The 72089-nt window shown below is 42.1% G+C and overlaps 3 protein-coding genes across 3 annotated transcripts; 2 read left to right on the top strand and 1 right to left on the bottom strand.

Moving 5' to 3' along the window:
- Positions 1-2104: 2104 nt before the first annotated feature.
- LOC134396092 (zinc finger protein 271-like) lies at positions 2105-24229 on the top strand. The gene is made up of 8 exons (XM_063122442.1): positions 2105-2216; positions 6247-6423; positions 12157-12283; positions 13588-13680; positions 14830-14931; positions 15440-15541; positions 19618-19719; positions 22160-24229. The coding sequence occupies exons 2-8, from the start codon at positions 6388-6390 to the stop codon at positions 24016-24018; spliced, it is 2421 nt and encodes an 806-aa protein (XP_062978512.1). The 5' UTR covers positions 2105-2216; positions 6247-6387; the 3' UTR covers positions 24019-24229.
- A 5364-nt stretch (positions 24230-29593) lies between these two features.
- Positions 29594-52324, top strand: LOC134396090 (zinc finger protein 271-like). Its single transcript, XM_063122441.1, has 8 exons — positions 29594-29687; positions 33605-33745; positions 34820-34946; positions 42206-42295; positions 42433-42525; positions 44745-44846; positions 47312-47413; positions 49378-52324. The coding sequence occupies exons 2-8, from the start codon at positions 33716-33718 to the stop codon at positions 51504-51506; spliced, it is 2673 nt and encodes an 890-aa protein (XP_062978511.1). The 5' UTR covers positions 29594-29687; positions 33605-33715; the 3' UTR covers positions 51507-52324.
- Positions 52325-60938: 8614 nt separating this feature from the next.
- LOC134395586 (zinc finger protein 883-like) lies at positions 60939-68119 on the bottom strand. Its single transcript, XM_063121746.1, has 3 exons — positions 68084-68119; positions 64304-64409; positions 60939-62713 (listed from the first exon to the last, which is right to left on the bottom strand). Exons 1-3 carry the CDS (start codon positions 68117-68119, stop codon positions 60939-60941), a joined length of 1917 nt encoding a protein of 638 aa, XP_062977816.1.
- Positions 68120-72089: the final 3970 nt, after the last annotated feature.

The raw sequence follows: 72089 nt of genomic DNA, 5'->3' as shown, positions 1-72089 counted from the left end.
ATCAATGCAAGTTTCATTTCACCACAAGGTATTTTTTGTAGACGAGAAAAACACTTCGTTAGCATGCCAACCCTAGCCTAGCACAGCCTTTCCCAGCCTGGTGCTCTTTAGAAGTTTAGAACTTCAACTCCCATCAGCCCCCAACCAGAATGGCCAATGGTCAGAAGTGTGGGAATTGGGGAAGGCTACTCTAGGACAGAGATGAGGAATATGCAGCCTTCCAAATGTCTTGGGAGTGAAGTCCCATTGAACTCACAAGCACTTACTTCCAAGTAAACATGCATACAATCAAGCTGCACTTATAATGCCTGATATTGTTCTATCTATGCCACCCATACCCACTGAAATTGCTATGTATTTTCAACGTTTTTGACTATCATAAAAAGGCGGGATATAAATTGAATACTAAAAATAAATAGTGATTTGTGTCCAAATCTGTATTTAATCATTAAACTGATGTGACTAAATAGCTGTAATTATACTGCAGTCCTAGTAAGCCCCTTGTTCTCTTAGCAATTTTTCTCATTAATGAGATAATTGCTTGATTTGGTTCATAATTAGCCTCTCAGCTAAAGAAAAAAATGACATTGAAGCCTGACCAGTAGCAGGGTGTGGATTATATTTTATACAGTATGAAGATGCCTTACATAGTAAGGTGACCATATGAAAAGGAGGACAGGGCTCCTGTATCTTTAACAGTTGTATCGAAAAGGAAATTTCAGCATTATTATTATTATTTATTTATTTATTTATTTATATAGCACCATCAATGTACATGGTGCTGTACAGAGTAAAACAGTAAATAGCAAGACCCTGCCGCATAGGCTTCCATTCTAATAAAATCTTAATAAAACAATAAGGAGGGGAAGAGAATGCAAACAGGCACAGGGTAGGGTAAACAGGCACTGGGTAGGGTAAAACTAACAGTATAAAGTCAGAACAAAATCAAGTTTTAAAAGCTTTAGGAAAAAGAAAAGTTTTTAGCTGAGCTTTAAAAGCTGTGGTTGAACTTGTAGTTCTCAAATGTTCTGGAAGAGCGTTCCAGGCATAAGGGGCAGCAGAAGAAAATGGACGAAGCCGAGCAAGGGAAGTAGAGGCCCTTGGGCAGGCGAGAAACATGGCATCAGCGGAGCGAAGAGCACGAGCGGGGGAATAGTGTGAGATGAGAGAGGAGAGATAGGAAGGAGCTAGACCGTGAAAAGCTTTGTAGGTCAACAGGAGAAGTTTATATTGGATTTTGAAGTGAATTGGAAGCCAATAAAGAGATTTCAGAAGTGGAGTTACATGGTCAGAGCGGCGAGCCAAGAAGATGATCTTAGCAGCAGAGTGGTGAACAGAAACCAACGGACTGATGTGAGAAGAAGGAAGGCCAGTGAGAAGAAGGTTGCAGTAGTCCAACCGAGAAATAACCAATGCATGAACAAGAGTCTTGGCAGAAGAGACAGACAAAAATGATCGAATCCTGGCAATATTATACAGGAAAAAACGACAAGATTTAGCTACTGTCTCAATATGAGGAATAAAGGAGAGCGAGGAATCAAATATAAAGCCAAGACTACGAGCTTCCTTGACTGGAGTAAGTCATTGTATATATAGGGAACCTGGTGCAATTTCCTCTTCAACACAACAGTTAAAGCTGCAGGTGCCCTGCCCTCTTTTAAATCTGGTCACTCTAGTATAGCTCCTGCAGCTTTAACTGTTCTGATGAAGAGGGAATGTCACCAGGTGCTGCATGCATACCAATAACACCTGCTGAAATTCCCTTTTCTATGCAACTGTTAAAGATACAGGAGCCCTGTCCTCCTTTTCATATGGTCACCCAATTGTTACAACAACAACCCTGTAAGGTAGGCAAAGCATGCCGTCCACTAGGGAGTTTCAACAGAGACGCATAGCCCCAAGCCAGACAAGGCATTGCATTTAAGCAAAGGGCTCCACAGTCCCCCTCCCTCTGCTCCAGGATGTGCTGAATAGATGGATTTGTTGTACTGCCAGAAATCTGGCTTGGCCTCAGTCACATGATGGGAAGCGGAAAACAGGGCGCATAGCTCAAAATAAGCTGGCAGAAGAAAGAAAGAAACACCCGGTGCAACACTGAAAGGGACACTTCCCAAACAAGTCCTCCTGGAAGGATAAAGGCGGGGGCCGAGGAGGCCGGGTGAGAACCGCAGATGTAGGATTGAGAAAGAAAAGGGTGAGAGGAATCAACGGATGAGGTAAGCAACTGAGCAGAGCAATCTGCTGGTGAGAGGTGGGAAAGGGGGGGGGGAGCTACAGCAAGGGCGGGAGGAAGGTAGATCTGAATTTGGTAGATCTCCGGGTGATTTGCAGTAGATCGACAAGGATGTCGGACTCCCAATTGTTTAACAATAGCAGCAACAAAATGATCCATCCGCTGCCTCCTCGCCATAGATAAGACTGCTAAAATGAAGAAAGCGTTGATTAATCAGGCGTGGATTTTTTATTTAATTAATTTATTTTTTTGCATGCAAGGACTGTGAACTCTGTTCAGTTTTGGATCGCCACTCAAAATAAATCCCTCGGCTCGGAATTCTTTATATGGCTTTTGCACCATGCTCTGCCAAGTTAATGGTTCTTGGGGGGCTCCAAGAAGAAAGAAAATAGTTCCTGCAAGCCTGAAGTCTGCTTAACCCTGAGCTTTAGATCCAGTAATCCCCCAAGTGTAGATATTTGTGCATTTGAAGAAGAACTTCGAAGGCTTCTGACTTAAAGCTGAACTCAGAACTGAACCAAACGAGAGAGGTTTTTAAACCACCCAGAGAGCTTCGGCTATGGGGCGGTATATAAATGCAATAAATAAATAAATAAATAAATAAATTTTAATGTTCTTACTCTTCACTTTTTGTTTATTTCTTCACTTTGGGGCTAGAGGCAGATGATGGTTTTATTTATTTATTTCCTCCCCCCCTCCCTGCGTCCCAAGTTTCAGATGTGATTCATGCCACCAGGAGCATCTTAGGGCCAATATTGTGTCACCTTCACAGCCTCCTGTTTTTGTGTGTGTTCCAGTTTAAGGTGCAGAGGTTGAAAGCCTTGGATGCCTCTCTTAAGGCTTCATTACTGACACGAAAAGCTTTAAGCTAAAATAGGCTGGTATTTTTAATATTTTGGCCCCCGCCTTTTGCCTTCAGACTCCCCCGCTGCTGGAATGTGGCCCCAGAGAGATTCTCCAAAATTTAACTCCGTGCTCAGGGTGAAAGAGATTTGACGCTCCTGCCTTCAATGGTCAGAGGCCAGAATATTTCAAGTGCTAGTGGTCTTCAACTGGTCCAGACCCAAGACCCACCTCGGATTCCCAACCTGCAGCATGGGACCCACTTTCCCAATTTTACTTCTGAATTTTACTTAATAGCCCTACAATCAGAACATGAGTGTAATAGCCCTCTCCTATCAATGGCTACTAGCCCTGATGGCTATGTTCTACCTCCAGGATCAGAGGCAGTAAGCCTGTGTGCACCAGTTGCTGGGGAACATGGGTGGGAGGGTGCTGTTGCACTGTGTCCTGCTTTGTTGATCCCTGGCCGACAGCTGGTGGTGTTGCAAAAATAGCTCGTTTCCTGGTGTACCAAGTCCAATACAGCACACCAGGAGGAGAGGAGATGAAGTATGGGTCAACAATGTTTATTCTGCAGAATAAGAGACACAAGGAGCTAATTGCTGCAAAGCATGTGCCTACCTCGCAAGGGAGGCAGCTAGGTTTTACACACTATCTTCTCTGGTGTTACATACGTAGACACCATCTAACAGGAAATTTCTAGCTGGAAAAGAGAATACATTGCATTTTCTTTTGGCAAGCCTCAATATAAAGGGATAGGTACTGAATGTTCTTTAAGAAAACAATACTTGATTTTGCTTATCCTTGGAATGGCTTTTCATAGACATTTTGCAACATTTCGTTAGCACAGAGCTTTCCAAACTGTGTGTCGCAGTTAGTGTGACGTTAGTGTGTCAGCTGCAGTGTGTAGGTGTGTCACGTGAACGTAACGAGAAACCGCTGAGTCTATGTGAAATAAGCAATACCAACTTGCATGCATTTTTATGCAGCAAATGTGCCAATTAGTATGGTGCACTAGTATATTCCCCTTCCGTCGTATCTGTGTATGCACACCACGTTCGAGGGATCATACAGGTACTGCACATGCGCAGTATGCATAATCAGGTCGAAACAGCTGATTCTGCATCACTTCCGGAGACGCGGCTGCACCTGAAGTGATACATTCGAGAAATTCCATGGGTCCAGTTTTTTGATAGAACACCGTCTCAACCGCCGCTTGATTGCAGCTCGACAAAATTGGTTCAATGTGAAAAGTCTTGGAAATGTATGTTATTATCTTGCAAATCATATATTTTTAAAAATATAAATGAAAGGTTTTCATGAGATATGTTGTGTCCCCATACATTTCATTATTACAATTTATGTATGTGTTCGTATCTCTTATAAGGGGTTAGTTTAACCTCCGGTTTGCTAGTAAAACTGAATTACTGTGTCGCAAAATGATGCATGTCTAAAAAGTGTGTCACCAACATAAAAAGTTTGGAAAGCTCTGTGTTAGCAACTACCGTAGCAACTCTGCCTCAGAGAGGGCACTTTTCCAACAGTGGGCCACAGTGTGAACAGAGTGCTGGACTTGATGGACCCTAAGTCTGATCCAGCAGGCTCTTCTTAGGTTCTTTTGTCCTCCCCTTTTCCCCAAGGAACTGGTATTCAGAGTTCATAGAATCATAGACTAGTAGAGTTGGAAGGGGCCTATAAGGCCATTGAGTCCAACCCCCTGCTCAATGCAGGAATCCACCCTAAAGCATCCCTGACAGATGGTTGTCCAGCTGCTTCTTGAATGCCTCTAGTGTGGGAGAGCCCACAACCTCCCTAGGTAACTGATTCCATTGTCGTACTGCTCTAACAGTCAGGAAGTTTTTCCTGATGTCCAACTGGAATCTGGGTTCCTTTAACTTGAGCCCATTATTCCTTGTCCTGCACTCTGGGAGGATCGAGAAGAGATCCTGGCCATCCTCTGTGTGACAACCTTTTAAGTATTTGAAGAGCGCTCTCATGTCTCCCCTCAATCTTCTCTTCTCCTGGCTAAACATGCCCAGTTCTTTCAGTCTCTCTTCATAGGGCTTTGTTTCCAGACCCCTGATCATCCTGGTTGCCCTCCTCTGAACACGCTCCAGCTTGTCTGCGTCCTTCTTGAATTGTGGAGCCTAGAACTGGATGAGTTATACTGACTCTGGAGATAATTATATCTGGAGACTTTGTTTACCCATCATGACTAATAGCTGCTATTAGAACTTCAGTGTTCGTTTACTATTTTTATCATGTTATGTTATGTAAGCTGCCTTGGGGGTCATTTCGATGGAAGGGTGGCATATATATATATATATATATATGAGACCTTATTCGAAGTATTATGCTCAGAAGGCCAAAGGAAACTGATACAGTACAACTTTGTAGGTTGCTTCAGAATTACTGAGATAATGTATATGGAATTATCTGAACACATATGGAAATGCTAAGTATTATTTCAGATAATTCTTGATCTACATGGGAAAATTCTTTCAACTTGAGATACTTTGCCTCCACTCAAACATGCTGCTTGCGGGTCTCTGTTGCTTTGCTACCTTGATAAAAAACTAGACGTACATAAATAATGAACGAGATCACATTCCCCTTTTGTGGGAACTGCTCTGTCTGTTAAACTCTTTTGTCAGCAGATGGTTAAAGGCACTGTACTGTGTTCAGAGGGCTCGAATTCAAAAGGTGAGCAAATCTGTTGGAATGATTTTGCAGTCGTACAAGGCCCCATCCTAAACTGATGCTCCATTTCTGAAGTCAGAGATCCATGCTTACTGAGGAAAGAGAGAGAGAGAGAAGGAAAGAAGGCACTCTGGGCATGTATAGAGTGCACAGATCATTATAATTTCTTATATCCTAGGCCTGTGCTCCTGCATTGAAGAAATGATGCTGGGTATAAGTCCTGATGAGTCCAGGTTCAAACTAAGGCCTAAAATCTGTTCTTTAACTGCTTCTAACTGCCAAAGAATTCAAAAACCTAACTGCTCCCATATTCCTTGGAATGGAATCTGTGTAAACTTCAGCCCGCTAATGGGCTTTGCATCGACCCCCCTATGACCCAGTATTCTTCCCTGCTCACAGAAACAAACTCTGTTCTTCTGTAACAACAACCCAGCGATATTACAAATCTGCTCTCCCTTCCTCCATTTCAGGCCACAGACTGTCTCATCTTGGCTGACATCGCAGGGCACGGCATTGGCTGCTGTCCCACGTAATGTAACTTCTCCACCGTCAGTCTTCTGGCCCTCGCAGGCTGTGGGACAACATCCCCAGATCGCCGCCCTCTGAGGGAAATGGAACTGCTGGAAACATCAGCAGAGCAGTCTCAGGTATGGGGCCAGGAGTGGGGTCCCTGAGAAGGTAGTAGGGTTTGCAAAATGGAGCTTAGGGAAGGCGTAGGCAACCTGGTACCCTCTAGCTGTTTGGGACTACAACACCCATAGGCCCCAGCCAGCATAAATAATGACCAGGGATTAAGGGAGGTATAGTCTAAAACATCTGGAGGATATCAGGTTGCCAACCCCTGGCATAGAGCATCAATTTCTGTCTTTGGATACAACCCAAAGGAGACGTTTCTGAGCATGGACAACTCAGTGACCCATCTCTCATGTAATGGCAGCAAATCGTGGGTTATTTAGCCCATGATTCACATGGTTGCGTCTCGCCTGCAAGCTGCTTCCAGTTTCTGTTAACAGCCTCCTATCAGCGTGGTTTGTTGTTGGGTTAGCTGCCGGGTTGTTTATCTCCTATGCAACTCATCGGTCTGGGTTCACGCATCACACTCACAATCTCTGTTGAGCCGATCGGAAGTTGTTTACAAAAAACGGAAGTGGCTCACACCCAGTGCTCATCCTTGCATAGTGTGGGACCAGGATACCTGAGAGAGCGCCTTCTCCCCTACCAACCTGCCCGGTCACTGAGGTCATCCGAGGGCATGCCCCTGTTGGTTCCACATAGACCCATCCTCCGATTGGAGTCCACCAGGAGAAGAGCCTTCAGCGTGGTGGCCCCTCTCCTATGGAATTCCCTGCCTCTGGAGGTCAGGCAGGCACCAACTTTGTATTCCTTTCCGTGCCTCCTGAAAATGTTATTCCAGGAAGCCTCTCCTTAATGACCAGCCACGGTTCACTTTACATTTTGTTTCTTTTAAAATCTATTTTAAAGTGTTTACTCTGTTTTTATTTTATTTTATCTTGTTATTATTATTATTATTTATTTATTTATATAGCACCATCAGTGTACATGGTGCTGTACAGAGTAAAACAATAAAATAGCAAAACCCTGCCGCATAGGCTTACATTCTAATAAAATCATAATAAAACAATAAGAAGGGGAAGAGAATGCACCAAACAGGCACAGGGTAGAGTAAAACTAACAGTATAAAAGTCAGATCAAAATCAAGTTTTAAAAGCTTTAGGAAAAAGAAAAGTTTTTAGCGGAGCTTTAAAAGCTGCGATTGAACATGTAGTTCTCAAATGTTCTGGAAGAGCGTTCCAGGCGTAACGGGCAGCGGAAGAAAATGGACGAAGCCGAGCAAGGGAAGTAGAGACCCTTGGGCAGGTGAGAAACATGGCATCAGAGCAGTGAAGAGCACGAGCGGGGCAACAGTGTGAGATGAGAGAGGAAAGATAGGAAGGAGCTAGACCGTGAAAAGCTTTGTAGGTTAACAAGAGAAGTTTATATTGGATTCTGAGGTGAATTGGAAGCCAATGAAGAGATTTCAAAAGTGGAGTAACATGGTCAGAGCGGCGAGCTCTGTACACCGCTCCGAAATTTTGAATGGGGAGTTGTTAAGTATATGAAAAGAAATACTTGCTTAGTCATTAAAATTGTGTGTGTATGGCTATCTCAGGGTTAAACAGAGAAAGTCTATCTGTGGGCAATTACCTTGAGATAGAGGCTGTTCTGGGAACCTTGCCAAGATTCTAAGTTAGCCTCATCACAGCTGTATGTAATGTAGATAAGAATTGTGTAGATCTGTATATAGTTTCTCACTTGTGTAAAATGGAACTGTTCAATGCTTACTGATCACTGCTCGATGATCACTGCTCTCTGATTACTGCTCTCTGTGTATGCCTCAGTGTGCTGATCTGAACTGATCTGAATTGAACTGCACAGAAGCCTGAAGGAAATAAACCAGCTCTGCTGTGTAAGACCTGCGTGATGTGTGTTTGTTTCTGAGCACAAACAAAGTTCCAGAGAGAGAAAAGTTCTGGCACAATAACCCAACAAAGGTTATGGGCCCAGTCTAGACCAGCCTAGTCCAGTCTAGCCTAGACCAGCCTACGCCAGCCTAACCCAGGCAGAAGAACCAGAACTTGGTGGGAACGGTGCAGTATCAGAACCAGAACCAGGAGTCTGCTAAAACAGAAAACTGTTGATGAAGGAAGACATCAAGCTAAAGCCAGTGCTGCAAAGTGAGGAAAAATCTCAGTCGGCTGACTCTGAGGAGGACTCTGAGCAGGAGGACGGTGAGATACCAATTCCTAAAGCAGAGGAAATGGCAGGAGCTAATATGTCTGGTTTGCATCAATTGTTAGAAAAGCTGAATGACTCTAACTATGCATTATGGTCTTACAAAATGCAAATGTATCTGATTCAGGCTGAACTGTGGTATGTAGTCACAGAGGATCCACCAGATAGAGCAGATCCACAGAATGCTAAATGGTTTAAGGATGATGCAAAAGCAATGGCAGTTATTGCATTAGCTGTGGAAGACTCTCAAATTTCCTTCATTCAGTTTTTGAATACATCAAAAGAGTGCTGGAATGCACTACAAGCTGTATATCAAAGAGAAACAGCGGGCAGTAAAGTAATTCTAACCCGGAAACTGTATGGAATGAAGCTGAAACCAGGGGAGTCTATGTCAAACCATTTGAAAAGCATGAGAGAAATCTTCAATCAACTCAGGGCACGAGGGATGGAGTTTACAACTATACACCAAGTCTATGTGATTTTGTCAAGTCTTGATTCATCGTACGACGTGGTTGTCACCATGATGGAAAGTCAAGAGGAGAAAAATTTAACCCTCGAGTATGTAGCTGGAAAACTACTGGAAACCTATGAAAGAAGACAAGCTTCAAAACAACAGAGCCTTAAACATCCTGTGGCTGAATTTCAACAAAGCCATAAAACTTTTGACGTGGTGGCTGCATTAAAGGCAAGGAAATGCTTTAACTGTGGTTCCACAGGACACTTAAGGCGGGATTGCAACAACAAGAAGAAAAAGCAGTCAACAGCAAAGTGGAGAGAAGAAAACAACATGAATGAAGCTGAATCAACAAAGAAGTGTCTTCTAGCAAGAGTCAAAGAGACAATGAATCCTTGGTTTTTGGACTCTGGGGCTTCAATAAGTATGGCAAAAGACAAACTTTCATTTGTTACATTGGAAACTTCTACTTCAAAGCAAAAGTGTGTTACCCTTGCAAATGGAACAAAAATCCAGATTTGTGGTGTGGGTAATGTATATTTTGATTGTCTGGGAGTTGAACTACAAAGTGTTTTATATGTACCAGAATTAGAAACAAACCTTCTAAGTGTGTTTCAGTTAACAGAAATGGGATATGAGGTTTGTTTTACTGAAGAAAATTGTACTATAAAACAGGGAAACAAGGTGTGTGTGCAGGGAATAATGAAAGATTCTTTGTATGTGATTAATACTTGTACAGAAAATGAAGTTGTAGCCAGCAAAGTCACAACAAAAACAATAGCCAATTGCAAACCACACCAAGAGTGTATCCATTTAACTCATAAAAGGTTTGGTCATGCTAACTATAAAACAATTTCTAAGATTCCAGAATTGTGTGAAGGGGTGAAAATCAAACCATGTTCTAACTATGTAGAATGTAATGTATGCAGTGAAACCAAGTGTCATAAGTCAAACATTCCAAAACATAGTGAGAGAACAACAAAAAGAATTTTTGAATTAATTCATGCAGATCTTGCAGGTCCTTTTGAGACAAGTCAAGGAGGAAACAGATTTTTCTTGTCTATTGTTGATGATTACAGTAGATTTGGATTTGTGTATGTGTTAAAACAGAAGAGTGAAACTTTTGGAAAGTTTAAAGCGTTTGTTAAGTGGAGTAAAAATAGATTTAAAGAACCTATAGCTAATCTAAGAACGGACCGGGGAGGTGAATTTCTTAGCAACCAATTTAAAAAATTCCTCAGTGATGAGGGTATACAACATGACCTTACTGCTCCATATTCACCATTTCAAAATGGAGTTGCAGAAAGGAAAAACAGAACCTTGCAGAACATGTTAAGAGCTCTATTGAAAGAGTCAGGATTGTCTAACCTGTTCTGGGCAGAAGCTTTGTCCACCTCAAATTATTTGTTAAACAGGCTTTACCACTCTGTACATGAAAAAACTCCATATGAAATGTTTTACAAAAGAAAACCTAGAGTGTCACATATACGGGTTTTTGGAAGTAAATGTTTTGCTCATGTTCAGAAAGAAAACAGACCAGGAAAGCTAGCTCAAAGAGGTTTGGAATGTAAACTGTTGGGATATGATACACAAACAAAAGGCTATCGTTTGTGGTCTCCATATCACAAAAGTGTAATTGTAAGCAGAGATGTAGTTTTTCATGAACAAATGCAGGAAACAAAACAGTATGTAAGTTTGCCTGTAGAACAGAAAGCTGTAGAAACAGAAGAAATTCCTGAACAATCTCAGCAAGAGAGGGAGGGGGAAGAAACTGTAGAGGAGGAAACTATGCCTGTAACTATGCCAAAACGACCAGAAAGGGAACGCAAAGCTCCAATTCGTTACTCAGATGAATACCAAAGCAAACAGGTTTCTCATAGAGCTTTACTAATAGCCTATGAACCTACTTCATTTGAGGAAATTCAGGAAATGGAACCTACAGAAGCTCAGGGCTGGCATGAAGCAATGTCAGAGGAAATCAGAGCAATGGAAAAAAATGAAACGTGGGAGCTAGTACCTTTACCTGAAGGTCGTAAAGCCATTACCTGTAAATGGGTATTCAAAGTAAAACAAAATGAGAAAGGACAGGTGGAACGTATCAATGGTAAAACACAAAGAGATGCTTTTAAAGCTGGGTCTCAGATTGTAACACAATTTAAACAACATGCGCAAGAGGAGGACTGTTAAGTATATGAAAAGAAATACTTGCTTAGTCATTAAAATTGTGTGTGTATGGCTATCTCAGGGTTAAACAGAGAAAGTCTATCTGTGGGCAATTACCTTGAGATAGAGGCTGTTCTGGGAACCTTGCCAAGATTCTAAGTTAGCCTCATCACAGCTGTATGTAATGTAGATAAGAATTGTGTAGATCTGTATATAGTTTCTCACTTGTGTAAAATGGAACTGTTCAATGCTTACTGATCACTGCTCGATGATCACTGCTCTCTGATTACTGCTCTCTGTGTATGCCTCAGTGTGCTGATCTGAACTGATCTGAATTGAACTGCACAGAAGCCTGAAGGAAATAAACCAGCTCTGCTGTGTAAGACCTGCGTGATGTGTGTTTGTTTCTGAGCACAAACAAAGTTCCAGAGAGAGAAAAGTTCTGGCACAATAACCCAACAGGAGTGGTGTATAAATATTGTAAATAAAACCATTCCTTCACGATATGCTGCCATGATGTACAAAACAGCTCCATTGCCAAACTGCCAATACCACCTGGAGTCTCAGTTATCTGTTCATGTAAACTAAGTGATTATTCACCCATCCAGGTGCACAGAATGACCTGCCCACTTGTGATCCAGTGATCTTTGTGGAAGCAGAACATAAGCACCACCTGCCAATTATCATCTCTCTGACGTAGAAATGACCTTGGACAGATAATTCTCTGTTGCTACGGGCATTTCTCGTTAAACCTCCACTTACCTTTGATTTCATCGCGGAATTGCGATCCGAACTAGTCAGAGCTCTCTGGGCAATTCACAAAAATTAAGGACCCCGTATGCATCCGTGATTAAGGAATCTCAAGTGCACAATAAATACCTCATGCAGAAAAGCACACAGAAGCCACAGCGTCAGAGTACATAGTTGTATTTTTGTCACACTTTCCCCTAAGTTTTCCTTTTCTTTCCAGGGCTCTGTGGCTTTCGAGGAGGTTGCTGTGTATTTCACAGAGAGTCAGTGGGCTCTGCTTGGTCTGTGTGAAAGGGCTTTATACCGAGACGTCATGCAAGAAAATTATGAAAATGTGGCCTCTTTAGGTAAGGGCCTCCTTTACCATAATTGAAAAGAAAATGTCGTGCTTCCCCCACAACATGACACATTCGGCTGTACACCAGCTGCGGCCCTATCTGGAGAGGATGGACGTTGCCTGCCTCAGTTATCCAAGCACTAGTTACATCCAGGCTGGACTACTGTAATGCACTATATGTGGGGCTGCCTTTGAAGACGGTTCAGAAACTTCAGCTGCACCCATCCGAGTACTGGTAGGGGCGAGGCGATTTGATCATACTGCACCAGCTGAAATGGTGTGCTTCTGAGCCTAATTCAAAGTGCTGGTTTTGACCTTTAAAGCCCTAAATGGTTTGTGGCCTAATTACTTGAAGGACCTCCTTCACTCGCATCAGCCTGCCCACACTTTAAAATCAGAAAGAGAGGCCTTTCTCATTTGCCCACCTGTGAGAGCAATTAGGGGTTGTCCACATGGGAGAGGGACTTCTCTGCAGTGGCCCCTAACTTCTGGAACAAGCTCCCAAGAAGTCTTTAAAATTATCTTATTTTACCGTGGCCTTCCCATTATGGGTACTGCTATTGCTGCTATTGTTATTCTTTCTGGTTTTCTTGTTTTTAATAGCTATTTTATCGTGATTATGTTTTTATTGCTTTTAATAGTTTAGCTGTTTTATGCATTTTATTGTTGTAAGCGGCCTTGTGAGGATTTCTGCCCTAAAAGGCAGCCAAGAAATGTTTTAAATAAATAAATAAAATAAAATACCCTTGACACTGTCTCTGCAAGAGAAAAGGCCTTCTTGGTGGCTGCTCCCAGGCTCTGGAACTACCTGCCAGTGGGGGCCAGGCTAGTTTCCTTTCTGTTGTCCTTCTGCTGGCAGGCACGGACATTTTTATTCAGACAGCCATTGGGCTGTCAAGCTGACTTATTTGCTGAAATAGGTTTTAACTGATGGCTGCATTTGTTTCTTTTTAACTGATGTGTTTTAATTGATCTGTTTTTACATGTTAAGTATAATTCTCTATTTTGTTTTGTTATTGTTAGCTGCCTTGAGCACTTTTTTAGTGGAAAAGCAGGGTATTAAATAAATAAATGATCATGGAAAAGATTTCAGGGAAGTTAAAAGCTTTGAAAACAAAACAAAACCCTAATTTAAGAAGAGAACTCTGGGGAATCCAGTAATAATGCACAAGGTAGATCCAAAAATGACCCCCTCCTTCCCAACTTTAAATGAGGCTCATTGAGTGGTCATGCTTTGTTCACACTTCAGAACCTAAATTTGACTCAGATCCTAAATTCCACCCAATTACTCGTGTTTCTTTTAACCCTGAACAGGATTTTCAGTTGTGAAACCCAGCTTGATCTCCAGGCTTGAGCAAGAGGAAGACCCATGGATTTCAGAAGATCAGCCGGTTGAGCCTGGCACAGGTGGGCAGAACAGAAACCCAACCCATATGAAACCAAATATGGGTGGACCACTAAACCGGCCTTCCCCAACCTGGTGTCCTCTAGATGTGTTGGACTGCAATTCCCATCATTCCCAGCCAGCATGGGCAATGGGAATTGAATTCCAACACTTCCGGAGGGCACCAGCTTGGGGAATCATAGAATAGCAGAGTTGGAATGGGCCTACAAGGCCATCGAGTCCAACCCCCTGCTCAATGCAGGAATCCACCCTAAAGCATCCCTGACAGATGCTTGTCCTGCTGCCTCTTGAATGCCTCTAGTGTGGGAGAGCCCACAATCTCACCAGGCAACTGATTCCATTGTCGTACTGCTCTAACAGTCAGGAAGTTTTTCCTGATGTCCAGCTGGAATCTGGTTTCCTTTAACTTGAGCCCATTATTCCGTGTCCTGCACTCTGGGAGGATTGAGAAGAGATCCTGGCCCTCCTCTGTGTGACAACCTTTTAAGTATTTGAAGGGTGCTATCATGTCTCCCCTCAACCTTCTCTTCTCCAGGCTAAACATGCCCAGTTCTTTCAGTCTCTCTTCAAAGGGCTTTATTTCCAGACCCCTGATCATCCTGGTTGCCCTCCTCTGAACACACTTCACCTTGTCTGCGCCCTTCTTGAATTGTGGAGCCCAGAACTGGACGCAATACTCTAGATGAGGCCTGGAAAGGAAAGGAACCTCTCGTGCAAGCACTGAGTCATTACTGACCCTTGGAGGGACGCCAGCTTTCGCTGACGTTTTCTTGGCAGACCCTATAGCGGGGTGGTTTGCCGTTGCCTTCCCCGGCCATTATTACCTTTCCCCCAGCTAGCTGGGTACTCATTTTACCGACCTCGGGAGGATGGAAGGCCGAGTCGACCCGAGCCGGCTGCCTGAAACCAGCTTCCGCCGGGATCGAACTCAGGCCGTGGGGAGAGTTACAGCTGCAGAAACTGCTGCTTTACCGCCCTGCGCCACACGAGGCCTAACCAGGGCCGAATAGAGAGGAACCAGTACCTCACATGATTTGGAATGTACTTAAGGCTGCACTTAACTCTGAGTACATTTGTAAAATCCAGCTTGTTTCTTCCTTTGCTGGAGTGATCAAGTGTTCCTCCTAACCACATTTGTCTCACACCAACAGAACTTCCTGATGTGATAATAAAGGTAGAAGAAGAAGAGGAGTCGTGGGTCCTGGACCACCAGAGATGTGCGGGCAATAAGGCCTTTCCAGGTACTAGTTCAGGTAAGGGGTAGAATTGGGGCCCAGAGGATGGTCATAAAGTAAAATAAAGACCTAGAGTAAAAAAACCCAAAGTAAACAGGAAGGTTACAAATAATTACAGCACACATGCAACAATAAAACAGAACAAGCAAGCATAATAAGGGACAACATAAATAATAATAATAATAATAATAATAATAATAATAATAATAATAATGAGACAGAGTTAAAAAGAAAACTAGGTAACAATTAATTATGGGAGGCAAGCAATAATAAAACACAAAGATACACACAGACAGTGGGGCTGTTCACACACATGTAGCCCCATTTTGAATATGCAATCGCTGCTTGGGGGTTGTCGTGTCATGCAAACCCGTGGTGCTCAGGTGAGGGATCTGATAAGTCAAATGATAAGTAAACCCTTAGCTCTTCAACAAAACCTTTGCCAACTTGTTGTGCATTATCTTCAACACAGGTTAGAATATCTCATCCGATCACCTCATTTGACCATTTTCCCCCCTTGATCCAGGATTTCCTGACATTGTAATAAAGCAAGAGCGGGAAGAAGAGCCATGGGCCTTAGATCACCGAGGATTCGAGGAAAACGGAAGTGTTGCCACTGTTCAGCCAGGTGAGGGATCGCTTCATCTTATTTTTGGTTTTAAAATTACGCAGACACCTCTCTCCACATCCCAGCTCTTGCTCTCTCTCTCTCTCTGACTGGGTTCATACAACATGGTAACCCATGATGGTTTATTTTCCAGAACAATACATTATGTGTTAGCGAGTTGTCTGCGAAATGTTCCCACCCACCCCACAGTGGGTAATTTCCCCCAAATATGCTACCCTGAAGCCCTACAGTCTGCAGTAAGAACCTAAGAAGAGCCCTGCTGGATCAGACCAAGGTCCATCTAGTCCAGCACTCTGTTCACACAGTGGCCAACCAGCCATCGGCCAGGGATGAACTAGCAGGACGTGGTGCAACAGCACCCTCCCACCCATGTTCCCCAGCAACTGGTGCACACAGGCACTCAAATACTGGAGGTAGCACACAACCATCAGGGCTAGTAGCCATTGATAGCCTTCGCCTCCAGGAATTTATCCAACCCCCTTTTGAAGCCATCCAGATTGGTGGCCATCACGACATCTTGTGGTAGTGAGTTCCATAATTTAACTCTGCGCTGTGTGAAGAAGTCCTTCCTTTATCTGTCCTGGATCTCCCACCAATCAGTTTCATGGGATGACCCCATTGGGTTCTAGTATTTTGAGAGAGGGAGAGAAATGTCTCCCTGTCCACATTCTCCATACGATGCATAATTTTGTACATCTTTATCATGTCTCCCCTTAGTCTCCTTTTTCCAAGCTAAACAATCCCAGTAAGGGTTACTTTACCTATGATGGGTTAGTGTATTGTCTGTCACACGTAATTACACAATATAGAAGGCAGCAGCTGAAATAAGCAACATAAAGTGGTGCTAACCAGCGTACAAACTGCAATACTGAATGATAAACAGAATTGGGGGAAATGACTTAAAGAAACGTTTTATATAACGTCATAATAGTACCACAATATATTACAATATAACAGAAGATTGTTAACAATATCAGGCACGTAATATTTAGCGCTCCGACCACACAAAAGAAATTTATAATTGCAAGACACTTGAGAAACAATGAAACATAAATTTGTTCTCAGTTGAACAAAAAAAGTTTGTCGTTGCAAGACGCTTGATAGAAAACTTGTTTTACTTGATGAAACAAAAGTTGTTTATAGTTGCGAGATGCTTAGTAAAAAAACTTGTTTGGTCGATAGTTGCAAGACGCTTGATAGAAAACTTGTTTTACTTGATTAAAGAAAAGTTGTTTATAGTTGCGAAATGCTTAGTAAGACACTTATTTAACAGGCTGCTGGCTTAATAAACCTGTTTCGCTTTAAGCTTCTTCAGACACCATCATAGTGGTTTTGGCGTGGGGAGGAATTAAAGAGTCCTTTCCTCAAATTGAACAAAATTTATTATCATCCATAGTAGGTATTAACTCTTGATTTTCGACCTAAGCACGCCAAATGCTCCCGAACGGTATATTCTTGACCAGCAGTGGGTTAAAGGATTCGCCTACGGAGCTGCTTGGCAAGAGCAGGCAAAAACACTGCCGCCGCTCTGCTCCTCTTAAGGTATCTCCATTCTCCCTGCAAAGGAAGCTGGGATACCTGTCTGGCTGTGCAGGAGGAGGAGGAGGAGCGAGTGAGGGGTGTGTGAAATAAGCTCTGTGTAGTTTGTTTGCCTGATCGTCTGACAGGAGCACAGTAGGTTTATTTATTACATTTACCGTATTTCTTCGATTGTAAGACGCCATCGATTGTAAGACGCACACTAATTTCAGTACCACCAACAGGAAAAAAAAACCTAAGACACACCCGCGATTCTAAGACGCGCCCCATTTTTAGAGATGTTTATATGGGGGGAAAAGTGCGTCTTAGAATTGAAGAAATAAGGTATATACCATCCCATAGCCGAAGCTCTCTGGGCGGTTGTATGCATAACCACCTACCCAGTGTAGCTTGCCACCCACCATGGGTTAGCATGACATGTGAACCCAGCCTCTCTCTCTCTCTCTCTGGTTGCCTGGGATAGTCACAGGAACATAGGAAGCTCTCTTGTACCATGTCAGTCTGTTGGTTCATCTTGCTCACGATTGTCTACTCTAAGGTGTAAATGTAGGCGGTGTGGTGTCCGCAAATACCAATGTTTCCCCCGAAACCTTTCTTAGCACCCACCAAGGTGCCTTACCCCTCCCCAAAAAATGTATTAACACATTTTCTTGCCGGCAACTGGAATTTCTGTGAAACGGTATTTTGTTGGTGTGAAAAAGTTTGTGTTCAAAGGAGTTGTTTAGTAGGGTGACGCTATGAAAAGGAGGACGGGGCTCCTGTATCTTCAGCAGTTTCATAGAAAAGGGAATTTCAGCAGGTGTCATTTGTATATATGGAGAACCTGGTGAAATTCCCTCTTCATCACAACAGTTAAAGTTGCAGGAGCTATACCAGAGTGACCAGATTTAAAAGAGGGCAGGGCACCTCTATGTTTAGTATGTTGGGGCTCAGATCCCACCTCAGAACCTACTCAGTACTTTTGGGCAGGTTACCTCTCCTTTGCCATGACTTCCATGGCAGCCATTTTGTGTTGACGGCCAGGACAGTTTCTCAAATTGCTAAATATGCCCATGACCCAAAAAGGTTGGCAACCTCTGTTCTGTTCTGACTGTCAACTTCTCTTCAGGGTCTCAAAGCTATACCAGTACTTTGAAAAAGGCAAAATATCATCCTCCATGCTTTGCTTATTAGAATATCCTTTGCTTATTAGAATCTCTATTTAGCTGCAGGCTTACTTTTTGCTGAACTTTAAGTATTGGTCTCTTTCCATATGAAAAGCTTCCTATGTAATGAGCACAAAGTAAGAACACTTCTGCTTTTCGGAGTTGTTAATATACTCCTCCAAGGTTCTCTCATTGCACAATAGGTCTCTTGGAAGTTCAGAGGCAGTGGGCCAATTCACACGATCAATTCACTGTGGCTTATTTAAGCCAAGGTAGGCTGTGGCTTGTGCAATTGGCTGTTCTGAATATTCAGCACCTGGCCTTGGATTAGTGTCATGCGAACCTGGGGGCCGTGGGTTATGCATGGGTTAAACAACCCTCGCATAACCCATGGTCTGTTGTTGGGTTATGCAGGTTCACAGCCGGGCGTTGAATATGAAAATCCTGCCCAGCACATGCCAGCATGCACCACAGCCCACCATGGCTTAAAGAACCCATGGTGGGCTGTTTTGATCGTGCAAACCAGGTCAGCATGAGAGAGACTTGTACTACCTCTGACTCTCCCAGGCAGTTTATGTAAAAGCGAGCACAGCTAGGTGCTCACTGTTTTCTTCTAAGACAACAGAGGACTCCAGTTGCTTCGGAGCAGATGACAGGATAAGGCAACAGATTGAAATATGTAGAAGTGTGTTTGATTGAGAATCAGCTGAGTAATTTCTGGAGGTGATTGGTTGTTCATGCAAAAGAGGGGATTATAAGAGGAATTTCTCCTGATCACCTGACTCAGTGAGTAGAAGACTTCTACCCAGAAGTGTCTGTATTCTCTACACAGAGTGCACTGAGTAAAGAAGTGGACACAGTTGGAAACCAGACCAGAAGTATCAACCAAAGTGAGTCTTAGGGGCTCCTGGTTCCAGCTCTACAGCATTCAACAGTGGATACCTTATTGGCCTCTAAGGCTCAGCAATATTGCTGACAACTAGTGCTGGCCATCTGCACAAGAGCCAGCATGGTGTAGTGGTTAAGGTGTTGGACTGGGAGTCAGGAGATCCGAGTTCTAGTCCCCACTTGGCCATGGAAACCCACTGGGGGACTTTGGGCCAGTCACAGACTCTCAGCCCAACCTACCTCACAGGGTTGTTGTTGTGAGGATAAAAATGGAGAGGAGGAGGATTATGTACACCGCCTTGTGTTCCTTGGATGAAAAAAGGTGGGATATAAATGTAATTAAATAAATAAATAAATAAAAGTATTCAGCATCTATTGCAGATTGCTCGTTTCCAAGTCACTCTCCTATGCACTGGTCTAGTAGCGACACCCCAAAAATGTAATAAAAGTTAGGAGATCATCCATGACCTTCTCTTCCACATATCTTTTCCCCCTTCTAAACAGGGTTCCCTGGTATCATAATAAAGCTGGAACTCAAAGAGGAGACATGGGCCCCAGATTTCCACGTATCTGAGGAAAGCGCCACAGTCTCAGGCATCCAATCAGGTAAGGGACTGGCTCCAATGTATCATGGACCTATCGGCATCTATTCAGCATCTATGGCTCACTGCGACTATCTGAGTCAAGTTAGTGGCCTAATATGACCCAAAAATATTGTTCTTAAGAAAGTGTTCATGATTTCTGATTTCAGCTATTGTTGTTACTCCCTAGCATGCCTCCCCAAGAACTCCTCTCCCCACTCCTGACCTTGAATTATTGGGGGGAAAGGTAATGAAATCCACATGCCCTACTGCCTGATTCCCCTAAATTTTAACCAAATCACAGTAAGAGATTCAGTGCAAAAAAGTATGGGGGCAGGAGCAAGTCCCCTTAGGCATGTCCCCTCGGGCTCCCCTGTAGTTCAAACATTGCTCTCCTATCCCTATTTCAGCTGTTCACACCCTTCAGGTGTTCTTCACCTTTTATCTTTATATTCTTACTCAGTAGCTAGGTAAAAACCCGCCTGCAATTAATCTTCTTATAGATGTACACATTTTAACAAAGCCTAAGGACAGATGTTCCAGGAATCTACATTTTCTTTTGAGAGAGAGAGAGAGAGAGAGAGAATCTGCTAAAATTTGGATAGGTGAATTAATTATCAATCCCAATTTTACCTTATCGTGTATGTGATTGTTAAACCATCACCAGTAGTTGACGGTTGTTTTTCATATTGGTGATTATTACTGAACCAGCATCTTCCATCACTTGCAAAGAGTGTCATGGGGACGCTTTTGAACACCATGGTGTGACAATTCCAATCAAACTATTTTACCACCAGGTGGTAGGAGGATGAACCCTCATAGGAAGTTAGTCTGCACTTGCCAAAGAATAGAGAGGGTACCTGGGAGAAAGCGAAGAAAAGGCTGAAGTGACTCACAGCCCTCATGTCCTTTCCCCACTTGGTCCATAATGCAGATGGGGGCAGGATGCTCAACCTTGCTCTTTTTATGGGCAAATCCCATTTGCCTTGCATTGCTAGTGTTGGGTATAGTTTTTTGAGGGCCCTTGGGCAAGAGTCAATGGTCCCCCTGCCTCAGTGAGTCTACCTTCTGACTGCCATTATCACCAGCTGCTATTGCTCCTCAGGCTTCTTCTTCTTCTTCTTCTTCTTCTTCTTCTTCTTCTTCTTCTTATTATTATTATTATTATTATTATTATTATTATTACTACTACTACTACTACTACTACTACTACTATTTACATTTGTATACCACCCCATAGCCGAGGCTCTCTGGGCGGTTTACTTTGGATAAAAACACTTAAAAACAATATACAAAAAATTAAAACCACAAAAAAATACAAAAACAAACCCAGGCTAATTACATATTGCTAAATGCCTGGGAGAAGAGAAAAGTCTTGACCTGGCGCCGAAAAGATAACAATGTTATCAGGGAGATTTTTCCATAATGGGGGGGGCCACCACAGAAAAGGCCGCTCCCTTGTTGCCATCCTCCGAGCTTCCCTCAGAGTAGGCACCCGGAGGAGGACCTTAGATGGTGAGCGCAGTGTACGGGTAGGTTCATGTCGGGAGAGGCGTTCCGTCAGGCATTGTGGTCCCAAGCCATGTAAGACTTTATAGGTTAAAGCCAGCCTCCACTGTTGTCTGGACCAGAGTGTGAGGCAGGTAGCCAATCAGGCTGCAGTGGTGAAGAAGAGGCACAAATCCAGGGGGCTCTTAGTGGGGCCCCTTCTGAGGTGTGGGCCCTCGGCAGGTGCCCAACCATGCTGACTCCATTACGTCCTCAAGTAGACATCCAGTAGAGCTTTTCTGAGTAGTACAAAGCTTAGTGTCCTCTTCCCCAACAAATAGTATGTTGTTATGCTCTCAAAGCCCTGCTGTGACAAATTTGGTAGGCACTTTGAGGACAAAACTGCTTAAGTTCAGAGGGTTTGTTGACCATATCTTGGCCTACTAAAGTTCATTTGATCATGGTTTGGGGAGGGCCTTCTCAGTTGTGGTGCCCATCATGTGGAATGATCTCCCCATTTAGTTCAGGTGAGCTTCTAGTGTGGAGTGTTTCTGCCAACAAGTAAAGACACGTTTGTTTGCTCAGGCATTTCCCTGTCAGCTACCCCTAGTTACTTTGAGATTTTAACGATTGGTTTTATTATATTTTATCATGATTTATATTGTAATCCACTTTGGGATTGTTTTAAAAAATGAAAAGCAGTATAGAAATGCTTTGGAATAATGGAATAAATTAAAAAATAATCTTGACGCCAGCCCATTCACTGTTCAACTTCTTGTGGAATCATGGAAGTGCCAAACAGATTACATTGGATCTGGGATCTCTTGGCCTGAAGATTCCACTGGTTCTTTCTAAATATATGCAATGTTTGTGAGGTTTGTTCTAGAGATATACTGTTTTGGTGACCATAACATGACCATTCACTAGTGTTTAGTTAAAGTATTCCTTGTGTCATAATTCTCTGTTTATTCAAACAGGTAATGGGTGTATGAAAGATGAAGGCTACCTCCTACCAGAAAACACTAATCAAGAGAGGCACCAAGGGAATGCTTTGGGGACGAGAGTGAGAAAGACTTTATCTTGTGGGGGAGATGAAAATGAAATCAAATTTCAAAAGAGAATCTATAAGTCTGGAAGAATGCTTCAGAAAGGAGAGGAACCTTATAAACATTTAGATGGTGAGAAGAAATCTGGTTGGAGATATTACCTGATGACCCATGGAAAAAGCCACACAGGAGAAAAACGAAACACATGCTCAGTCTGTGGGAAAAAATTCTTTAGAAGATCACATCTTATTAGACACAAAATAAACCATACAGGGGAGAAACCATATCCGTGTGTAGTCTGCAGGAAAAGCTTCAGTCAAAGATCCCATCTTATTAGCCATGAAAGAACCCATACAGGGGAAAAACCATATCAATGCTCTGTCTGTGGTAAAAATTTGAGTCGCAAAGCACTCCTAATCAGACATGAGAGAATTCATACAGGAGAAAAACCATATAAGTGCTCTGTATGTGGTAAAAGCTTTTGTCAGAGCTCTGGCCTTATTGCACACAAGATCACCCATACTGGAGAAAAACCACATGTATGTTCAGTCTGTGGGAAAAAGTTTAGTCGCAAAGCAAGCCTTATCAGACATGAAAGAATTCATATGGGAGAGAAACCATATACATGTCCAGTCTGTGGCAAAAACTTTAGTCAGTGCTCTGGCCTTCTTCAGCATGAAAGAATTCATACAGGAGAGATCCCGTACAAATGCTCAATCTGTGGTAAAAGCTTCAGTCGTAAAGATTGCCTTCTGGGACATAAGGGAATCCATACAGGAGAAAAACCATATACATGCTCAGTCTGTGGGAAAAGCTTCAACTGGAAAAGTTACTTAGCTGTCCATGAGAGAAGTCATAATGAAGAAAAATCATATATATGCTCAGTCTGTGGGAAAAGCTTTAACCAAAGATCAAACCTTCTTAGCCACGAAAAAACCCATACACAAGAAAAAACATACACATGCTCCATTTGTGGTAAAAACTTCATTCACAAAGTAAGCCTTATTAGACATGAACGAGTCCATACAGGAGAGACACCCTATAAGTGCTCTGTCTGTGGGAAAGGTTGCAGTGGGAGAACGAACCTTATTTCACATGAAAGAACCCACACAGAAGAAAGACCTTACACCTGTTCTTTCTGTGGTAAAAGGTTCAAGCAAAGATCCAACCTCACCAGCCATGAAAGAATTCATACGGGAGAAACTCCCTATACTTGCTCAGTCTGTGGTAAGAGCTTCAGCTGCAAAGCAAATCTTCTTGGACATATGAGAACCCATACTGGGGAGAAACCATATTCATGCTCAGTTTGTGGGAAAAGCTTTGGTAATAAATCACAGGTAGTTATTCATGAGAGAATTCATACAGGAGAAAAACCATATACTTGTTCAATATGTGGGAAAAGATTCAAACACAGAACAAGCTATACTGAGCACCAGAAAATACACACACAGGAAAAACCATACACATGCTCAGTGTGTGGTAGAAGCTTCAGTCGTAAAGAGCACCTGATTATCCATGGGAGAATTCACACGGGAGAGAAACCGTATTCATGCTCAGTCTGTGGGAAAAGCTTCAAGCAAAAATCAAGCCTTACTTCACACGAGAGAAGCCACACAGGAGAGAAACCACATACATGCTCAGCCTGTGGTAAAAGTTTCAATCGAAGATCAAACCTGATTCTTCATGAGAGAATTCATACAGGAGAAAAACCACACCCTTGTGAAGTCTGTGGGAAAAGTTTCAGGAGCAAAGCATACCTGAGGAGACATGAAAAAATCCACGCGAGATAGAGAATCCACACAGAAAGAGATCTATGTAGATTCTCCGAATGCAATGAAAACCACAGTTGATAAAGAATAATTAAATAAAATTCTTCCAGTAAAGAAGGTATATAAATAATCTTTGTATTTAAATGTAACACTAAACCACAGAGTAGAACTATGGGAATGAATTTCAGGCTCACATGTGCCCCCTTCCCCTCTCCTCTCCAAGTTTTGCTGAAAGGAGGAAATCAGAAGTTTTGCTTCTATTTTCTACCACAAACAGTTACTAGTTCTGTCTGAACCAAGTAACTGTGGCTAGTGTTTAGTATGGTTTAGGGCAAGGGTAAGCAACCTTCTGCCCTAGATGTTTTAAACTACAACTCCTATATGCTGCAGCCAGTTTGATCAATGATCAGGGATTATGGGAATTGTAAACCAAAACATCTGGAGGGCACCAGGTTGCCTTCCCCTGGTTTAGGGAAAAAAGCCAGAAGTATAAACCGTGGTTTGAAGTTAGCTTGTTTCCTTAAACCATAGTTAAGACTAACTAGAGTTGATAAAGGTTCAAACATAACTCTGGTTAGCTGAAAGCAGCCCCAGACGGAAAGGAGGGAGCGCATGAGCCCTGAGGCCTGCGCATGTATTGCTGAGCCATAGTTTAGCATTAATGTGCAAACAAGGCCAATGAGTGAAAAACACAAGGCCAAGAGCTCATATATGTAAAAGGATGAACTAGGAAATAAGGGCTCAGACTTTGATTTTAAAAATTTGAGTCACAGCCCTGACCCTTTGGCAAACCTTAGAGAATTAACTCTGGATTAAATGCTAAAGATGTCAAAGTTTGTAACAAAAATCTTTAGTCAGAGTTCAACACAATCTCTCGCATTTCAGAGATAAAAGGCACATATTATCACAAAAGCTTCCTTTATAGATCTTATTTAAGCAGCAGAGAGGGAAGATGCAGGATACTGAAAAAGTAAAGGCATAAGTTTTAAGTGGCCTAGAAATCCCAAACCTAGACAGACATTATACAGGCCGTATTAAATAACATTTTCTCACAATGGTCTATGGTAGCCTACCTACAATGCTACTTGAACATACATTTCGGTACTACAAACATTTGCGGGCCATGAAGAACCTTGTTCCATTTTGTGGTATTTACCCTTCTAATTTCAAATCCTACTTCTGAACTGTTTTATTAATACTAAATTCCAGTTTGTTTGTTTTTTACATTTTGGCTATATTCAATTCCTATGTAATGTGTATAAAAAATACTTCCTTGTTTTACTTTGGCTTCAGCTAACTTGGAGTCTTTGATGTAACTTATTAAATAAAAGTTTGATAAAGATATACTGTGATCTAGCCGCTACGGAACATGTCTGATACAGTGATTAATGAATTGAATGTTTTTTCCATCTGTGATAAAAAAAATGCACAGACTGAGATTATATTTTTTGTTTCTGTTCCCACCTGCCTGCCACCCTAACCAGCCTTCTTGGGGACCAAAGATTTGAATGTAGCAGATCTGTGATTGAATCTCTCAATCTTTGGGGCAAATGGCACTTGAGTCTTCCACCTGAAAAGGTTTGCGTTACATATGTGGTTATTCATTTCTCACACTGGCTTTTACTTTATTATTTAATTCATAAATTTATTAAACGCGTCAGAGAATAAATTCCTTTGGGCTTTTTACAATAACGAACAAAATACAGAAAAAGAATCACAATTCAATCAACAATATAAAACAAATATATGTGCCAACACAGCATAAAATACAATATCATATTGCAAGGACTAGGATAAATAAATGACATTGCAGGGACTAAGATAATAAAACATAAAAACACTAAGGGTGCAGTCCTATCGCTTGCAGCCTCAATGATCAGAAGCCCCCAAACTCGAAGGCTTCTGATCATCCAAGGCAGGGCAGGAGGAGTGGCTGTTCTGCATTTTTCGCTAGACAGGTTTTTTTGCCCATCTAGCAATGGCACTTCAGGCTTCTCCACTCTCCTTCCCATCCACCAAAACTTTTGCTTTTTGCTAGACAGGCTTTTTTGCCCATCTAGCAATGGCACTTCAAGGTTCTCCAGTCTTCTCTCCTTCCCACCCACCAAAACTGTTTTGCTTTTCTGCCCCTGGAGGGCAGCCAGTGTTGGTCTGTCCATGCCAGATGCGGGGGTGGGTGGGTGCAGGGGCAGATATCAGAATCCCCCTTCCGAGGTTGGAGCGCTATCTCTGACCTCGAAGAGGGGAATCCCTAGTATCCTATCACCCCTCAAGCAATGTCTAGGGACCATAGGAAAGAGAGCAGTATAGGTACCAGGCAAACTTCCCTTGGAAGAGCATTCCAGAGCCACTAACAAAAAGCCCTCTTTTTAAAGATTTTTTTCCTCCCAGAAACCCTTTCATCAGCCAAACAACAACTGTCACCTTCCATGCACACAATGCATCTTAATTACGCTGGCAACCACAGGAAGTTTGGGTGTGTGCTCTAAACTTCCAACCCGGCGGCACTGCCTGACTCCTCTCCCAGTGTCTTGTTGCAGGCAAGCAGCCTGCTTTGTGGTGGCGACTGGAGGGGCAGCAGTGATGCTGATTGGAGCATGGGCCAAGCACCCAAACCTCCTGGGTTAATTATGCTGCTTGCAACCCCAACATCCACACATCACAGGCAGGGCTGATGAGTTTGGGTGCGTGGCTCGCAGCTCCGACTGATGTTGTGCTCCTGTCCCCACCAGCTACTGGCATGAGTATGAAAGCAGCCAGCAACAGTGGGGATGAAGATGATGATGTTGATGCAGTGGGGCCTGTTGTGATCCAGCCTGGCCCTTGATCCAACATGCTTTGTACTGGTGCTGCCTCCCACAGCTCCCGCATGATGCTCTTGCACCTCGTCCTTGAAGGTCCTGTTCAAAATCCATCTTTCCCAAGGAAGAATTTTGCACAACCCATTACTTGCAATACCCTACCCTAACTAAGCCTAACTACCTGTAACAGTTACTGAAATAACTGCATATGTTTCCCATGTTTCCTTGCTTTCATTCCCCCCACCACCACTCTCTAGGAGCCTTGGAAGCAGCCTTAAGTTATACCATGTTAGACTTTGGCCTGGTTCACATGATCCATGGGCTGTTGTTGGGTTAATTCAGGGTTGCTGCCTCCCCCACCCCCTAACAAGCCAGGCTGCCCAGGTATGGATGATACAACGAACTTTGCTGGTAAGGTAGTTGGGGAAATCCGGCTGGCATCTGTGGGGGGCTTAACAAGCCACCGTGACTTCTTTCCCTTGCTTTGTTGTTTATTCGTTCAGTCGTTTCCGACTCTTCGTGACTTCATGGACCAGCCCACGCCAGAGCTTTCTGTCGGCCGTTGCCACCCCTAGCTCCCCCAAGGTCAAGTCTGTCACCTCCAGAATATCATCCATCCATCTTGCCCTTGGTCGACCCCTCTTCCTTTTGCCTTCCACTTTCCCTAGCATCAGCCTCTTCTCCAGGGTATCCTGTCTTCTCATTAGGTGGCCAAAGGACTTCAGTTTTGCCTTTAATGCCATTCCCTCAAGTGAGCAGTCTGGCTTTATTTCCTGGAGTATGGACTGGTTTCATCTTCTTGCAGTCCAAGGCACTCTCAGAATTTTCCTCCAACACCACAGTTCAAAAGCATCTATCTTCCTTCGCTCAGCTTTCCTTATGGTCCAGCTCTCGCAGCCATAGGTTACTACGGGGAATACCATTGCTTTAACTATGTGGACCTTTGTTGTCAGTGTGGTGTCTCTGCTCTTAACTATTTTCTCAAGATTTGTCATTGCTCTCCTCCCAAGAAGTAAACGTCTTCTGATTTCCTGGCTGCAGTCAGCGTCTGCAGTAATCTTTGCGCCCAGAAATACAAAGTCTGTCACTGCCTCCACGTTTTCTCCCTCTATTTGCCAGTTATCAATCAAGCTGGTTGCCATAATCTTGGTTTTTTTGAGGTTTAACTGCAACCCAACTTTTGCACTTTCTTCTTTCACCTTGGTCATAAGGCTCCTCAGCTGCTCCTCACTTTCAGCCATCAAAGTGGTGTCATCTGCATATCTGACATTGTTAATGTTTCTTCCTGCGATTTTAACTCCAGCCTTGGATTCGTCAAGCCCAGCACATCGCATGATGTGTTCTGCATACAAGTTGAATAGGTAAGGTGAGAGTATACAGCCCTGCCGTACTCCTTTCCCAATCTTAAACCAGTCCGTTGTTCCGTGGTCTGTTCTTACCGTTGCTACTTGTTCGTTATACAGATTCCTCAGGAGGCAGACAAGATGACTTGGTATCCCCATACCACCAAGAACTTGCCACAGTTTGTTATGATCCACACAGTCAAAGGCTTTAGAATAGTCAATAAAACAGAAATAGATGTTTTTCTGGAACTCCCTGGCTTTCTCCATTATCCAGCAGATATTGGCAATTTGGTTTCTAGTTCCTCTGCCTTTTCTAAACCCAGCTTGTACATCTGGCAATTCTCGCTCCATGAATTGCTGGAGTCTACCTTGCAGGATCTTGAGCATTACCTTGCTGGCACTGGTGCAAATCAGCCCTGTTTGTTCATCTAGCCTGGTATGGTCTATCCTTAAGCAGCTACCTATTCTATGGCAGCTTTCCCCCACCTGTTGCTCTCCAGCTGTTTTAGACTACAACTTCGTCATTGCTAACTGCTGGCCTGATGGGAGTTAAGAACATAAGAGTCATGCTGGATCAGACCAAGGGTCCATCTAGTCCAGTATTCTGTCCACGCAGTGGCCAACCAGCTCCCCATGGAAACCCTCAAGCAGGATATGAATGCAATGCAGCAGCAGTCCAAAACATCTGGAGGGTTCTGCTCTAGGGTCACAGGCAGATAACTGTCTGTGCCATCTGCTGCAAAATGCCCCTTTTGACTGGAGTTGCTAGTGTTTAACCCAAGCCCTTCTGCATGCAAAATGGCTGCTCTGCAATTGAGCAATGGTCCATAGTCACCCCCATCAAAATTTAGTTGTAAACTCCTCGGGACAGGGACCTGACCTCTTTTACCAAGTAAAGCACCCGGATGGCACTCTATAATTCAACCTTCTCCAATTTTGCGCCCTCCAAAAGTGCTGCACTACAATTCCCATCATCCCCTAGTCAGCAGGTTGCGGGGAGTGATGGGATTTGGACTACAACTTGAGACTGGCAGCTTGCAAAAGGCTGCTTTAAATGAACAAGAGGTTGTTTTATTGGTATCTGCTTTATTAATATAATAACAAGCCATTCTGCTCTTTGGGGAGGATTTTATAATAGTCCAGTGCCGGGGCCAGCTTACTCTCTCAAGAGAAGAAAAAAAATCCAATCTTCTACTCAACAGGAGAGCATGGGATGGTTTTGGTCTGGGAAGCAGGAAAGGGCAGCGGCACTAAATTGCAAAGCGTTTGCTGGGGATTTCTCCCCTTAGCAAATCAGGCCTCTAACACACACACAACTCATCCATGTGCTCAGCCAGCAGATTGGATGGGTTTGCGTTTGCCTTGCCAGGAGTCTGGTTTGGCTTCAGTCACATGATGGGAAGTGGAAAACTAGCTTGCTACCATAAGGGAGGCGGGACGCCAGAAGAAAAGCGGTGCGACGTTGAAAGGGGACACTTCCAAAACATCAACTCGGGTCTGTTTGATCAAAACAAAAACAAAGCATCGGCTACTGGAAACCGTGAAGGTAAATGGGGAGGCCGGGTGGGAATTATTGGTGCAGGATCGCCTTGAAAAAGAAAGATCCAGCAAGAAGAAGAAGAAGAAGAGAAGGCGGTGGGTTAAGGGGAAGGGTGCAGAGGGAGGAAAAAGTAGAGCAATTTCTGGGCAGGGAAGCAAGTGAGCAAGGTGTTCTGCTGGTGAGGATGGGAAGAGGTGAAAACTAAGGCTACGCCCACTGGTCACTTATTTATTTATATTTATTTATTTGTTACATTTATATACCGCCCCATAGCCGAAGCTTCTCTCTAAACAGGTGCTGCAGGCATTTATACAAAAGCCTGCAAGATCTATTGATCACAGGTGAAAGAGTGGGGGTGAATTGGGATGTGTGTACACGCCACGAGGAACAGCCCCCTCTTTCAAACCATCTTGTGGGGCCAGTAATCCCACAGATAGGATTCTGCCTCGGATCATAAAGCTGGGGTCAAAAACTGGGCTGAAAAGGAAAGGATTTGAGTTTCTCCCTCTTTGCGTTGTAATCTCCACCCCCACCCCGTTTCCACGACATTTTCGAGGACTGTTGAACATCAATTTGGAGCAGTGAAGGGAAACTATGCGTATGTGTTTGTTTAATTCACTTGATCAAGCTTCTAATAGCTTATACTGCCCTGGAAGGATCTCCATACAGGATGCTTGAAGCGTTTAAAGAAGGAGTAGGCAACCTGGTGCCCTCCAGATGTTTTCGACTTCCAACTCCCCCAAATCCTTGCTCATTGGCTATGCTGGCTGGGGCTAATAATAATAATCATAAATTTATTTCTTACCTGCCTCTCCATCCTGATTGATGGGAGTTATAGTCCAAAACAACTAATAGTAGGTTGACCATACGAAAAGGAGGACAAGACTCCTATATAGTTGCAGTTGTATAGAAAAGGGAATTTCATCAGTTGTCATTTGTATGCACATGGAAAGGAGGACAAGGCTCCTATATATTTACAGTTGCATAGGAAAGGGAATTTCAGCAGATGTCATTTGTATCCATGCAGCACCTGAGGAAATTCCCTCTTCATCACAACAGTTAAAGCTGCAGGAGCCCTGCCCTCTTTTGTATCTGGTCAAGAGGGCAGGGCTCCTGCAGTTTGAACTGTTGTGATGAAGAGGGAATTTCACCAGGCGCTGCATGTATATACATAAATGACACCTGCTGAAATTCCCTTTTCTATGCAACTGTTAAAGATACAGGAGCCCTGTCCTCCTTTCCATAGGATCACCCTAGACAAGGCTAGTCACTTGCCCAAGAGGCTAAATGCCAAAATACAAAACCACTCATTTGGACCTACAGTTTTCTGCTCAAACTGAAGGCAAACTAACCACAGGCAAACATCATCCATTTAGCCCCTCCAGATGATTCTTACCACCACCACCACCCCCAGTTTATGCTTTTGTTTTTCTTTTTGTTTTTCCTGGGCAGCTAAGCACGCATAAAAACAAAGCACTGGGCTGCACGCACACAAGATTGTTAGAACATAATAATCTAAGAATGCTTCTGAGGCCCATCAGGGGCCTAGAGCATTCTTAGAAATAAAGATGGCGCTGGTACTTCAGTTTGCACCACGCCAGCCTCCCCAGTTGTTAATAATAATAAGGGGCAGGGAACTAGATGGGCACCACCAGAGGTATTTATGGACACATTTGTGCCCACAGACAAGACCCAAGGCATAAAACTATCCTGGAATGGGGTGAAAATAGGGTAAACCTTAATTTTCATCCTTACATCTTAACTCTGCTGTAGTGTATGGGGAGGAAGTGGTGGAAACAACTGAGCACTGTACTGCTCAGTCTCCCTCCCCTGAAATTCAGCAAGTTTTAAGTCCCTTTAAAGCAGCCTTCCTCAACCTGGGGCGCTCCAGATGTGTTGGACTGCATCTCCCAGAATGCCCCAGCCAGCTGGCTGGGGCATTCTGGGAGTTGTAGTCCAACACATCTGGAGCACCCCAAGTTGAGGAAGGCTGCTTTAAAGCATGCTTTTGTGGTTCTAAGTGCATCCCAAAGCCTTAAAAAAAAGTTCCAGCACAGATGTTTGAAACTGAAGGCAGGATGTGTTACACATAATCTCCCTTCACACAAAAAAGATGGACAAATTGTCTTTGTGTTTGGTTTAGTAGTGTGTGTGTGTGTTTTTAAAAAACAAAACACTTTTTAAACTTCCTTGGAATCAATTTTGATGAAGGGTGATATTGATCAATAGATAGATTATATTTATTATGGACAGAGTTCACAAAATGTGAGTGCTAGCCCATAGACATTATGAACAAGTGATAACTATACTAGTCAGATAGCTAGCAGATGATAATTTTTTTTTGTAAGGGCTGGATCTAAAGGTGGGCGAAATTTGGGAGAATGATCCCAAAGTGTATAATCACAGCTTAATTCGTGAAGTGAGAGGTACCAGATATATATGGAAGTTATACTACCCTGATTCAGAAGCCCTCATGACTAATCCTGGATATATTGGGGTTGCCCAGTGACAAAAACAAGATACTCTGTTCATGCTTAACAGCACTCCAGTCATGCTTATTACTTTATATGATTCAAAGTTCTGTCTTATCTTTTAATTGTGGAATGCCTCTGCATATGGAGGCTAACTTCTGCTCACTTTCCAGGCCTGAAGACATTTTTTTTATGAAAGTGTTTAGGATGTAGCAGATGACCAGCTCTTCTTATAAATCTAATGTATATTTTGTGTTGCCAGTTTTTCAGGTTGTTGTTGTTCTAGGGATTGATATGTTTCTTAACTTTTTAAATTGTTGCTTTTAATGTTAAGAACATAAGAAGAGCCCTGCTGGATCAGGCCAAGGGTCCATCTAGTCCAGCACTCTGTTCACACAGTGGCCAACCAGCCATCAGCCAAGGATGAACAAGCAGGACATTGTCAGGGAAATTAACTGAAGCCGAGATGAAGCAAAAGTCCAGGCAGGCAGGTTCCGATACAAAAGCTTTATTCAGACTACACGTGTAGGAGGAGGCAGCCTCTCGGCAAGCTGAAGGCTGAACTCACTGGCATCTTTCGTCACCAGCAATCTCTTATACTTTTCGAGAGCTGTTTGAAGCTCTCAGCTCTCTTCCTCCCCCCTTTTCCTAACCCCCTTTGTTCGTATACCTTACATCGTAAATCGAAACCCAACTAGTAACATAAACAATTCCTTCTACAATTCTACAGCAAGAAATGGCACCTCTCTGGCTCGCTGATAAGAGACACCAAGGACGTTAATTGTAACAAAGTGGACCCGAAACTGTAAATTGTTCTGAGAGGAGTATCTTTCCTGCTTTCAGATATGTGGCATGGGTCAGGAACGTTGCAAGTTTATGATTTACAAGCTTTGGCAGAAAGGGGAGTGATTGGTGCCATCTGGCTAGCTTCAGTTTTATTGATCCAGGGAAGGAAAGGGGGCTTTTTACTTGGTAATCTTTTGGACCAGTGATTTCTTTAATTTTCTTCAACAACGTGGTGCAACAGCACCCTCCCACGCATGTTCCCCAGCAACTGGTGCACACAGGCTTATATTGGATGTTCTTAGCTGCTTTGAGAGAGTCATTTGATAGAAAGGCAGGGTATCTGGGTTTTAATAAACAGTACCTAGACCTGAAGGCTGGCACTGGAATCAAAATGGTGGCCCTAAACCCTAGACACCCCAGAGTCGCCTCAGCTAGCAACACAGTTTAAACTGCTTGCTTCTAACTGCAGAGCAACTGCTTTGGAATGGAATTGGTACAATGTAAGCCTTCGAAATAGGCTTGCTTCTTTTCTGAGTATCGCCTTCTCTTCATACGATTCTCTCCTCCCAGAGAAGAACATTGTCATTTTACCCACAAGCCTCAGTCTTGCTTTGTCGTTACCCATTTCAGATCACAAATGCGCTTTCTCTTTGTCCCTTTGTAAAGGACACAGTCTTGACTGAAGCCCTGCTTAATTTCACCCCAATCATTCTTCCAGTCTTCAAAGATTGCGGCACAACATTCAAGGTTGCCACTGGATGGCCGGTTCCTTGGGAAATGGAAATGGCAGCAACGGAGTTGCCTCAGGTATGGGGATGGAGGTCGGGCCAGACCAAGATATTTCCTGTCTGAGTTGGAGTAGCAGATGGATCCCCAGCCCCCCAACCCACACTCAAGGTGCATAGCACCAAAGGCCAGCCAACCTATTTAGCTACCAGAGGCATAAAAACCCACAAGCACCTCCTTCCCTTGCTGGCAGTAAAAATCCAATAATAAGCGATCTGATTATCCAGAAAGGAAAATTGCTCTGTTTATGGAAAGAAGCAGTGAATTTCAAATGTTCTTGTAGGTTAAAAGCTAGGAAATCTAAAGAGTTTCTAGGACCGAAATGCTGGCATTATTTCCAGGGCAGCAAAGACTGAGGAAGTCACTGTTTGCCTTTGGGGAATTGCTGCCATTTAGAGATTAAGAGCAGAAACTATGAGCCAGGAAGTTACTGGAACAGTAGGAAGCTGCTTTATACCAGGTCAGATTGATCTACTCCAGTATTGCCTACTTTGAGTAGCAGCTACTCGATCTTTTTAACTAGAGATGCCAGAAAATGAACCTTTGACTGTCTGCATGCAAAGCATGTGCTTTGCCAATCATCTGTGGCTTGTCACTTAAAGTTCCCAGTTCACATCTCTGCTTAGGCCACTGTCTTGCCGCTATAGTTAATAATACTGGTTTAGGATTGGTATAAGGGTTACTGACCTAATGGGTTGGTTCGTATGATCACCACAGTCCAAAATGGCTTATTTAAGCCATGGTGGGTTTGGTGCGTGTGTATGCATCCTGGCAGCCATTTTGAATAATCATGCTTTGCTGTGTCATCTGAACCCAGGCAGTATGGCTTGTTGGAAGGCCAAAAAAACCTCCAAAACCTTACAATAGAGCATGGTTTATTGGAGAATTGCTTCTGCCTTCAACAAGCCATGCTGCCCAGGGTTCAGAAGATATGACAAGCTGTAGCTGCGGCTTGAATAGGCAGTATGGCGCCTGTGGGCACTGTGGCTCGGCGTGGCTTAAATAAGCCATGCTAGGCTGCAGTGATAGTTCGAACCAGGTCAATGTATGCAAAGAACCTTGAGGGGTTGGGACAAATTTTATTTCCTTTTTCAGGACCTCATGACTTTTGAGGACGTGGCCCTGTATTTCACGGAGGGGCAGTGGGCTTTGCTGGATCTCAGTCAAAGAGCTTTGTACAGGGAAGTCATGCAAGAGAATTATAACAATGTGGCCTCCTTGGGTAAGGATATGTTTTCCTAGTCTTTTGAAATATTTTTGAAAGAAGGAACCTGTCTCCCCAAAACATCCCTAACTTATGCTTCCCTCCCCAGCATTCTGAGGCCTACGTTTCTCTGATGTCAAATGGCGATTTGTATTTCTATTTTGCTTAGGTTTAGGAACAAATTTTAAACTGGATTTTATGATTATAGTTATTGTGAAGGAAGGCTGGGGCACACCCAGCATCCCTGCAAGGTAGGCTGATTGGTGTGAACTTGTGATGTTGTGGGACATATAAGTTAGGGTGACCATATGAAAAGGAGGACAAGCCTCCTGTGTCTTTAACAGTATTGAAAAAGGAAGTTCAGCAGGTGTCATTTGTATATATGGAGAACCTGCTGAAATTCCCTTTTCAATACAATTGTTAAAGCTGCAGGAGCTATACTGGAGTGACCAGATTTAAAAGAGGGCAGGGCACCTGCAGCTTTAACTGTTGTGAGAAGAAGAAATTTCACCAGGTTCTCCATATATACAAATGACACCTGCTGAAATTCTTTTTCAATACAACTGTTAAAGATACAGGAGCCCTGTCCTCCTTTCCATATGGTCACCCTATATAAGTTTGTAAGAAATTACCAATATTTATTCATCTTCATTCTTCAAGATGTGTCTTTTCCACAGGAATTAAACAAGTGTCTCTGTATACCATCTCAAGTATCTACCTATCTCTCCTTTCATTGGGTAGAAATCCTAAGAAGATGCAAGGCGGAGAGCCATACAGCTGTACCTTCAAGGCCTCTAGTGTGGGAGAGCCCACATCCTCCCTAGGCCATTGGTTCCATTGTCGTACTGCTCTAACAGGAAGTTTTTCCTGATGTCCAGACAGAATCTGGCTTCCTGTCACTTGAGCCCATTATTCCGTGTCCTGCACTCTGGGATGATCGAGAAGAGATCCTGGCTCTCCTCTATTATTATTATTATTTATTTATATAGCACCATCAATGTACATGGTGCTGTACAGAGTAAAACAGTAAATAGCAAGACCCTGCCGCATAGGCTTACAATCTAATAAAATCATAGTAAAACAATAAGGAGGGGAAGAGAATGCAAACAGGTACAGGGAAGGGTAAGCAGGCACAGGGTAGGGAAAAACTAACAGTAGAAAGTAACAGTAGAAGTCTGTGTGACAACCTTTCAAGTATTTGAACCAGTTGCTCTACAGTCACCTTCCCCAACCTGCTACCTGCTAGATGTTTTGGACTGCAACTCGTATCACTCATTGGCCATGCTGGGTGAGGATGATGGGAGTTGTAGTCCAACACATTTGTAAGGTGTCAGGTTGATGAAGGTTGCAGCAATTGGATTTTCAGATGTATACTGCCTCTGATCCAGGTGGTTGCAAATAACATTCAAGACCTGGGGCCACTGACCGATCCATGCCCCATGAAATTGTCTAATCCCCTTTTGAAGCCATCTGTGCTAGTGTCCGTCACCACATCATGAGGTGATGAATTCCACAAGTTAAGTTGCATCTTGTGTGCATAAGTACTTTTTTTGTCTGTCCTAAATCTCCTGCCAATAGGTTTAATTAGATGACCCCGAAGTCTAGCGTTAGATTTCCAAATTATTCTTTTTTTTTTTTTTTAATAATTTTTATTCATTTTCAACACTATATAAACATAAATGAACATTTCCAAAATATAATTGAAACAAACACAATAAGAAAAAGAAATACATCAAATATCTGCTTCATACATATTGAATAATTGTTGAGTACAAATATCAAAAACTATTACATATGCCTTATCACACTACAACATTTTCATTCTTAACATAAAAGTGCACCCCCCACCTCGGGATCATTCTTGAGTCCAAAATCTAATCGTTTCTTCTGATGGTGGTTTCCCATTTCCCTTAGTAAACACGAACACTAGGAACTGTTTCCAAATTCCTTCGAACTCATTTATTTTAGTTACGCCTTTTCTCCACTTAATATTACATGTCAGTTTATCATTAATGGCTATATCCCATACTACTTTATACCACTCCTCAATAGAATATTCCCCTTGGATCTTCCAGTTCCTAGCTATCATCAATCGTGCTGCAACCAACAAACTCGATATCAGCTCTATAGTTCCTTTTCCACACTTTATATCTTCAAATAGTGACAGCAATGCTATTTTTGGTGTTTGTTCTATTTTCATTCCCACTATTTCTTCAATTTCTGAGAACACCATCTTCCATAATCTTTGTACATATTTGCATTGCCACCACATATGTAAATACGTTCCTTTTTCCCCACATCCTCTCCAACAATTTGCTGAATGTTGATCACTTATCTTGTTCAATCTAACCGGGGTTAGGTACCACCTCCATAAAATTTTAAAATAATTCTCCTTTATTCTTACTGATAAACTTCTCAACACTCTTTGTTTCCATAGTCCCTCCCAGCTCTGTCGCCCTATTTGTATCTTCAAATCTGATTCCCAAATCACTTTCTCTGTATTCTCTCTAAACTCCTTCTCTAACAATATTTTATATATTTCACTCATTAATCCTTTTGAAACTATACTACCTCCTTTTCCTTTCTCCTTACTTACTACTAATTCTTCAAACCTCGTCATCTTTCTGCACATTCTATTATCTTTAATCCACTTTTTATTCCATTGTTCTAATTGACCATATTCTAGCCAAGATAGCTTCTTCTCCTTTAACAAATTTTCCATATCTTCTCTTGTTTTAATATCACTTACCCAATCCTTTAATTTTATTTTATTTTTCTCTTTTAATATTTTACATAATCTACCCTTTAGATCCTCTGGGAAATTCTTTAACATTATTATCGGTGCTAAGGGAGAGTTGCTCGGAAGCAGCTTCCCTTTAAATTTGCTCCAAATTTCCCATTGAGTCCTCAGGAGTGGATTATCTATACTTCCAACCCATTTTCTTCCTCCATCTTTAAAAAAAACATTCTCCAGATTCATCTCTACCTTACTTATGATTTTTTCTTCCATCCAGTATAAATCTCCTACTCCCATAATTGCTTCTACAACATGTCTTAATCTATTTGCTACGTAGTATAATTTTATGTTTGGGAGACCCATTCCCCCCTTTTTTTGGCTTAGGTACCAATTATTTTTATTCACTCTTGCTCTCTTTTCTCCATTACAATATTTATTAATAATATTTTGCCAACTTTTTATCTCGGTTTCTGATATTTTTATAGGTAGCATCCTAAATACGAAATTAATTTTAGCTAGTATCTTCATTTTTATCAAAGCTATTCTCCCAAACCAAGATAAATTTAATCTTTTATATTTCTCCAATTTCTCTAATACCTCCTTCTTTAACCTCGTTAAATTTTCCCTTTCTAAATTCTCTAGATTTTTTGTAATTTTAATTCCCAAGTATTTAATCTCATTCTTAACTTTCAATTCCATCCCCTTAAATTCCCAATCCTTTTCTTCCTTCTTAGTATAGTTAAACAACATCATCTCTGATTTAGACCAATTTATTTTTAACCCTGTAATTTCCTCAAATTCCCTCAACTGATATTTAATTCTTTCTAATTTTCTTAATAGATTCTTAATGGTCAATAAAGTATCATCCGCAAACATGTTTAGCTTTATCTCCCTTACCTCTCCAATTCCTTCTAATTCTTTATCCTCCCTTAGTGCCTTCGCCAAAACTTCCATAACCATTACAAAAAGGACCGGCGAGAGCGGACATCCTTGTCTTGTTCCTCTGGCTAGTCGTATCTTTTCAGTAAGTCCGTCATTTACCACCACTACCGCCGTATTTTGGGAATATAACTGTTCTATTACATTTTTAAATTTATTTCCAAATCCCAATTTATCTATAATACTCTTTAGTGCCTGCCAGCTCACACAATCAAAAGCTTTAAAAATATCTAATGCCATAATACCTGCCTTAATATTTGCTTTTTTTATTACATTTATTACATTTAAAACTCTACCCACTAAATTATGCATATGTCTTCCTACCACAAACCCACATTGATCTGCTCCTATATATTCTGCCAAAAATTTATTTAATCGTTTGGCCATAATAGATGTAAAAATTTTAGCATCCTGATTTATTAAAGAAATAGGTCTATAAGAATCAGGATTAGTCAAATCTTTATCTGGTTTTGGGATCAGAATTATCACTGAATGTTCCCATGATTCAGGTATCTTCTCTCCTGATAATATCCTATTATAAAGTTCCATTAATTTTGGAACTAAACAATCTTTGAAGACCTTATAATATTCTGGACCCAAACCATCTGCTCCTGGTGATTTACCCACTTTTAACTTATCAATAACTTCTTCAACTTCTCTTTGAGTTATTACTGACTCCATTAACTCCTTATATTCTGATTTTATTTCCTTCTTTATAAACCTTCCAATATACTCCTCCACCTTTTCTTGTTGAATTTCTTTACCCTTGTACAATTCCTGATAAAATTCCTGAAAAATTTTTATTTTAGCTTTCATTGCATGACAATAATTCCCTCGACTATCTTTCAACGTTTCTATCCCATTCCTCCCTTTTTCTTTTTGTGTGAGCTTGGCAAGCAACCTCGAGTTCTTGTCACTGTTTTCAAAATATTCCCTTTTCATATACATTAAATTCTTTTGAATCTCTTCTATATTTAAGTTTTCTAATTGTTTCTTCTTAGCTTGTATTTCCACTAATTTATATTTATCTTTACTTCGCCAATATCTTTCCTCCAAGTTTTTAATTTCTATCTCTAACTTTTCCTGTTCTGCACGTTGTTGTCTTTTTAAACTACATGTTTCTCTAATACAGATTCCTCTTGCTACAGCCTTCATGGTGTCCCAAATGACTGACCCAGCCGTTCCTCCTTTTTCATTAATTTCCCATGCCTCCGACAGTTCCTTCCGAATTTTATCTACTATTTTATTGTATTTCAATATCTTTGTGTTCAACTTCCATCTATATGCCTCTTTATAATCTTTCTTAACTGTAAATTCTAAACTTAACAAGGCATGATCGGTTACTTTTATTACCCCCATTTCCATTTTACAAATCCTCGTTGCAAAGTCTTTTGAAACAAATATATAATCTATCCTGGAGTATGTATGATGAACTGGGGAAAAGTATGAAAATCCAGGCCTATTCCCGTAAAGTAAGCGCCACGAATCTAAATAATCATTTTCTTTTACTAATTTATTCAATATAGTCATATTGTTCCTCTTTTCAGCATTAGTGGGATTTGACCTGTCCCTTTTATTATCCATAACCATATTAAAATCCCCAGCTAATAATGCATACCCCTCCTTAAATTCTTCTATTTCTTTGAACAGCTTTATAAAAAATTCTCTATGCCTCTCATTTGGGGCATAAACATTAATCAAAGTATAAACCTTTCCCTCAATTTTACCTTTTAACATAAGATATCTACCCTTATCATCCTTTTTTACCTCTTCTAATATAAACCCACTTTTTTTTGAAATCAAAGTGGCCACTCCATTTTTTTTTGATGTCCCTAATGATTTTTCATAATAGGCTAACCACTTTAATTTTATCATATTCGAATTCTCGGAGCCTTGGTGTGTCTCTTGGATCATTATAATATCTGATCCCTCTTTATTTAGCATTTGTTCTATTCTCTTCCTTTTCACGACTGCCCCTAAACCTTTAACATTGAGTGTTGATACCTTTATCTTTTTATCCATAATCACCCTTTTGAAATCTCTTCCGATCCCTTGTGCTCAGCAATTCAAACTTGCTTACATAAAAACACAAACTCCATACATAAAACCCACACCCTCCTACCCCGATCCCTCCTCCCCTACCTTCCCCCCCTCCCCACCCCCCCACTCTAATCCCCCCCCCATATCCCCGTGAGTCTAATACTCCAGCCATCTACTTTAAAGGGGGAGGGGGGAGGCAGTGCTGTGCCTGGCCGGCAGGTCTCTATATTAGCATTTTTATTTGCAATTATCTCCAACATAATTAACAATTCTCTTACTCTCCAGATGTCCCAGCCTCATTCCCTCCCCCACCCACTCCAGCCCCATCTGCTTCCCCATCCAGACCCAGCCTCTTCAGCAAATCTTTACCTTGATCCAATGAGGTTACTCTGTATTCCCTCCTCCCATATGTAAATCTTAAGAAAACCGGGTAACCCCATGCATAAGGAATTTTATTCTTCATTAATGTTTCCGTTATTGGTTTAAGACTACGTCTCCAATTTAATGTGCGTTGAGAAAGATCATTGTAAATTTGCACTGGTTTGCCTTTACACTGTATCTGAACCTTAGATCTCAATTCTTTCATAATTTGCTCTTTTTTGTAATAGTTGCCAAATTTCACCAATATGTCTCTAGTCCCTTTGTAGTTTTTCCCCCCCACACGGTGGACTCGGTCCAGATCCGATCATATTGGAATGTCAGGCGTCAGCTCCTTGAACCAGTTCACGATAATTTCTCTAAGATCTTCTCCTTGCGTCTCCTTCAGCTGCTTTATTCGAAGCGAAGATCTACGAGATTGATCTTCCAAGGCGATCAAACGCAATTCCCATTCTTTAAATTGTATATTAGTTGATTTTTCGAAAGCCTCTTGTTTCTTCTGGTCCAGATCCACTTTAGCCTCTATCTTTTTGATCTTATCCGAATTTTCCATCGTTTTATCCATAATAGTACGCATTTGTTTTCTGAATTCACTCATTTGCTGATCCATTTTTTTAAAAATAATCATGTTATTTTCTGCTATAATAGCCTTGATTTCCATTAAAGAGGGAGGGTTACTATGATTTCCAAATTATTCTATGCATAATTTTATAACGCTCAATCATGTCCTGCATCACTTCCATTTTTCTAAACTAAAAACAGTCCCAGACATTGTAACCTTTCCTTATGGGGGAATTTCTCCAGATCATTTTGGTTGCCTTTTTCTGCACCTTTTCCAACTCTACAAAATTCTTCTTGACATGTGGTGACCAGAACTGTACACAGTATTCCAAGTGTGGTCGCATCAGGGATTTGTAGAAGGGCAGTTTGAATAGCACACAGCACCATACTTCAAAATCTATGGTTAACAACATATGCTGAGTTTTTAACTGACCCCAGAATAGCTGTTTTAAATGGATATTGCTGTTTTTATGATTTTATTTTTTTCTATATTTGTTTTAATGTTCATTGTTTTTAACTTTGTAAACCGCCCAGAGAGCTTTGGCTATGGGGCAGTATATAAATGCAATAAATAAATAAATATAAATTCCACATGAACATTACTTTTTAAAAAATTCTTAAGCAGGATTTCCACTTACCAAGCCTGATTTGATCTCCTGGCTTGAGCAAGACCCATGGCTTCCAGATCAGCTAATCTTGGATCACAACACAGGTGAGGGAACAAAAAAGAAACTTGTAAGAATTACATATTTACACTCGACCCTAAATGAGTGTACAGAGCTCTAGTTCTCCTCTTTTCTGGGCCAGTAAGTCAATCTATCCCTCTTAACCATGTTTCCTCCTGATCAGGCTTTCCTCATGTGGTAATAAAGCTGGAAAAAGAAGAGGAGCCATGGAGCCTTCATCAGCAGGAGTCTGAGATTTTCCCAGGTATCATTTCAGGTGAAGTATAGGCTACTGAGGGCCTTTCCCTCTGAGTGGATTTTGCCAATATAATTATATAGCTGTAAGTCATTAGTTTATTGTTATTGTTAATATTATTATTATTATCGTAATCATCAGTGTTACTAAAGTCTTACCAATGCCCATAACAGAAGCACTGATGTAATGTAATGTAAGGATCAGTCTGTATTTTTGCATTTCGCTTCCTTTGAGGTCACAGCTTCTATTTCACACACACACACACACACACACACACACACACACACACATACACACACTTATTTATTTATTTATTATTGCAATTATATCCCGCCTTTTTTCCTCCAAGGAACCCAAGGCAGCGAACATAATCCTCCTCCTCCTTTCCACTTTATCCTCTCAACAACAACCCTGTGAGGTGGGTTGGGCTGAGAGTGGCCCAAAGTCACCCAGTGGGTTTCCATGGCTGAGTGGGAACCAGGATGGATAAAAATCAATTATTTTTTTTGAAAAAATAAAAATAAAATCATTTTTTTGATTTAAATCAGATTTTTTTTTATTTAAATCAGATTTTTTTTAATAAAATGCTTTATGAGGAAAAATATATCTAAAGATAGTTTTCTATTTAAGATACGTTATAGTCCAAAGCTTATTCATCATAAAATAAGGATTAGTTTTTAATTAAGTAGCATGAGGCTGTATATTCATGCAATGTTTAAATTTTTTGGAAAATGAATTCCATTAATTCTTTCACAATGTCATGCTCTTCCAGAGGTTTCTGTAAGATTATTGGGCAATTTTTCTATCTAGAAGATATTACCACAGATGCTTGGTTTTACAGTTCTCAAAACTGTGAATTTGTGTCTGCAGAGATCACAATCCCATTGTTCCTTTGCAAATCTATGTACACAGAATCAACCCCTTACCTCTGAAGTGCTAAGTTTCAAAAAACTCAGTGAATAGAGTGCACTTTTTTTGGAGAGGTCACATGATTAAATTGAGTCTTTCTGAGTAGGGATTTAAATCGTGATTTAAATCATGGTTTAAATCAAATTGTTTTAAATCAAATCCAACCTGGTGGGGACTAGAACTCGGATCTCCCGACTCCCAGTCCAACACTTTAGCCACTACACCACACTGGCTCTCTAGTGTGAGATAGATAGATAGATAGATAGATAGATATATTTCACACTAGAGAGCCATATACACACACACACACACACACACACACACACACACACACACACACACACACTTTCTCCACCACCACCACCAGGGGTGGGCAACTTCTAGCTCTCCAGATGTTTTGGCCTACAACTCCCATCATCTCTGGCTAGGGATGGTGGGAGTTGCGGCCACGAATGTCTGGAGGGTTGCAAGTTGCCTACACCTATGTTTTATGGTACTGGTGTTCTTCCCATGGTATCTCTTGCATACCATCCTCAAGGTTTCACCGTCAGCTTTGCTTAGTCTCTCCTTGTTTCCAGCAAAGCAGAGAAAACCATGATGGTGTTTCTGAGCCAGTGTTTTAGTTCACAATGGCCCCATTCAGAAGACACCTTAAACCATGGCTTTAACCACGGTGGTTAAGCCAGAAAGCTGGGCTGTGTTCAGAAAACACCTTAAACTGGCGTTAACCACAGTGAATAAAACAAAAAAGCCTTATTCACCATGGTTAAAGACATGGATTAAAGTGTCTTCTGAACATGGCCTGGCTTTCTGGCTCATGGTTTAAGGTGTCTTCTGAGCAGGCCCAGTGAGTCCAGGCTTTTTGGGTCTCCTTGTCCATAGCACCTCAGACAAAGAAAATGAGTCCAAAAATAGAAGTTGAAGAAACCGTGGGGTGGTGGTGGTTTGGATACAACTTTTTTAATTTTTAGATTATGTGTAGGTGTATCACAGCTGGATCCTGTCACCATAATTTAGACAAGTTTGTGAATTGTCATTCTGTAACCTAGCCTCAGAGCCGCCTCAGAGGCAAAGGTGTTGCCTATATTGTAGAAAGAGGATCTCATGGATGGGAGGGATACCTCTTCTGATATGGCATTTGTGGCCTGCAGGTTTTTATATGTACTTGCATTCAAAGCAATTCAACTTTAAAAAAAAAATGGTTCAGTGATTAAATTGGGGACTCGTTTTTGCCAGTCCAAATGTTCTCTGATATATTACTCCACCCAATTAGTTGATGAAACATTACAGCTTTACTCACCACCTCACCTTGCCTGTTTCTCTTGATTCAGAATTTCCTGATAATATCGTAAAACAAGAACCTGAAAAGGAACTGTGGGTCCAAGATCACCAGGGATCTGAGGAAAGTGCAAACATTGCTGGTGACCAGCCAGGTGAGGCAGCGATATATCCTGGAGGAGAAGGCTGTCAACGGCTACTAATCCTGATGGCTAAGTGCAACCTCCAGTATCAGAGGCAGAAAGTCTTTATGCACTAGTTGCTGGGGAACATGGGTGGGAGGGTGCTGTTCCACTCATGTCCTCGTTGTGGGTTCTTGGGTGACCGCTGGTTGGTCACTGTGTGAACAGAGTGCAGGACTAGATGGATGCTTGGTCTGATCCAGCAGGGCTCTTCTTATGTTCTTAATTTGGGGTTCACAATTGAGGCCAATTCATAGGGACCTGCCATACCACATCAGGCTGTTTGACCATCTCTTCTGACCACTGGAAGCTTTCATTAGGCAGTCGCCTTCCCATCCCCTGATCCTTTTAACTGGAGAGGCCAAGGGTTCAACCTGGGGCTCTCTGTATACAAAGCAAGGGGCTCATCCATTGAGCTATGATGGCCTCTCCCCTAAAATTAACGGCATTTGGGGTGTACACTTTTCACAGTTAAGGAATATGTATGAACCTTCTCCTCTGGGGAAGCATGAGCCCTTAGCACCATAGGCATGCACAGCACATTTCGTTAGGATGTGCACCCAGGGAAATTTATTTATTTATTTATTTTTTAAAGGCAAACATTTATTGAATACTCAATCATAAAGGACGTTATTCTTATTCATTCATTCATTCATTAAACACTGTAGACACTGATGCCCTACTCCATGTTCAGCTTGCCTGACCAGGAGAGAGCCATTGCAGGTGTGGGGGGTGGGAATGAGGAGACACTCCTCAAGCCCCAGAATTGGTGGGGCTTTGTGGTGACGTTGGCCGGAGGAGGGTCTTACGAGGCGATATTAGCCTTCAGGGGCTCTCTTCCTGGCCTTTTTAAAACATGGCTTCCGGCAGGGAGACATTATGGCTTGAGACATTAGGGTGTGCCTGGGCACACCCTGCACACCCCTTGCACATGCCTATGTACAGCATGCAAGAGTTCCAAGAAACCTTGGATGTGGGCCATACAGTTTCTGACCAAGCTAAAGTTTTGTCCAGAGGACTGGCTTGAAAAGTGCCTGACAGTGAGGCCATTACTGTCATAGAATCATAGAATAGCAGAGTTGGAAGGGGCCTACAAGGCCATCTAGTCCAACTTTGAGGCACAACACATTCTCACATTCTACAGCCGTATGGCTCTCCGCATTGCATCTTCTCAGGATTTCTATCCAATGAAAGGAGAGATAGGTAGACACTTGAGATGGTATACAGAGACACTTGTTTAATTTCTATTGAAAAGACACATCTTGAAGAATGAAGATGAATAAATTTTGGTCATTTCTTACAAACTTATTATAAGGTGACCATATGAAAAGGCAGACAGGGCTCCAGTATCTTTATCAGTTCTATTGAAAAGGAATTCCAGCAGGTGTCATTTGTATATATGGAGAACCTGGTGAAATTTCCTCTTCATCACAACAGTTACAGCTGCAGGTGCCCTGCCCTCTTTTAAATCTGGTCACTCTAGTATAGCTCCTGCAGCTTTAACAGTTGTGATGAAGACGGAATTTCAGCAGGTTCCCCATATATACAAATGACACCTGCTGAAATTCCTTTTTCAATACAACTGTTAGAGATACAGGAGCCCTGTCCTCCTTTTCATATGGTCACTCTAACTTATATGTCCCACAACATCACAAGTTCACACCAATCAGCTTTCCAAAGTTACACAACCTTTGGGTTCTTAGGTAACGAAACATGTTAACACCTGTTCACCTAAAGCAAACTTGTAATGACCCCAAACAGACCCATTGACTCAACATTTCCTAGTTAAACCGAGTGGTGTAAAACTTTCTAAACATCTATATATTACGTTTTTCAGTGTTTATACCTTATTTTAAAAATTGCTAATTGATAAGCAAAAACTTAAGTACCCTTTTGATTTTGAATATTACAGTCCCACACCTCTACATGCCCTAAATAACTCTTTCACCCAAGGGATAAGGCTTTAATTCAGTATTCCCTATATGGATATCATCCAGGCCAGTTTGCCAATTACTTTGTGATGCCGGTCATCCAGAAGTCGGCTATTGGGTGGTATAGAAATGAAATAATAAATAAATAAATAAATAAATAAATAAGTCATTGTCAACCCGCTTGTGTCTCTGTGTTTTCTCTTTAATGCAGTCACTATTATTCATATCTCAAAATTCTTTTAAAATGTTCCAATAGCTCATTTTGGCTGATGAGCAAGATAAATAATAATTTAAATAAATATAAATGCTTTAAATAAATATAAATAAATAAACTTTCAGTGGCTTGTCACTTAGCATTTCATAGCAAGGCATCTTATATTGCTTTGAGAGATGCGGGGTAGCCATTTCTCAGTAGTCTTTCTAGCAATTCCAATGAAGCTAAATAAACTGTTTTCTTAACATCCGTGACAAGCTGACCTCTTACTTTTACTCTTTTCTCCTAATCAGGGTTTCCTGCTGTTATAATAAAGGTGGAACCTAAAGAGGAGCCATTGGTCCCACATTTCCAAGCACATGAGGACAGCACAAGTGCCTTGGGTATCCAGTCAGGTAAGGATTTGGGTAGCTCATGATCCACAATCAATATATTTTGAATTAATTTGATTGGTGGTTACAACAATTATAGTAATGAGGAGACTCTATGTTAACTTGATGCAACTATCGTTAAGTACATAAGATTCCATGGAGATTCTTTTTTTAATTCTCCAGCACTTAGAATGTGTATGAAGCCCTCACATCAGCTCAGACAAAAACTTTGCCAGATGATTTATTATTATTATTATTATTATTAGTTATTTATATAGCACCATCAATGCTACAGACACCACCACAAAATCACTTCATGAATTGCAGTATAGATTGCTATGAATGCACTGATTCTAGCCTCTTTATCACTCAAAGCAAGAAGGGAATCAATCCCTTCATAAAATAGAAGAGGTGTTCCCTCAAAACCTTCTCAAACGTTGTGTAAAATCAGATTATTCTCCCTACATTATGTTATCATAGAATAGTAGAGTTGGAAGGGGCCTATAAGGCCATGGAGTCCAACTCCCTGCTCAATGCAGGAATCTACCTTAAAGCATGCCTGACAGGTGGTTGTCTAGCTGCCTCTTTGAAGGCCTCTCTAGAGAATTGGTTGCATTGTCATACCGCTCTAACAGTCAGGAAGTTTTTCCTGATGTCCAGCCGGAATCCAGCTTCCTGTAACTTGAGCCCATTATTCCATGTCCTGCACTCCTGGATAATCGAGAAGAGATCCTGGCCCTCCTCTGTGTGACAACCTTTTAAGTATTTGAAGAGTGCTATCATGATTCACCTAAGTCTTTTCTTCTCAAGGCTAAACATGCCTAGTTCTTTCAGTCTCTCCTTATAGAGCTTTGTTTCCAGACCCCTGATCATCTTTGTATCGTCCCTCCACCTTTATAAAAACACCAGGGGAGCCAATATGGTATAGTGGAAGAGCGTAGCATAGGGTTTAGGATGTCAGAGATCCAGGTCCCAATTCACATTCAGTGACAAACCTCACTGGGTGATTTTGGGCCAGTCACTATCGCTAGGCTTAACCTACCTCACAAGGTTGTTGTGAGGATAAAACGGGTTGGGGGAGAAGCATGTATGATCTTCGGAACGCCTTGGAGGAAGGGCATGATAAAAATGTAATACGAACACAACAAACAGTCTAAGAACATAGGAAGCTGCCTTATACTGATTCGGACCTTTGGTCCATCTAACTCAGTATTGTCGACAGTAACCAGAAGCAGCTCTCCAAGGGTTCAGGCAGGAATTTTTCCATCCCTACTTGGAGTTATAGGCCCTGTTCAGAAGACACCTTAAAACATGGCTTTAACCATGGTGACTAAGGCAAAAAGCCTTATTCAACGTAGTTAAAGCCATGGTTTAAGGTGTCTTCTGAACACGGTCCGGCTTTCTGGCTTAACCACCATGGTTAAAGCCATGGCTTAAGGTGTCTTCTGAACGGGGCCGCAGAGAATTGAACTGGGACCTTCCGCATGTAAAGCATGTGCTCTACCACTGAGCCATAGTCCCGTCCCCGACGTCTCAGCCAGCGTGCTTTCTAGCTGTGATGGACTACAATTCCCATCATCTCCAGCAAGTGAGGAGAGCACCATGTGAATGTCTGATCTAAAAGCAGCAAATGTGAAAATGACAACAAAATAAAACATAAAGAAATCCATATGAGTACTCCCAAAACACCACCTGCAAACTTAGCATCAGGTAATTCCTTTGGCAATTATTTCTAGGTAGCCACTTTCAGAATTATTAGCCCTTAGGAACAAGCTCGGGCCTGGGTCAATATCACAGACCAAGGTAATTCAGACCCACCCTGACTGAAAGCTAGTTCACTTGCCCAGAAGTAGTGCTGGAGGCTTCCTGGTTCCCTCAAAATGTCTCCAGATTAGATGGAAGGTCTGAAAGAGAAGTACAAGTGTGGGGACCTTAAAACCTATTCCTTTTTTTTAACTAAGGGATTCCTTCTTTCTTTCTTTTAATAGAAGAAGAGAGTCTTCTGCCAGAAAACACTAAATTCCTGGCAGTGAAGAAGTTATCCTTAGGAATTAACCTGGCAGTGAAGAAGATATCCTTAGGAATTAACCCAGTGGACCTCTCCCAGTATTCAGCTATCCCCAAGAATCAAGACGAAGCAGAGAGGCACCAAAGAAACGCCCCTGGGAAGAGAACAGGAAAGTCTTCAATTTGTGGGGGAGAAGACCTCAGTGAAACCAAAATCCAAAAGAAAATTCACACTTTGGGGAGAAGTCATCATAAAGAAGGGAAACATCGTAAACAGTTAGACTGTGAGAACAACTTGAATTGGAGAGACTGTCTGATTTCTTATAGCAAAGGCTGTAAAGGCAAAAAACCACATACTTGCTCAGCCTGTGGTAAAAGCTTCACATGGAAAAGTAACCTGACTATCCACGAGAGGATCCACACGGGAGAGAGGCCATATACATGCTCCATCTGTGGTAAAACCTTCAGTAAAAGATCATACTGTGCTGTACATGAGCGGATGCACACACAAGAAAAAACATACACCTGTTTGGTTTGTAATAAAAACTTCTTACATAAAGTCAGTCTTATTAGGCATGAACAAGTCCACACAGGAGAGACACCATATAAATGCTCAGGCTGCGGTAAGGGTTTTAGTCAGAGGAGTAATCTTATTTCACACGAAATAATTCACACAGAAGAAAGGCCATACCCATGCTCATTCTGTGGCAAAAGTTTCAAACGCAGATCAAACCTTGACAGTCACAAAATAAGCCATACACAAATAAAAACAAATATGTGTTCAGTCTGTGGTAAAAGCTTTAGTCACAAATCAAACCTTATTAGCCACGAAAGAACACATACAGGAGAAAAACCATATGCGTGTACCGTCTGTGGTAAAAGCTTCACTGACAGAACACATCTTATTAAACATGAAAGAACACATACAGGTGAGAAACCATATATGTGCTCAATCTGTGGGAATAGCTTCAGCCACAGATCAAACCTTATTAGCCACGAAAGAACTCACACAGGAGAAAAACCATACCTATGCTCAGTCTGTGGTAAAAGTTTCACAGACAGAGCATACCTTCTTAAACATCAGAGAACCCATACAGGAGAGAAACCATACAAATGCTCTGTCTGTAGGAAGAGCTTTAGTCGTAAGGATTACCTTATTAGACACAAAATAATTCATACAGGTGAGAAACCATACATGTGCTCACTCTGTGGGAAGAGTTTCATGTGGAAAAGTTATCTATCAATCCATGAAAGAATCCACACAGGAGAGAAACCATATGCATGTTCAATCTGTGCTAAAAGCTTCAGTGAAAAACCATACCTTACTGTACATGAACAAATGCACACACAAGAAAAAACATATACATGTTCAGTCTGTAGTAAAAGTTTTGTTCGTAAAGTAAGCCTTAATAGACATCAACAAATCCATTCTGGAGAGACACCACATAAATGCTTAGTCTGTGGGAAAGCCTTCAGTCAAAAATGTAGCCTTATTTCACATGAAAAAATTCACACAGAAGAAAGACCTCACACATGCTCATTCTGTGGTAAAAGCTTCAAACGAAAATCAAACCTCACCAGTCACGAAAGAATTCATACAAGAGAAACTCCCTTTATGTGCTCGATATGTGGTAAAAGTTTCAGTTGTAAAGCACACCTTCTTGGACATGAGAGAACCCATACTGGAGAGAAACCATATTCATGTTCAGTTTGTGGAAAAAACTTTGGTAATAAATCACAGGTAGTTATTCATGAGAGAATTCATACAGGAGAAAAGCCATATATCTGTTCTGTCTGTGGGAAAAGATTCAAACACAGAACAAGCTATACTGAGCACCAAAAAATCCACACAGAGGAAAAACCATACATATGTTCAGTCTGCGATCGAAGTTTCAGCCGTAAGGAATACCTGATTATCCATGGGAGAATCCACACAGGCGAGAAACCATATTCATGCTCAGTCTGTGGGAAAAGCTTTAAGCAGAAATCAAGCCTTACATTACATGAGAAAAGCCACTTGGACAAAATGCAACACCCGTGCACTGAATGTGGAAAAAATTTTAGTAGTAAAGCATACCTGAGGAGACATGAGAAAATCCATGCAAGATAAAGAATGCATATGAAGGAAAATTCATGTACATGCTCTTTCTGAGGTAAAAGAGAGCTTCGGCTATTGGGCGGTATAAAAATGTAATAAATAAATAAATAAATAAAAACTTGAGTGGATAGAAAGATGATTAAATGGAAGAAAATCCATTCTGGAGATAAAGCATATAAATAATGTGTGTGAAATGCAAGCCTAAGAACTCATAAAATATATCTTTATTATGACAAACTAGGGTTTAAATGCTCAAACTGAGAAAAATATTGGTCATAGCCTGACCCTTTGGCAACATTGCAGCATTTGCCTGAGAGGGAATTTTTAAAAATCAGCAAGCCTTGTAAGAATTCATTATCTCATGATATATTTCAGAAGGAGCATCTTTCATTTAACACACTTTATTTAAGCATCAGAAAGGGGCGGGGGGAGAAGTGGTCATAATTTTTAGTGACCCAGAAATCTATACCAGCAACAGAAATAATTCCTGTCATATTTAATAAATGTATCAATCAGGCTTTTGCTCCCATTAGTACATTATTGCACATAGAATGCTATTGCACATATATTTTGAGATTTTAAACTCTTCTTGTTCAACTACCTAATTCCATTTCATTCAAACAGTTCAAACATTAATTGACATATTACTTTCTAATTTCAAATCTACTTTTGAATACTTTCATCAATAGTAAATCCCTATGTGTGTGTTTGTGTGAGATCACACTGCATTCCACTGTGAGGTTTATGAAAGAACACTGCTTGGTTTTATTTTAGCTGCAGATGTCAAAGAATATTATATGTAACTTATTAAATAAAACATGAGAAATTTATGTACTGTTGTCAAGGCAATATGGGACCTACATAATGTAATTTTAGTGTTTTCCAATCTATGACACTGAACGCCTGGGATTGGATTATAATTTTTGCATCCACAACCGGCCTTTCAGAGCAAGTTAGTCACAGATTTGCACATACATAACTTGAGCTTGCACTGAAATCCAGAAGGCTTGGCGTTTCTTCCACAAGTGGAGGAGAATGAAGAGGAGATGTGAGGAGACGTTTGTTTAAAGTAGGACAAAGAGGAGGCTGGTGTGGGGATGGGGAGTTAAGAGGTCAAAACTACACATTGCATCCAGCACTGGGAATGCTGCTAAAAATGGCATCCCAAATCAATTTCTTCCCGTTCCTTCCACCATCTGTGTGAACATATACCATGAATTTCCCTGCCCTTACTCATCAATTGCCACTAATGGGTAAACTCACAGTTATCAGATCACAGGTAAGAGATATATATTTCACAAGCTTGTGTTCCTTTCTATGCTCCAAATGTTTATTGTTCAATCCACAGATCATAGAATCATAGAATAGTAGAGTTGGAAGGGGCCTATAGGGCCATTGAGTCCAACCCCCTGCTCAACGCAGGAATCCACCCTAAAGCATCCCTGACAGATGGTTGTCCAGCTGCCTGTTGAAGGCCTCTAGTGTGGGAGAGCCCACAACCTCCCTAGGTCACTGATTCCATTGTTGCACTGCTCTAACAGTCAGGAAGTTTTTCCTGATGTCCAGCTGGAATCTGGATTCCTTTAACTTGAGCCCGTTATTCCGTGTCCTGCACTCTGGGAGGATCAAGAAGAGATCCTGGCCCTCCTCTGTGTGACAACCTTTCAAGTATTTGAAGAGTGCTATCATGTCTCCCCTCAATCTTCTCTTCTCCAGGCTAAACATGCCCAGTTGTTTCAGTCTCTCTTCATAGGGCTTTGTTTCCAGACCCATTGCCACACATACATACTTCAAATCCCTGCATTACACGTAATGAAGCATTTCTCAAGGGTTTTTTTGTTTTGTTTTTTGAGCTTGGGGCCCTATTCTGAACCTAGGGAGCCCAATCCAGCACCAACCACAGCAGAACCTGCACAGTTCCTTGCATGTAGATGGCTTGTGTGTGTTTTGCAGTCAAGTGCAGGAAATTACAAGTTGGGGCACTAATCCAGCTATATTAAAGGAAGGATATAACAGGACTTGTCCAACCAACCACACAGGGAAACCTTGCTAAAAACAGAATTAAAAAAATAAGAGACTACACATTTGTACTGGCTATGCAAATGGCTAAGAATCCACTTGCTGTTGGGGGTGGAATACATATATGGAACTCACTACCACAAGATGATTGCCACCAATTTGGGTGGCTTTAAAAGGGGGTTGGATAAATTCCTGGAGGCAATGGCTATCAATGGCTACAGGTCCTGATGGTTGTGTGCTATCTCCAGTATTTGTGGCAGTTAGCCTGTGTGCACCAGTTGCTGGGGAACATGGGTGGGAGGCTGCTGTTGCACCATGTCCTGCTTGTTCATCCCTGGCCTATGGCTGGTTGGCCACTGTGGGAACAGAGTGCTGGACTAGATGGACCCTTGGTCTGATCCAGCAGGGCTCTTCTTATGTTCTTTTATATATATGTATGTATGTATGTTTGTATGTATGTGTAGTAATATACATAGGAATCTTTGGAAATACTCAGAAGTAACACGGTATAAAGCATAACAGTACGCCTCTTGAAGATGTTGCATATTACCCAGGGAATGTACAAAACCTTGTTGAGATATGAACATTTCCCACGGCCTGCTGGAGATTATGCATATTGACTGGAAGATCTGCTTCATGAGATTATGTGCTTGAGTGGTGAATGTACACAAAAGCCAGTTATACATGTTAGCCATTCAGCTCACATTACCTTTAACATACCGTTACGTCCGTCGTCCCCCAATTTTCCAAGCAGTGAGAATTCCCAGGGGGTACAGTTCTGTTTGATTTCCTTTTGGATATAGCCATTAGGAGTTTATTGGCAATTTTAAAAATTTCAATAGAAATTCAGCATTACACTCTTGGCACACCAGATTTCTAGAGGGCAGCCTGCCCCTAAAGATGCTTCCGGAACTCATGCTCAGATCTCTTTTCTTTTCCTCACATCACTTTTGTCTAATATTAGGAACATAAGAAGCTGCCTTCTACGGAGTCAGACCACTGGTTCATCTGGCCCAGTATTGTCGACTGTGATTGGCAACGGCTCTCCAGGGTTCCAGGTAGGATTCATTCCTTGCCCTACCTGGAGAAGCCGGGGATTGAACCTGGGACCTTCTGCTTGCAAAGCATGTGCTCTTTCACCCTGAGCTATGGCCCCTCCCAAAGGTGCCTGGGCCAGATCTGGTTGACAATATTTAGGCCCACATCATTTAAAGCCAAGAACTACCAATTTGAAAGGGGCCCATCATCCAGCTCAGTCCCCCCGCCCTTAACACTGTACACACCACCTTTTATCTGAGGTGAGATAATCCACAAATGAGAATGTCTTTTAAACAGTCTAACACTAGTTACGGAGAGCTCCCCTGAGCAACACGTTCTCATTTAAGCACCAGGTAAAACACAAACTCATTTACCCAGATGTTTTAACTACAGAAGGAGTTATTAGAACTCTTAAGGTTTTATCTTTGGGTTTCTGCTTTGCTGCATTTTTGCAGCTCGTGCAAAATGCAGCGGCCAGATTGATTTCGGGAACCTGAAGGTTTGACCATGTAACACCTGCTCTGGTTTGCTTGCACTGGCAGCCTGTATGTTTCCGAGCCCAATTCAAGGTGCTGGTTTTGACCTATAAAGCCTTACACAGCTTGGGACCACAATACCTGACAGAATGCCTCTCCTGACGTGAATATACCAGGTCACTACGTTCAACATCTAAGGTCCTCCTCCGGGTGCCTACTCCGAGAGAGGCTTGGAGTGTGGCAACGAGGGACAGGGCCTTTTCGGTGGTGGCCCCCAGACTGTGGAAGATCTCCCTAACGAGGCTCACCTGGCACCAACGCTGCTATCTTTCCAGCACCAGGTTAAGACTTTCCTCTTTGCCCAGGCATATGGCAGCACATCTTAATCACCCACATGTTTAGTTTTTTTTAACAGTTTTTAATTCTTTATGTGTATATGTTCTGTGTTTTAGAATTTTGAATGCTCATTTTTATCTTAATTTTAGAATTTCTGTAAACCGCCCAGAGAGCTCTGTGGCTCTGTCTATAACTGGTTCGCCTCCTATCTAGAGGGTCGCTCTTTCAGCGTGTCGGTTAACGGCAGCTCGTCCTCCTCTTTTCCCCTTTCAGTAGGGGTTCCGCAAGGCTCGGTGCTTGGCCCATTGCTGTTTTCTTTATACATGCTGCCCTTGGGTAAGCTTATTCAATCTCATGGCCTCCAATATCACCTATATGCCGATGATACACAATTATATCTCTCATCTCCGGAACTTTCTCCTGATGTCCACGATCGTATCTCGGCATGTCTTTCAGATATCTCAGCCTGGCTGCTTCATCGTCGTTTGAAACTTAATATGGCAAAAACTGAACTGCTTGTTTTTCCTCCTAAACCTTCTCCTCACCTCTCATTCTCTCTTACTGTCAACGATGTCACGCTTACTCCGGTCAAGGAAGCTCGTAGTCTTGGCTTTATATTTGATTCCTCGCTCTCCTTTATTCCTCATATCGAGGCAGTAGCTAAATCCTGTCGTTTCTTCCTGTATAATATTGCCAGGATTCGACCATTTTTGTCTGTCTCTTCTGCCAAGACTCTCGTTCACGCACTGGTTATCTCTCGGTTGGACTACTGCAACCTTCTTCTCTCTGGCCTTCCCTCATCTCACATCAGTCCGCTGGTCTCTGTCCACCACTCTGCCGCTAAGATCATCTTCTTGGCCCGCCGCTCTGACCCTGTCACTCCACTTCTGAAATCTCTTCATTGGCTCCCAACTCACTCCAGAATCCAATATAAACTTCTCCTGTTGACCTTCAAAGCTTTTCACGGTCTAGTTCCTGCCTATCTCTCCACTCTCATCTCACACTATTCCCCTGCTCGTGCTCTCCGCTCCTCTGATGCCATGCTTCTCGCCTGCCCAAGGACCTCCACTTCCCTTACTCGGCTTCGTCCTTTTTCTTCTGCTGCCCCTTACGCCTGGAACGCTCTTCCAGAACACTTGAGAACTACCAACTCAATCACAGCTTTTAAAACTCAGCTAAAAACTTTTCTTTTCCCTATAGCTTTTAAATGTTGAGTTTGTTCTGACTCTATACTGTTAGCCTCACCCTACCCGGTGCCTGTTTACATTCTCTTTCCCTCCTTATTGTTTACTACAACTTTATTCAATTGTAAGCCTATGCGGCAGGGTCTTGCTATTTACTGTGTAATCTGTACAGCACCATGTACATTGATGGTGCTATATAAATAAATAATAATAATAATAATAATAATAATAATAATAATAATAATAATAATAATATAAGTGAAATAAATAAATACCCGTATAGTGTCCTGAAATAAAAGCAATGATTCAGGGTGCTATATAAATCTTATACATTAATATAGATTGAAGTCTGTTCATACTTTTGATGAAGTAGGCCAAAGCTCATGCCACGTACAATTCTCACAGTGCAATCTTCAATATGATTTACTCTCAGGTAAGTGTGTACAAGATTGTAACATGGGCCTTTAAGGTGCGAGACGGGATTCTTAGTTATTGCTGTAACAAAGCTAGCCTTCCTATGATCAATAAATATTTCAAGTTCTTTCTCTCTTGTCCAGGGGATTACACCTCTTTAACAAGTATTTTATCCTTTTCTGCCAAATGCCTGACTCTTTCACCCTTGAACTAAAATTCCGTTTCATTCTACAAGTTTTATTGTGGTCTTTTTTGCTTTTACCTGCTGGTGGGATAGCCACAGCGGTGGAGCTTTCTGAGATTGAACCCTAACTTTTATTAACAAACGTTTTGTTAAGGTGTACAGACCTTACAATTTATAACTCATCAGAAAGAGAGAGAGAAAACGAGAACCAATTTGGATGGCTTTAAAAAGGGGTTTAACAAATTCCGGGAGAAGGCTATCAATGGCTACTGATCCTGATGGCTATAGTCTATCTCCAGTATCAGAGGCAGAGTACGCCTATGTATAACACTGGGGGACATGGGTGGGAGGGTGCTGTTGCCCTCCTGTCCTGCTTGTGAGTTTCACATCAGCAACTGGTTGGCCTCGGTGTGAACAGAATGCCGGACTAGATGGATCCTTGGTCTGATCCAGCATGGCTCTTACATTCTTATACAAAATCCAAACTTGAAGCTTCACCATGACCAAAATCAATTGCAAGATTTATTGGAAGGGGAACACAGATGGGGGGAAAGTCCCTTTATAATTTTTACACCATTTTCCAAACATGTTTGTCAGAGCAGTTCCCAACTCCACCACAAGCAATTAATTTAAAATTATGATTAGTATCACCCCCACCTACAAAACTTTTACCCATGGCTAACAGGGCCTTTTCTGTGGTTGCACCGATTGTCAAACTCCATCTACCTGACATCTTCTTTGTTATCTTTCAGGTGCCAGTCAATTTTATTTATTTACTAGCTGTACCCTGCCACGCGTTGCTGCGGCTCAGTCTGGTTAAATTGAAAAGAAAAAAAAGACAAAGCAGATGTTTCTAATATGTTTAATTTCACAATGCTTGTGGATATACAATATTTTTAGTTGTTCCATTGTCTGTGTAGATATAGAGATTGTCTGGTTTGCCGACTCTAGAACACGCAACATATAATTGTCCATGTGAGAAGCAATCTGTGTCTAGATCTATACCGCACAATTCCAAAGATTGGCCCTGAGCTTTGTTGATGGTGATTGCAAACGCCAATCGAATGGGGAATTGCAATCTCTTAAATTGAAATGGCATATTTTTTGGAATCATAGGAATGCGAGGAATGAGGACATCTTCACCTTTGAAAGGTCCTGTCAAGATTGATCTCCGACTATAACAATTGCCACTTCGTCTATAGTTGGAGCATTGAATCTTCGCACATGTTCTCCAGCAGGCATTTTGTCAGCATGAATAACAATCTTGTGTGTATCAGATGGCATCATGTCAATTGCTGTTTTGAACAAATGTACTAAATTGTTTTTTTTTTCGTGAAGTAGCTGTTGCAGTTTTGAAACAATGGACCTTTTTATGCCGGTATAAATTCCGCAGCGTGCATTCAATTCATCATTGCCATCACCAATGAAATACATTTGTAGGAATTTATGTTGACTATCTTGAAACGGAAGGATAAATTTGTCGTTTGACTTTGAAAGTTGGCATAAATGGAGCTGTGATGATTTCTGCACCGAACGACGTCATTTGGAAGCATGAGTTGTATTTCCTGATGTTAGATAGGAAATGCTTTGATTCTGCGGTATATCCGGCAAGCAAAGTTTGTAATGGCTCTGGTGGTTCTCCAAGTTGAGGCAGTTTAATTTTTCCAGCAGCGCAACACATTCCTTTTGTTTCTCCATTAAATTTAAGAGCCTTGCAATAAGGACACACTTCAGTCACAGTGCCGATGAGAACATGCCACCTCAAACTATAATCATCAGCTGGGTTGTACCGGAATGCAAGGCGATTGTAATCATGTGATTGTTTACCACGGAGTCGTGTTTGACTCTGATGTGCTGTTTCTCGTTGACGTCTTTCAGCCACTCTCAGCCTGTCGCGTTCATTCTGTTGAGAACAAAGCAGATCTGAAGCTGTAGAACGCGATTGCCGTACTCGCAACCATGCATCCTCAAGTCTGGCTGAATGCTGCTTGGCTGGTTCCTTGGCACGTATTTGAGGCATTCTTTTTCTTTTTTTCTCGTTTGCTGATGCCCGTTCTTCCTCAGTCTGATTTGCAATTTCTCGTCGCAGTGCTTCCGCTCCACGAGTACGACGACCTAAGTGTGATCTTCTGCGAGGCATTATTTGGATGAAGTAAAGCAGATTGTTTGTTTTTTAAAAAAGGATGTTTTTACGGTGAGGAGGTTAGCGGAAACTCCTGGCAGTTACCTTTCTTCAGAACGTGTAACTGTCACAGGTGTGACATCTATATTCACTCAGCCAATTGTGAGAGAACATGCAAATGTGAGAGGAGGCAGAGGCAGTGGATTGGCCTACTGGTTGGCGATGTCACAATGATCAGCAGGACTGGTTTTGAGGAGGCCTATTTCTTCGATTTTAAGACAAGCTTTTGACCCCATATAGAACATAGCTCGCATATTCGAATGCAACGTTGTGTCAAAATTTCAAAGCAATCGGTGAAGAACTTTCGGAGATATAACGTCTGTTTCGAACGAACATTTACATTTTTATTTATATAGATTTATATTGCATTTCTATATTGCCCAATAGCCGAAGCTCTCTGGGCAGTTTACAAAAATTAAAATCATTCGAAGTATAAAACAGTATAAAAACATGATATAAAATACAATATTAAAGCACATAAAATCAACAGCAGTGCAGAAATACTAATTTAAAATAGCAAAGTTAAAAGGCTTTCCTTCCTACCAGGACACTTGGTGCTTAACATAGGTTTATTCTGTTTGATTTTTTTATTTGCTGTCTATGTTGGCTTGGCAAATAGGCTTCTGGAAGTGTTTTAGTTTGTGATTTAGTTTGGGGTAATCAGTTTTATCTGCAACTTAGTGCTGTGTTGTTCCACCCCCTGTTGATTCTCTCAAACTTTCTTCTAATAACTTCTTGTTAGTTGCCTTATATATCATCCATAGAAGGAAGGCAGCACTGCAAATACTTTAATATGGATTTTTTTTAAACACACACATGATACAATACTCTTTAACCAACATTTATTACATTTATATCCTGCCTTTTCACCAAAAAATGGCAAGGGTGGAAGGTGGGTGAGTGGGTGAGGATCTGCACTCATTTGTGGTTTCTATTTTTTCTCAAAATTTTTCACAATTCTAAAGAATATCCTAGATATGCTCTGGGCTCTCGGCTGCTTCCTCACTTACATTGTGGCTTTGAACACGTAAGAATTAAGTGGCGAAGGCCAGGGCTATTTGGGACTGGCCAAACCAAACGTAGCCCACTAGCCAATTATCATAGCTTGCCAAGAACTGACCACCCCGAAACACCATTTTGTTTATGCAGCTTATGAGAGCCATGACAGCAAGCTGAAACCATCATCCTAGGCCAGTCATCCCCAACTTGGTGCCCTCCAGGCTGTTGGACTAAAACTCCCATAATCCCCCAGCCATCTATTGGGGCTTCTACATTCATTTATGGTTTCCATAATCCCCCATGCTGGCTGGGGCATTATGGGAGTTGAAGTCCAACATCCCTGGAGGACACCAGATTGGGGACCCCAGTCGTAGGCAGTATATCTCACAGTCACAGTACAAGATGCTGCACGCAAACAATTGTGGGGGGGGGGGGGAGAGCTGTTTTGATGTGGATTCCCCAGAGGTATTTGTCTGGCCAGTGTTGGAAACAGAAGACTGAAGTATCTGGATCTTGAGTGGATCCGTCAGGGCTCTTCTTACTATGGAGTTTCTCAGTAAGGCAATTAGCAGATGTTGGTGAAAAAACTTCTTCTTCCGGGGAACATTTCACTCACAGGGAGATAAGAGAGGGTTCCCCGCCTTTGTGTGTTCCTTGATGGCGAACAAAACATCGCTTGTCTCTATACTTTTTCCCACAATCCAAGCACTCGTAAGGTTTCACTGCAGAATGTGTCTTCTGGTGGGACACAAGGGAGGAGCGCTGCACAAAGCTTCTCCCACAATCCTGGCATTTGTAGGGTTTCTCTCCAGTATGAATTCTGTGGTGGCTTGCAAATGCTGACTGTCTAGCAAAACTTTTCCCACATTCAAAGCACTTATGGGGTTTCTCTCCCGTATGGACCAGCTGGTGGCTCACGAAGTTTGAGCTAAACGCAAAACACTTCCCACACTCCAAACACTTATAAGGCTTCACTCCCGTGTGGACTTTCTGATGAGACCTAAGGTGTGTGTTTCTGGCAAAACACTTTCCACACTCACCGCATTCAAAGGGTTTCTTTCCTATGTGGACTCTGTGGTGTTTTGCTAGACGTGATTTGTCAAGAAAACGTTTCCCACACTGAGAACACTGATAGGGTTTTTCTCCAGAGTGGATAGGCTGGTGGATTGCCAAAGATGAGCGGGAAGAAAAATGTTTCCCACATTCTGAGCATTGGTAGGGTTTCTCATTCGTATGAATTCTCTGATGGGTCCTAAGATGCGGGCGTTGAGAAAAACGTTTATCACACTCCAAGCATTCGTATGGTTTCTCCCCAGTATGGACCCTCATGTGGGTCACAAGCTTTGCGTTTACGGCAAAACATTTCCCACACTCGGTACATTTGTAGGGCTTCTCTCCCCTGTGGCACCGGAGGTGCTTCACAAATGCTGAGTTGCCAGAAAAATCTTTTCCACACTCCATGCATTTATAGGGTCTCTCTCCTGAGTGAGTCCTCTTATGGATTACAAGTTCAGAACTTTGAGCAAAACATTTTCCACAATCAAAGCATCGATAAGGTTTTTCTCCCGTGTGGACTCTTTGGTGGGTCACAAAGTTGCTGCTCCAAGCAAAACATTCCCCACACTCACGGCATTCGTACGGTTTCACTCCTGTGTGGACTCTTTGATGGCGTGTAAGGCCTGAATTATGAGCAAAACTTTTCCCACACTCTGTGCATTTAAAGGGTTTCTGACCTGTGTGGAGTTGTTGGTGAGTATGAAAGTTTGAGGAATAAGCAAACTCTTTTCCACATTCCATGCATTTATAGGGTTTTGCTCCTGTGTGAAAATGCTGGTGGATTTTAAGGTATGAAGAGTAAGCGAAACATTTCCCACACTCTGGACATTTATAGGGCTTTTCCCCTGTGTGGGTTCTCCTGTGGGACCTGAGGGATCCCTTGGTACCATAACATTTCCCACATTCTTGGCATTTGTGTGGCTTCTCTCCTGTGTGGATTCTCTGATGCTTCACAAGGTCTGCACGGTGAGCAAAACGTTTCCCACACTCCTCGCATTCATATGGTTTCTCTCCTGTGTGGACACTCTGGTGGGTCGCCAGATTACTTCTAAAACGAAAACATTTGCCACACTCCCTGCAGTCATACGGCTTCTCTCCTGTGTGGACTCTCTGATGACTCACAAGGTCTGAATTGAAATCAAAACATTTCCCACACTCTAAGCATCTGAAGGATTTCTTTCCAGTGTGGGCCCTCTTGTGAGACACAAGTGCCTTCTTTTGGGCAAAACATTTCCCACACACAGTGCATTTGTAGGGCTTTCCACTAGCACAGTGTTCCTCTCCTGTGTGGGTTTGCTGGTGTCTAGCGAGATCCAATTTGTGCCAGTTACCTGCTGAGAAGAAGAAAAAAGTACAGACAAGAGTGACTCTGCAATCTGAGAGATAAGGGACCCCAGGGAGCAAAATGGGGGCTAAGCAAACTGAAGATCCTGAAGGAAAAGGAGCAGCAGGCTATCCCACCCCCAGAGGTTGGCTATGGGCTATTGCAGAACTGTGGGTTATCATGTTGTCTGAACAGTGCTTTTTCCGTAGGGTGGGTTATCGTGTTTTCCGAACACAGCGCGTTTTCAGCAGAGTGGCTTGTTAACCAGCCTGAAAATGCAACAAATCATGGGTTAAGATGGCTTTTTTGAAGGAAATAAGCCACACCACATGGTTTACAAGCCACTCTGAAGAAAACGCACCGCGTTCAGACAAAACAATAACCCACAGTTCAACAACAACCTATCATTGACCAGGTTCAGAAAATCACAAGGGTAAAAGAATCCATTGTGGTTTACATGGCTTGGGACCACAATACCTGATGGAACGCCTCTCCCGACATGAACCTACCCGTACGCTGCGCTCAACATCTAAGGTCCTCCTCCGAGTGCCTACTCCGAGAGAAGCTCGGAGGATGGCAACAAGGGAGAGGGCCTTTTCAGTGGTGGCCCCCCGACTGTGGAATGATCTTCCCAATAAGGCTCGCCTGGTGCCAACGTTGTGCGGCAGGGTCTTGCTATTTACTGTGTTATCTGTACAGCACCATGTACATTGATGGTGCTATATAAATAAATAATAATAATAATAACAACAACGTTAAGTTTGTTTTTAATGGACCCCTGAATTGTTGTTTTTAACTGGATACTGTTGTTGTTTTTATACTGTTTTTATGTTTTTTTTAATTTTTGTATACTTTTAATGTTTACTATTTTTAATTGTTGTAAACCGCCCAGAGAGCTTCAGCTGGGGGGTGGTATATAAATGTAATAAAATAAATAAATAAATAAATAAATTCCCCACCCGTGACTGTAATTTGCATAATTGCTTGTGGAGCAGCACACGTTGCCATGTCCTCCAAACCAGTGGCTGCAACCAAGGCAGGGGAAGCTTTGCACCCACCTTACAACCCACAACTTGCAGTAGGGGTTGTAGGCTGAGTACGAAGCCACCCTTACCATGCCTCATGCTGGGTTCGGATAACAAGCACCCTTTGCTACTGTGCAGGTAATTATGCAAATTACAGTCACATGTCTGCTGTGCACCAGCCACTTTTGCTTTTAATCAACAACCCAGCAGTTAATTCAGTAACAAACCATGGGTTAATTGTCAGGTTGTTTACCACCTAAACAACTCAGAGCTCCAGGTCTGTACATCACCCTCAAAACCAAGCTTATCATAGGTTGTTGAGTAAAAGTGTAAGTTGCGAGCACATGGGAGGCAGCACACCTGCTCATTCACACCTGCTGTGCACAACAACCAATGGGTTATTTAAACTGTGGGCTGTTGCTACGTGCAAACCAAGTTAATGACAAGCCAGATTTGAATAAACCACACCACAACTTAGCGTTATGTACAAAGTGAACTGCTGAGGGATGCCGTTGATAGATTTGGAGAGACCTAGTAGCTAACCATGAAACTCACTGAAGCAAGTTCCTTACCAAGCGAGGACACATTCTCATCATATTCCATCGAGTCCTCCCTGTGTAATATTCTTTGCTTCGGATCCAGGACTTGCTCCTCTTCTGTGGAATTCCCAGTCACTTCCTACAATAGAATAGCCCATACTCAGAAATATGAATCAAACATTATTATTATTATTTACATTTTTATACCGCCCAATAGCCGAAACTCTCTGGGCGGTTCACAATGCAGGAAAAGCATGTGGCACAGCCCTAACAGGACTCTACCACTTCAAAATTCAGAAGGAGAACACATGGTTGAGTACTTCCAATAATAATAATAATAATAATAATAATAATAATAATAATAATAATAATAATAATAATAATGTATTTCTTACCCGCCTCTCCAATTGGATCGAGGCAGGAACAACAGCGATCATAAAATACATAAAATACTGATTAAAAACAGCATACACTGTTAAAACATCCTAAAAGCATCCTAAAATTCTACTAGATAGGCCTTCTGGAAGAGATCAGTCCCTTATCCTCTATCATTAGCTCTCGGCATATAGAAACAACATTGTGGACTTTTCAATATCTGGAGAGTGTGCTGAGCCAAACTGTACAGGGCCGTACAGCAAAACAAACTGGGGTCCCTCCTCTTGCACCTCCTCAATGCTGTCAGTAAGTGTATTTAGATACATGGAATAGCAGCACAATAAATGTATTATGGCACAATCCTATGCATGCTGAGTTAGAAAAAAAAACATATCTTACAGCATTCCCCAGTCTATAGGACTGCACCCTTAGACACTTTAGCATGTTGTATTATTTCATGGGGATAAAATCATTTATAAAGCATGAATGCTAATTAATTAGAAAGGCAAACTTACTTTAACAGAATAAAGAAGAAATTACTTAAAATCACAGGGAACTACAAATGATTATAGGATCTGTAAACATGATTTATGACTACAAAAAATAAGAGCAGAAATAATCAAAAACTGCATGATTCAAACAAAATTAGTTTAATACAACAATTAATGAATTATCTACCACTTAAATAGGTCTTCCATGGGTCCCACTCCCTGTCCTCTCCACTCCCAAAGCCACAGGCAAAGGGAAATCCCCAATTTATTTGGAGATAAACGGGGGATTCCCCTGCACCAGTTCTCACACTGTTCACGGCGCAAGTGGGAATGTGCATCATCATCATCATCATCTATTTATTTATTTGTTACCTGCCTCTCCCTCTGGATCGAGGCGGGGTATAACACAAATAAAACACCATAAAATACATACAACATAAAATACATACAAAATCCATAATGTGGGAAAAAACAGCCTGACTCCACCAGAGAACCAAGCCTCTCTCTGCGCGGGGGGGGGGGGGGGAGAATCAGCTTCTTATGAATGACATCGTGGGAGGGGAGGGGCTTTGGGGTTGAGGCCCCGCCCCATGACATCATCTGGCCTGGTGGCTCAGTCTGGGGAAGGGGTGGCTAAACCAGCCCCTGGATCAAAATTGGTTGCCCTCCCCTGCTACAGGGGATAGGGTGTAAGTTAAGTGTGAAATAAGGAGGAAAATGACAGGAGACGGGTGAGGAGACTTTGAGAGACATGTGGGGAGAGGAGAAAAGCAATATAAAATAAACAGTTTTCTCAACCGAGAGCAGGGCTCCCTAACATTTTTTGGGGGTGTGTATTTGGAATTTTGACATAGTTTTATGGGAACTCCCACAAAATGGCTGCCATGGAGGGGCTTGCTCATTCATAAAATGGCTGCCATGGCGGGTACGGCCAGTCACAGAACATTCATTTTCCAGAAGGCAAACTGATAAGGCTAATAGAAAAGTTACTAGTTCAAGAACCTGAGTGCAAGACAGAAATAGGGGATCTGAGCTCCAAAATATTTTTTTTTAAAAAAAACTCTTTACTTTGCAGCATAGCAATCTCCCAGTTAAGAATAATATCAAATTAAATTAAAATCAGGAGAGGCCAAGTGCCTGGTGGGCGCTAAGAGAGCTGACCATGGGCGCCTGACTCTCAGCAAATTCTTCCAGAAATGGGGAGACTGAGTAATGATACCTCCAGAGCCAATGTCTGTACTTAACTTGAGGAAAGCCAAATTATAGCACTCTCTGCTACGAAGAAATATTTATTTATTTATTTATTTATTACATTTCTATACCGCCCAATAGCCGGAGCTCTCTGGGCGGTTCACAAAAATTAAAAACATCCAAAATATAAAACAACAGTATAAAACCATAATATAAAATACAATGTAAAAGCTCAACCAGATAAAAACAGCAGCAATGCAAAATTACAAATTTAAAACCATGTTATTTAAAATTTATAGATTGTTAAAATGTTGGGAGAATAAAAAGGTCTTCACCTGGCATCTAAAAGCATATAATATAGGTGCCAAGCGAACCTCCTTAGGGAGCTCATTCCACAGCCGGGGTGCCACAGCAGAGAAGGCCCTCCTCCTGGTAGCCACCTGCCTCACTTCCTTTGGTAAATAGCTGTGGTAAAGGATTTAGCAATTTACAAAGAGGGATTCAGCAATACTACAAATAATAATAATAATAATATTTCTTACCCGCTTCTCCCTTTGGATCGAGGCGGGGAACAACATAAGAACAGGAATCAATACATCTTAAAAATTCATGATTTAACATTGATCTGGATAGGCCTGCCAGAAAAGGCTAGTCTTTAAAGCTGCCTTAAAATCAGCCAACAGTGTGATATGGCTGCAAGAAAGGCAAATGCTATTTTGGGCTGCATTAATAGAAGTATAGCTTCCAAATCGCATGAGGTACTGGTTCCTCTCTCTTCAGCCCTGGTTAGGACTCATCTAGAGTATTGCGTCCAGTTCTGAGCTCCACAATTCAAAAAGGACGCAGACAATCTGGAGCGTGTTCACAGGAGGGCAACCAGGATGATCAGGGGTCTGGAAACAAAGCCCTATGAAGAGAGACTGAAAGAACTGGGCATGTTTAGCCTGGAGAAGAGAAGATTGAGGGGAGACAGGATAGCACTCTTCAAATACTTGAAAGGTTGTCCCACAGAGGAGGGCCAGGATCTCTTCTGGATCATCCCAGAGTGCAGGATCCAGTTACAGAAAGCCAGATTTTGGCTGGACATTAGGAAAAGCTTCCTGACTGATAGAGCAGTATGGCAATGGAACCAGTACCCAAGGAGGTTGTGGGCTCTCCCACACTAGAGGCATTCAAGAGGCAGCTGGACAAGCATCTGTCAAGTATGCTTTAGGGTGGATTCCTGCATTGAGCAGGGGGTTGGACTTGATGGCCTTATTGGTCCCCTCCAACTCTACCGTTCTATGATTCTATGATTAGATTTTAAAAAATGATATCAGCAATTGCCAACAGAGTATGTCAAGCTCCGCCTCCGTCAGTCACCACTTTGTTACTGGTGGGAGTGAAGGAAAGTTGGGGTTCAGCCAACCTCCCTACAAGGTAGGCTCTGGACTAATCATCAGATTGCCCAGGCTCCCACCACCGTAACCCCATTACCCACACAGAGAATAACCACAAACACAACAGACTAAGGACTGAAGCAATTTATTTTAAACGCTAAAATTAACAAGTAGGGCTTCAGTCAAAGGAAAAACTTAACATACAAATGCGGGACAGCAGGGGGGGAGGGGGAAAGGGAGCGAAGGGAAAGAGCATTGGGTGTTCAAACAAACACTAAAACTAGCCCATTATTAATCACGCTTCAGTGGCGTCAAAGCATTCCCTGGAGCAACCAGGCCCTAAAACAATAAAAATCTTTCTAAACCCAAGGTATTACCTTACCCAGCTGAGGATTCCTCTTGTTCACATACATTCGGTTTCAGAAAAATGGCCAATGCCTTTATCCCTTTTTGGACCAGCCAGTACCATGACCCATTCGAGCTGATCCCAAGCTCCACTCAGGCCTCCGGGCAGCCTCCCTCCCTTTTGGAAGGGAGCCCTTCCTGCCAAGCCGCTTTTCTCACAGATGAAACCAGTCAATGCGCCTTCGGCCTTGGGCCTAGCTGATAACTAGCCAGGTGCTGCCTTCTGGGAGAAGTGCCCAACAAGCTGTTTTTCTAAGATGGTCCTTGAGAGCAGTTTTTATTAACCCCCTCGGGTCCAAAAGGCGGTAGCAAGACAGTAGCAAGACCTCAGCCATCTTGGCCGATCTTCACAGTGGGCCTCAATCATTTTCATCTCCCTCAAGCAGGCTCTGGTGGTAGAAAGGTTAGGAACCCCTGCACTATTGTAGCAGCACATACCTGCCTTCTTCCAAAACTCAACCATTTAGTATTTCAACTCATTGAGAAAACCCAGGCCAGGGGGAAAAAAAAGATTAAAGGGGAAAACAACAACAGAAACTTCTAAGAATTCCCTGGTTCTATCTAGGCCCAGGATTGTCCTGGCACTTAAAGAAAGCATACAGGCCCATTTAGGTGTCTGCTGCAAAAAATGAATCTATTCCTTCCAATTCACACATTCGCAAGGCCTGCTGATGTTCCCTTGGTGCTTGGACAATTGCAACAGGGGAAAAAGTAATTGTGACTTCTTCCTCGCTGCCGCCCCCCATGCATGACCGGCGTTTGCATCATTGTCCACACTCCGGCGTGAGTTGACATGTTGTAAGAATCTGGCGCAGGTCAATTTATACCAAACCTATAACCCACGTTGCGTAGTAAAGGTTGTAGGGTGTATATGAAGCCACTGCACCATGCACTGGGTTCAGACGACACGCCAACCCATGCTGCAGCACAGGGAATTAAGCAAATGGTGGTGGCATATGGGCAGTACGTGCGGGGGAGGGGGAAGTCACAATGGCTTCCGAACAAACCCAAAGGAACAGAACACAATAGGAATAACCTCATTTTCCCACTAATCTTAATAATATGAAAAAATACATTGCGGACTTTCAGTCTTGTGGGTCCCTGGAGCCATTTTGCCCCTCTCTGCTCCCCTGGACAAACTTGGGGAAAGGTGAGTGCGGGCTTTTAAAATATTCAGGCAAGTTAACAGTCCATGCAGATGCAGACATAAAATGAATCAATAGGGGGGGAAAACCAACTTGTTTGATCAAGAACCAAGGCCTGCAATCTTATTTATTCTAAACTGGAAGTAAAAATTGAACTTAGTGGGACTAACATTTTTTAATCAAGGTAAATGTTTTGCCTACATTCTGACTTGCAAAGAAAAAGAAAATACACATTTAAGTAGAATGAGAAAGAGATGGACCACTATAAAGATGGTTACTCAAAATAATCAAAGAACAGTTCCTTTGGACCTGCAGCAAGATAGGGATAGAACAAGAAGAAGTAGATAAAGTGGGGAAGAGACCAGGGAGATGGGTGCACAAAGGAGAAACTCAAGACTAAGTTGACTTTGTGACAGAGAAACAATTGATCTGGATAACCGCGGAAAATAAAGGTTGGAAGATAAAAAAAAGATTAAAAACTAAATGTCTAGACACAGCCAGCAGAGGCCAGGCCATGCTTCAGGGAGGTGGTTGCTTGGATTAGGACAACCTGTGCTTCATTCAGCTTTGCCTGACCTGCGCAGGTTGGGAAAGGGGGACTTCTAGCAATGACCCCTGCTCCGGAAGATACCAAGGGTTCAAAGCAACAAATGTGGAAAAAGGAGAGGACCCAGGGAGAAAAGTAAGAAGGATAAACAAAGCTAAGTGGGATTAGGCTCTGGCAAGGCTGGAACAAGCTTCACATGCCGCTGGGAGCAGGGGGCTCCTCTGGTCCTCACTCTGGAAGAAATGAAGTCCTCCAGGCAGAACTTGAAGGTGGAGATTGCATTCTGACAGAGCTTGAATAAGCTTTTTCTGGGGATTACTCAGATTGCTTACGGGGAAAGGCCTTCTTAAACAATAGAAGCATAGCTAAGGAGACCAGTGAAAGCTATCAAGACTGATCTCTTCTGGCAGGCCTATCCAGGGAAAATTTAGGATGTTTTAACAATGTATATTATGTTCTTAATTCAGTTTTATGTATTTTATATTTACTGCTGTTCCCTGCCTCGATCAAAATGGAGAGGCGGGTAAAAATATATTATTATTATTATTATTATTATTATTATTATTATTATTATTATTATTATTATTATTATTTAAAGAGTTATGCAGATAAGGCTGTTCCTATACTTGATGGTTCTTAATGACTGTAGCTTAGAAAAAAGAAAAAGAAAAACCAACCTTTGAAAATCAACCTTGGCTTCCCCTCAGGGCCTCTCACTGGACAATAAATTCAGGTGTGCCTTGGAATTGGTAGGCAGGAGGTATTTGCATTTTTCCTTTTACCATAAGGGAATCCAGAATTTATTTCCCACCTTACTTCCTCTTGCAAAGAGCCCAAGGCAGTTTACATAATCCCCCTTTCTCTCCATTTTATGATCACAACAATCCTGTGAGGTAGGTTAGGCTGAGAGTCAGCAGCTGGTCCGGAGTCACCTAATGAGCTTCATAGCCGACTGGGGACTAGAACCCAAATCTCATGAGTCCCAGACTAACACTCTAACCACTATACCACACTGAATTGATGAACCGACTGGGGACTACAACCCAGATCTCCTGAGTCCCAGACTAACACTCTAACCACTATACCACACTGAATTGATGAATCACGCTGACTTTGCTCATGTCCTGTAGTAGAGCCATCCTGTCCTTTGCTGCAGGTGGCATGGGCAGCCTGGGGGAGGGGCTGAGCCCCTGCCCGGGAAATCTGAGGGAGGCTTAAGCCCCGCTGCGCCCCCACCCCTGGGATAAACTTGTCTGTGTAGAGAAATGTAGCATGCTCCCTGATAAGCTAGTTTTCTCATGTGAAGGGAGAGCTTGTTTAACACCTGGGGGGTGGGGGTGGGGAGAGGCACATTTCCATATATGAAATGCCATTCAATATGTAAATGGGCACAAGTCCAGAGATTCTATACTGCGTTTTTTTCATCTGATCTATGTTATGTTTGTTTATTTATTTATTTAGAGTATTTTTATCCCGCACCTCAGCCAAAAGGCTCTCGGAGCGGCTTACAATGTATAAATAAAGAAGACAGTCCCTATCCTCAGGCTTACATTCTAAAAAAAGACATGACACACAAGGAAAAGTGGATGGGGAGGGAAGAGGGAGAAAATAAAAAATTAAGGAGACTGTTTAGGCTGGTGGGAAGGCCCTGCTCCATCCCCTCATCTCCCAATGGAGGGGCAAACCAACAGCTCCTTCTTCCCCACAAGGTGAAATGTTGGGGTGTGTGTGTGTGTGCAACTGAATCAGGCTCTGATGGTCCCTGCCTGCTCCAGTCTCCCTCGCATCTTCTTCCCCACAAGGTGAAGATGGCAGTTAGCCCTGTGGGGCGGGGGGAGCCCTGTGGGTTAATAAGTTTTATGCTCTTAAATATGAGAGTTAAACATGAAGGCAGCCTAGAAAGACCAAAATGAACAGTTTTGATCTAGAAAACATAAATCTCTACTCCAGATACCAAATGTTTGGGACGCCCTGATATAGACATTTTTCTATAGGGAGATGTTTTTCTCCCTCTCTCAGAGTGCTAGAACCCAATGGGGTCATTTCATGAAGTTGATTGGTGGGAGATTCAAGACAAATAAAACGAAGTACTTCTTCACACATCATGTAGTTAAATGATGGAACTCACTACCACAAGATGTAGTGATGACTTTAAAAGGGGGTTGGATAAATTCCTGGAGGAGAAGGTGGTCAATGGCTACTAGCCCTGAGGCAATAAGCTTTTATATACATAGTTGTTAAGGAACATGAGCAGGAGGGGGGCTGTTGAACTCATGTCCTGCTTGG

This window comes from Elgaria multicarinata, chromosome 3 (assembly GCF_023053635.1).
Source record: "Elgaria multicarinata webbii isolate HBS135686 ecotype San Diego chromosome 3, rElgMul1.1.pri, whole genome shotgun sequence".
NCBI lineage: Eukaryota > Metazoa > Chordata > Lepidosauria > Squamata > Anguidae > Elgaria > Elgaria multicarinata.
The sequence above is the reverse complement of the archived record's forward strand: the minus strand, read 5'-3'. Positions and strand labels throughout refer to the sequence as shown.

Bases quoted from the DNA above. Each gene is read 5' to 3' on its own strand.
- LOC134396090 (XM_063122441.1), top strand. From the start codon at position 33,716: ATGGAAATGGCAGCAACGGAGTTGCCTCAG. The intron at 33,746-34,819 runs GTATGGGGATGG...TTCCTTTTTCAG, and splicing joins CAGCAACGGAGTTGCCTCAG to GACCTCATGACTTTTGAGGA. The intron at 42,296-42,432 runs GTGAGGGAACAA...CCTCCTGATCAG, and splicing joins AATCTTGGATCACAACACAG to GCTTTCCTCATGTGGTAATA.
- LOC134396092 (XM_063122442.1), top strand. From the start codon at position 6,388: ATGGAACTGCTGGAAACATCAGCAGAGCAGTCTCAG. The intron at 6,424-12,156 runs GTATGGGGCCAG...TTTTCTTTCCAG, and splicing joins CATCAGCAGAGCAGTCTCAG to GGCTCTGTGGCTTTCGAGGA. The intron at 15,542-19,617 runs GTGAGGGATCGC...CCTTCTAAACAG, and splicing joins TGTTGCCACTGTTCAGCCAG to GGTTCCCTGGTATCATAATA.
- LOC134395586 (XM_063121746.1), bottom strand. From the start codon at position 68,119: ATGTATGTGAACAAGAGGAATCCTCAGCTGGGTAAG. The intron at 64,410-68,083 runs GTAATACCTTGG...ATTCTATTGTAG, and splicing joins GGAATCCTCAGCTGGGTAAG to GAAGTGACTGGGAATTCCAC. The intron at 62,714-64,303 runs GTAAGGAACTTG...TCTTCTCAGCAG, and splicing joins TGAGAATGTGTCCTCGCTTG to GTAACTGGCACAAATTGGAT.